Source organism: Sarcophilus harrisii, chromosome 1 (assembly GCF_902635505.1).
Source record: "Sarcophilus harrisii chromosome 1, mSarHar1.11, whole genome shotgun sequence".
Classification (NCBI taxonomy): Eukaryota; Metazoa; Chordata; class Mammalia; order Dasyuromorphia; family Dasyuridae; genus Sarcophilus; species Sarcophilus harrisii.
This window is the reverse complement of record NC_045426.1, coordinates 592,926,338-592,987,285: the sequence shown is the minus strand read 5'-3', so window position 1 is coordinate 592,987,285 and position 60,948 is coordinate 592,926,338. Positions and strand designations below refer to the sequence as shown.

The 60,948-nt window shown below is 34.1% G+C and overlaps 1 protein-coding gene across 2 annotated transcripts; it reads right to left on the bottom strand.

Annotated features, from left to right (window-relative positions):
• Positions 1-430: 430 nt before the first annotated feature.
• Positions 431-37,952, bottom strand: EBAG9 (estrogen receptor binding site associated antigen 9). Of its 2 annotated transcripts, none has more exons than XM_031947126.1 (7): positions 37,858-37,952; positions 14,573-14,670; positions 9,327-9,405; positions 9,056-9,214; positions 8,461-8,568; positions 6,208-6,299; positions 431-966 (listed from the first exon to the last, which is right to left on the bottom strand). In XM_031947126.1, the coding sequence occupies exons 2-7, from the start codon at positions 14,653-14,655 to the stop codon at positions 846-848; spliced, it is 642 nt and encodes a 213-aa protein (XP_031802986.1). In that variant the 5' UTR covers positions 14,656-14,670; positions 37,858-37,952; the 3' UTR covers positions 431-845. The 2 variants fall into 2 exon arrangements, with proteins under 2 accessions (XP_031802986.1, XP_031802987.1); XM_031947127.1 differs by lacking the exon at positions 37,858-37,952 and adding an exon at positions 34,293-34,380.
• Positions 37,953-60,948: the final 22,996 nt, after the last annotated feature.

The following is a 60,948-nucleotide window of genomic DNA, read 5'->3' as shown; positions in this document are numbered from 1 at the left end:
AATTACAGCTGCCTTGACAATTTTTCTTATGTTACACATGCAATATAAGTTTGATAAAATTGAGAAATGTCATAGCTTACAGAAAACACTAAAATTATATAGTCTGATACATTCATTTAGAAATAAGGAAAGTGAGGTCCGGAGAAATTTAGCTATGTATTATAACATATATAATATTACTTTCTATTAAAAAAAAATCTTCATGATGCAAAAAGCCTATAATAATCTATAAAGAAAACTACACATTCAATGGCTTTTCTTCAATAAAATTCTCACATTCTTCAATGCTGCATGAAATTTTAACATTAAGCATACCACTCTAAGTAAAAGGTAATATAAGCATATACCAGCTCCAGCTTGTAAAACAAATGAAACAAAGTTAAAATAGCAGTTTAGATCTGGTTCAGGATAGGTAATCATATAGACAAAGTATTTTTTAAAATTGTTTATTTCTTTTTTTACACACATTGAAGGAAAGCATAATAGAGAGCAGAGTAGGTTCTCCCACCAGAAAATTATTTACACCCAATTTTTTTCAAGCTAGAAATACAAACTTGAAGAGTTACTGGTATATCCCATTTGCAATAATCTCTGCAGCAATCAATTTTCTTTTGTTTGGAAGATACTGAAGAAAAAAATATTGTCTTAAAAGTCTTTTCATTTTGTCTAAGTCCCACCTACTAGCAGTTCAAGTGGCAATGGGAGAATCCTGGTATCCTGGATGGCCTGATGAACACATCGAAATCAAGCAGCTTGCTTGTATTCTAAAAATACTCTTAAACCCATACAAATTATGCTCATACTGTAGAGCTCAAAATCCTTTAAATGGAAATGGTAAACATCTGTTATGACAGTTTCACACCAATTTTGTTTTGTTCTTTCTTCATTAGTCGTTGTGCTTCCTTTTCCATTTTCTTCCTTTGTTGTTCTGCTGCTCTCTTTTCTCTGTCGGCTATTTTCTGCTGTCTAAAATTTAAAAAAAAAAAACATGCATTTTCTCATGTTTCAAAAATGACATATCTCTAAATCTTTATGCAGTCTTCAAGGGGAAACATTATCTTTATTCATAGTTTTAAAAGACTATAATAAATTGTAGGTCTAGAGAATGCAAAATTTCACATCTATTATCTCATTTTAACCTTACCACCATTTTTAGTTTTATCTTTATAACATCCACATAGGAATAGTTGGATATTAATCTCCACTTTACATTTAAGGAAACCAAAGAATAGTACTTAAGTGACTTGTCCAACATTATATAGTTAGTCAATAACAGTGTGTGTGGATGAAAAATTATCTCCTGAATATTATTAATTAACAATTATAGCAGGTATCACGACAAATATGCTGCAATCTTAGAATCAATAGAAACAAAATGTCCAGAAAGAGACCAGTGATACTGTAATTTCTGTGTACCATGATCTGGAGTATTGTGTTCGGTCCTGAATGCAACATTTTAGGAAGGAAACTAACCAACTGGAAATTGCATGTTCAAAGGAAGGCAATCAAAATGGAGAGGGGATTAAAAACCATGCCATATGAGGATATAAAGGAATTGGGGTATTACTTAACTCAGAGCATTTAAGATTCAATAGAGAAAAAGACAAAAGATAAGACTTGCTTTCCTTTGTATCACCAACATTTTGCACAGCACCTGGCATATGGAAAGGGGGAGTTGGAGGGTGGAATAGAGATACTTAATAAATGCTAACTGACAGAGATCTTTAAGAAGATGAAAACAGGAATATGATCCGATCACAAAAAATACATACGAAGGAAATCTATATGGGAAGAACAACATTAAGAATGCTAGAATTTGATTCTCAAGATTATCTGAAAAGGGTGAGGGGATAAAAGGAAGAAGAGAAAAAAGTAAGAGAGGAGAGGAAGAAAGGAAGAAGAAAAGGAGAAGAGATTTTAAAATGCATGGACAGTATTACTGCCAGAAGAAGGCGATTGGGAAGACATAAGTAGCCTCTGACTCATCTACCTACTTTCCTCATCTATATAAAATCTTTATGAAACTGTCCAGAACATGTATTCTAGACATCCTTGATATTGTTAGTAACACTGAAAAAGATTAGAAACAAAACAAGCCTTGCAAAGAGAGGCACCAAGGGACATATAAGGTGAAGGTATATGACCAGCAAGCTCAATATCAACTAATTGCAATAAATAAAAGTGTTATTAGCATCAAAATCCATAAATATTTTTGGAAGCAATATACTGTTCTTAATATTTGCTGAATTAAAAGCTTTTTCTTGTGTAAGCAAGATTAGATGATGAATGGCTTCACTCTTTTGGTCTCAAAGATAGTATTCTCTTCTGCCTATCTAATGCTCACCAGAAGGTCTTATGTCTCTTGAGACATATTTTTCTAACTTCTAAATTGTCCTTCTGAGCTGGGAGAGCCGTATTACAACATGAATCGCTTTTTGGTTGAGAGCATGTGGCATTCATTTATAAACATGATCTAGCAGCAACCACCCCATGTTCTTGTCACATAGTAGCAGTTTAAAAAATAATTAATGATTGATTAATAGAAGAACCTAAAACTATATTGGGAAACTAGGAAGGAAGAAAAGGATTTGAATTATCTCTATCCAATCTGACTACACTTCTAAACTTCAAATATATCCCTATCTATAGGTTAAAGTTTCATTAAATGAGTCATCCTTAACTAAAATTGCAAAACTCCTTATGTTTCCACCTTTAGGATGATTTAACTCGTATATACTTTGGGGATAATATTCACTGGTTAAAAATAAACAACATGAAGCAAAAATTAAATGTTATCCTCTTAAATGATATCTCTACTATAAGATTTGCAGATTATGTATGTAAATTATTTTCTTTGAATTAAAATGTGATCTTCCATATTAATGACTAAATATTAAAAATTCTTATTGTTATTAACATATATGATCTTTAAAAAATAGTGTATTTAAAAAGAAGACTATAAATTCCTATTCCTAAGGACTTAAAAGCTATAACACAACAGTAATTTCAGCTGTTAGGTGGCTCCCTCTTCTGGCTAAACAAATTAGTTTTAATTTTCTGTTCTTAAAACAGCAGAACAAGATTTAAAATGATTTAAAGTACTACAGTTTTTGGTAATGATAACTTCTCATCACTAGGTACTTTCAGATGTTATAACTCTATGTGGTCCCAATGCTTTAGAGTAAGTTCACTATGAAGCAAATACTTCAGAATAAAATTATAATTCAATAGTTTTTTCTAATAAATCAAATTCATCAAAAATCATAAAATTAGAATTTTGGAGCTGTAAATTTTAGAGAATTTATCTAGTCCAATCCCATCAATTTATAGATGAAGAAATTGAGACCCAGAGATAAGGACTACAAGTTAGGTTTACTGATTCAAATCCAGTGTTACTTAAACCTAATGCTAAAATTTTGAAATCACTGTTAATTTTCTAAACAATTTATTAGCTAATACAATAAAAAATTTAAATGCATTTGTTATTAGCTAAATTTCAAGGAAAGGATAGGACATATCTTCTGAAAGTTAAAGTTTCTATTTGAAAACATTTATGTAGAAGTTCCTTTTCATTAATAATTTTTGATGAGCACCTAGTGTATGCTAAGGATCATAAAGGGTAAAATAAACATAAGACATGTAGCCCAGTCTGCAAGAGAAAAAAGTCTGGACTTGGTCGTCAGGTTCAAATCTTGCCTTTAACATTAGTTGTAATCATGGCAAGTCTCTTAGCTTTCTGAATCTCAGCTTCCTCATCTGTAAAATGAGCATCATGATGCAACACCAACCTTTCAAGATTTTTGAAAGCATTAAATGGAAGGATTTAGGTAAGTGAAGTGAAAACAAGTTATATTTTAATAGGAAATAGCATTAACAAAGGCCTCAGTATGGGAATATTTACAGTATATTGATGATTTACTCATAGAATTTAGAAATATGAGGAAGCTCAGGAGTTATCCATAGAAACTATTAAACTAAATTTAATTTTAACTCTTTAGTAATGTGGAGTAACTCCTAATGAACAAAGAAAAAACAATCTTTTAGTTTTTCCAGGAATTTTGACTTAGGTTCAAATAAATTTCTAAAATCTATTGAATAATAGATTTGAATAAATATTGAATAAAATCTATTCCAAATATTGAATTTATTATATGGTTTAAAAGAAAAAGTTGTATATAACAGAAATTCAGTTTCATGGACAATTTTCCTTTTTCTGTTATATTTTGTATATGAAAATGTTCATTTTATTTGAAATTTGTTTAAATTAAGTTTAGAATTTAAAAATTATTAAAAATAAAATTAAACCTGTTATTTCTTCCTACAACTGCGAATTCCTTATGCTTCTATAATAAAAGGGTTTTAATATTTCTAGAGAGCTTGTCAAAATGTCTAATGGCAGTACTATCTTGCCAGATCAGAACATTTATCTATAAAACTTATTAACTTTCCTCCTTTCCATTTTGTCTTACTTCTCTGTTTCAATAAATAATAATAAAGACTAAAATAACTATTCATCCTTCTATTGGGCTCTAAAATTTCTAAAGCATCTCTTTCTTTTCTGACTAAATATTATAACTCAGGTTCAACCCAATGAACCTTTAATTAAAGGGAAAGTATGGGAAAGTCACTATGGGAAAATCACTGTCTGGTTATGAGAGAACTCTCAATCAGAAAGGATTGTAGAGGTCACCTAGTCCCTGTAGCAAAAGAAAGGTACAGCATTCAATATTTTTTTTTAAAAGAGAAGAGAATAATTTTTGGAAAACAGAAGTGTCTAGAAATTATTGGCCAGCAAGACAGGTTTCAATTCTTGCAAAAATAGATGATTTGTAAGTAGTAATAAAGGATATAGTGACTAATAAGAGCTAGAATGGCATCATTAATAAGTTATGTGAGACTATTTCCTTTTGTGACAAAGTTTCTAAAGAGATAAGAGTGATAAAATGCTCTAGACATCATATGCGTGAATTTTAGCAAAGCAATTCACATCACAAGCTTCTCATGCTAAAATGGCGAGATAACAGGACACAGGGCAAGAGTAGTCATTAACAGGTTAATAAATTTGGAGGGAGAAGGAACTCAAGAGCTGTCCTTGGTCCTAGTTTATTTTATGATACCAAGATTGGAGGGATATTTAATGTTAGAAGGTAGTTAGCAGTACAAAAAATATGTGAAGCCATGTGGTAGAATGGAAAGGGCACTAATTTTGGAACAGGAGAGACATATTCAAATTCTGCCTCTGATTCCTACTATTTCTGTGACTTCAGGGAAGTCAAACTCTCTAGGTTATCAGTTTGCTATCTATAAAATAAAGGGATTAGATTACAGGTCCTTTAAGATCTCTGATCCTATACTTGGAAAGAAAAGGAACTAGAAGTAAATTCTATAAACAGGATACTGAATAATATAGATGAAATGTTAAAAGGACCTGTGACTAGGATGGTGGCAATGGGAAGAGAGAGAAGCTGATACAAATAAGAGTTGTTTAAGAAATAGAAGTGTTTGGTAACTGACTAAATATGAAAGATGAAGGAAAGGGAAGAGAAAGAGACATCTCAAAGATGATGGTGACTTATAGAGGAAACTGCCAATCTCCTTCAAGTATGTAGAAACTTAGAAACTTCTCTGAATCAATAAGTTGCCAAGGTTAGTCAATTCTATCTTCACAAAACCTCACATCCATTTCTTTATTCCCATTTATGCAACCACTCACTATCATAATTTAAAACTTCATCACTTTTTGCCAGGCCTATTAAATAGCAATAGCCTTCCAATTAGTTTGACTCTAGTCTCTTCCTTCTCAAAACAATCCAAGACAATTCCCAAATACAAAGTCCTAAAATACAAATCTGATCACATCACCTTCCTTGTTCAAAAATCTTTAGGGGTTCCCTTTTGCCTTTAGAATAAAATATAAAACCTGTAGCCTAGCATTTAAAGACCTCCAAGATTAGGGTCCCCACATGCCTCTTTTTCAGGCCTTTTTCATATTACTCCTCTTTATGTACTTTTTTTTTTTTTTTTTTTTTTTTTTGCTGAGGCTATTGGGGTTAAGTGACTTGCTGAGGGTCACACAGCCAGGAAGTATTAAGTGGGATAGATCTGAACTCAGGTCCTCCCGACTTCAGGGCTGGTGCTCTATCCACTGCACCACCCAGCTGCCCCTATTATGTACTTTCTATGCCAAGAGATAGTAATGTTCTTTACCTCAGGACTTCCTCTGCCTGCCAGGCTGCATCTTCTTCTTCTTCCCATGCATTTGTATTCTCCTGCCAGGTATCTAAGTCACCTAATTCAGGCTAAAAAGAAGAAAATCAAGTAATTATAAAGTAACAGAAAGGGGAAAAAAAAAACACAAAAATCAGTGATAATAAGTGGGGTTCTAAAACAATTGGAATATATGAATGTCTCAAGGTAACATACATTAGTAATTTATTATATGGAACAGTGATCAATAGCTTTTTTTAAATTAGACCCTTACCTACATGCAAATATGTAATTTGCTATTATCAACTGCTTTAACTTCCTTGTCTTTACTCTTTAGAAGGTCAAACACTACAATATTATTTTAGACTTAAAACTAGATCAGTTATAAGACAAACTCTGAAAATCTAATAATTTCTGGTAAATGATTTCCCTTTGTTTCCTTTTACCTGAGGGAAAAAAGGGGCAGTACTTGCAACTCACATTTAAATACCAATAAAAAGCCATTTCTTCATAACAACCCGATTAATTAGGTAAGAGAGAACAACATGAAAAATGCAAGAGGAATTCCAACTACAATAGACACTTTAATTTTTGAGTAAGGGAGTCATAAAAAAGGACTTTTATAGGATACTGTATAAAAGATAGATAGTATGACGTACAGTACATTATGTTTCAATATCTTCATTCTTCAGGGAGAGGGCAAAAGGATACCAGAAGGACTTGACTAACTTAGCCTTAGGTGAGAATATGATTAAATTTGGTGAAGCAGAGCTTTTAAAATCTTCCAAACTCATCATAGTAGCTTCTAGCTATCTGAAGTCATTGTTAGTGACCTATTAGAAAACTGTGAGGACCATTCTCACACTCTTATCTCCCTTTCCAATCCCACTTTTCACCTTCCTCCCTGCGCTCTCCAGAAAGCCACTGTGACTGTCCAAAGCCCCTCTCACTGAGTTCTGCCCTTGAGAATGTACCTTTCTCATCAACAACACATCAAGGTCCTGTTCTCTGAGTGCAGAAGTGGATAGGATCTGATCATGAGTATCATCATTCACATTAAGATATGGACGAGCAAAGAAGCAGTGCTCTGGACACTGGTGGCAATGAAAGACCGAGCCAGAGAATGCTGTAACAATTTCCTGCTAGACTCCCTCTTGGCAGCAGCTAGGTGGCGCCATAGTGCACAGAGCATGGGGCCTGGAGTCAAAAAGACTCTCCCTTCTGGAGTTCAAATCTGGCCTCAAATACTTGTTAGCTGTGTTTCTTAAGCCTGTTTGCCTCAGTTTTCTCATTTATAAAATGACCTGGAGAAGGAAATAGCACAAACCACTCCAGTATTTTTGCCAAGAAAATCCCAAAAGCCATCACAAAGGGTCAGATGTAACTGAAAATGACTGAACAAAAAAACATGAATAACTTCTTGACCTAAAATAATATTTAATTGGTAAGAAAGATATTTTTCTAGAGCATGAGAAAGGCATTCTTTGGAAGTCTTTAGCTTTTACTTACCTATTTCCTAGGCTGCTTCATTCTATCTCATCTCTTACTAAGACTCCCAATGAGAAAAATATATTCAATCAACAATATAACCACATACCGTCCCTCCTTTTGCTTACTCAGAACTTTAAAAGACTCTGCTTCCATATAGCTAAGTAAAATAGTCAAGGTCTGAGTAGAAAGCATGGAGTGGCGTGACCAATTAGAAACACCTGAAAGCCTAAATAAGGAATCTGAATAACATGGAATATTCTCATACTTTATCAAATAGTTCCCTAATCTGGGATAGTAACAGAACTAAACTGATAATACATAAAATAGCAAAAAACTTGTCAAATGTTTATTACACAGAGCAATTGCCCTGAAGGAAAGGATTACTTAGATATTCTAATGTCTGGTAACACATGAGGACTCTAAAATTAAAAACATGAAAAAAGGTCCAAATTCTACATTTATACACCAAAATGTTTTTGAAAAGATGTACACCACTTTTTGAAGTGAAAAATCTTTTGATTAATCTATTACTAATTTAAAGATCAGTTCTGAGTATAACACTTAGTATTCTACTTTTAATGTGTATGCATGAACTATGACCTCAATATTTTGTGAAAGTATATTCTTATAAAAGGAGAGGTAGAATAGAAATGCCAAATCTGTCTGTCATAGGCATGGAATTTCTCCTCCTTTGCCTTTGCAGATCAGAAATACTAATTACTTTTTTTTTCTTCCATAAAAATTTTTTACCAGTATACTTACAGATTGGTGAATAAAAGGAATATCTTGTGTAGCTGCTAATCTGCTAGAGAAACCTGTAGTACCGTCTGGGATGCCAAAATTTAATGGTTCTCTCTTCTTAATAATAATCTGAAAGATTACATTGAAAATTATCAGGTCTTTTTTTTACTTGCTGGATTATAAATAAACTAGCTTATAAAGCATGTAAATTACTTAAAATACTGCAATTTTTTGAGTCACAATAAGGACATGAAGAGTCATTTAAGGTTATAAAAAGTGTTTGGTAGCAATTACAAAAATCTCCCATTAAATAGTAGGAATCTACATTTCTTTATAGGATCATAGGATTTAGAATTCCAAGGAATCTTAAGAATCATCTTGTCTAAGTTCTTGATTTTACAAAAGGAAACTGACATTGGGACAGGACTTTAACAGAGGAGAAAACAACAATTACTACCATGACCAAAAAAATTTATCAAGTGAGTAATTAAAAAAGGATTTTCAATGATTTCTATGTTAGTTAATTCTATTAGAATAAGAAAATGTTTTCAGTTACAAACTCCTTAAAATATAATTAATCAATTCCAAATAATTCCACTGAGTTGCTCAGACATACTTTCTGTGTTTTCCTAATAGTTGGTGCCATATCTTTAAAATAGTCAGGTTCCAACTGTTCCATTGTATTTTGTTGTGCTGTACCATTGCCATTCCCTCCTTCAATTTTTATACTTGTGGGTGCATCTTCATCCCAGGAGCTCCAGTCTTCAACTTCTGACTAAATGCAATTGCATAATATCATGTTAATCACAAAAGGAAATGAATTTATATGCAATAGTAATTATTTAAAAGAGATTAGTTAAATCAATTGAGCCCTTTGCAGAAATCACCTGCTTAGGAACTGGTGAATAATCCACTGTGGTTGGTAAAGTTATTTGATCTCCACTTAATTTCCGTCCTCTGCCAGACCTGAAATAAAAATATGAATAATTCCTTTCCAAAACTATTAAACAACAATATTCAATTAATGATAGAATAGTAAAATGATAAACTTACTTTTTAATACAGCTATTGTTTAAACATGATAACAAATTAAGAAAAGATATAAAGAAAAGATTTTGGAGATTTTTTGAAAAATACTGGGAATAGGGAATGATGATATAATAATATAATACCTAGCATATTTTGGATTTTAATAGTTATGAAGAGAAAATGAAATTGTTACTTCCTTCCTGAGACTAAAGAAAAAAGCAGTTGACTTTCTTCCAATTACTGATTATTTTAGAAGATCCACGAAAAAAGAATTCAGTTCCTTATAGAATCAAACTTTTGCTTTTTTTTTTTTTCTGATTGCTATTTATGTAAAAATTTATTTTAGGTATAAGAGAATCTGACCAAAAGCATTTTCTGACCAAATTGAAGGATAGTTATAGAAGAGTTATCCAAACTACTTTCATGTGAAAATTATTATTTGCTGCTTAATTTTTCAAAACTTCTGATACACATTTAAGCTACAGCAACTTCATGTCTTTATGCTTTCACATTCTTTATACTATCAATACAATGATCTGTGAAAGCAGGAACAACTTATAATATTCTTTATATGTCCCATAATGTCTAGTACACAGTATTTTGCACATAAATGTTCAATAAGGATACACTGAATGAAGACTTTAGTAATACCAAAAGCAAACACTAAAGAAGTTCTCATGTTCCACCAGCTGCTTTACTTGATTTCTACTTCAGGAATATCATACTTCCCCCTCAGGATAATTATCACTAGAAATGTTAATCATCCTAGAGATAGCTTCAACTCTGATACTCAACACTTTTTCATTATCCTCAGTTGCCTCTCCCTCTAATTGAAGGTGGAACAACCCTCTTGCCTCCCCAGCAGAAAACAAAAAAAGTCCTTGCAAAGCTTCCCCTTTATAGACAGCTCAGAATTCCCACATCTTTATTTTCTACTAGCTACTCAGCTTGGTTTCAATTCTACAAATATAATTATGTTAAAGAGCTTTGGTCATGACCTATTTCATCTACAGCTTCCTTTTGTATACTGTCTTCCCCTATTAAGACAGTATAAACTTTTTGAGGACAGAGACTGCCTTTCTTATTTGTATCATTAATATTATTGACTATTGACTAAACAACAAAGATAAGTGGGGAAAAAAGCAACAGTTTTTTAAATTGAAAAGCAATAATTTTTATACATTATTTTTTTTTATAAACTTTATAAAATATTTATCCTCAATACACTAGTGAATCTTTTTTCACTGAAAAAAGACAGCTAAAATATTTACTAGATTTTCCTACTTTTCCCTCCATTGATTCCCCTATAATGATTATTCTATGAATATATTTAAAATAAAAATTTTGACTTCCCTTAAAAATTCAGAAATGAATTCTATACCAATGTATCATCTCATGGTGTCTCATTTTCCTCAATTGTAAGCAGAACTGTCTAACTGATCTTTGCATCTCAGTTATTATTACAATATGCTGAAAATTATTAAATGTCTGCAGACTGAATTTATCTTTTTGAAATAAATTGATTAAAACTACATATATACCTTTTCAGCAAGCAATATGCAGCATTTTCAAACCTGAGCAACTGAAAAGCTGTCAAATTAATTAATTTTATGCAAATAAAATATTAAAACTTAAACTAGAAAGCATGTCATTGTAACTAACTCTCTTATACAGCAGAAGTATCAAATCCTAAGTATAACTTGAATCAGATTAAAATGTAATTGGGAAACATTTAACAAAAAAATTAAAAATAAAAATACAATATAGATAATGCTAATTTGAGGTTTACTAGGTCAATTACAAGCCTGTAGGCATCCACTTCTATTTGAGTATGATAACCACTGTTACATGTTACTGTATATTATGGAAATGAAAGAAAAATAGTAGCTTGTGGTGTTCTCTTCTTTTGTAGAATATATGAAGGTTCTCTGTGAGCAGGTTTCTTGGGGAGGTTTTCTGGAGGCAGCCTTAGTTTTCAGTTCAGAGTAATAATCACCTCAAATACAGCTAGCTGATAAAATCCAAACGTTTATTTTCCCCTTCCAAGTCTTATCTCTTTCCTTGGGCCCAGTTAGCTTTCTTAAAGGCCTCTCTTACTCCTTGGTTCCAAAAGTGCTTGCAGCTTGTCTTTTAGCTCTTCCAACTTCTGCCTCTAGCTCAACTCTGACACGTGGCTTCTTCTGAACTGATTGACTGAAGCTCTTTCTATGCTCTTTTGGAGGTGTAAACTCAAAGATTGACTTCTCCTCCAAGAGTGGATTATGGGATCAGAGAGTGGGATTATGGGAGGTGTGAATTTGTGAATCTCATACTAAATACTAACTTGTGAATCTCCCAAGAGTGTGAACTAATGTGTGAACTCTCAAAGGTGCAAACCCAAGCACAAAAGCATTGCTTCCATCAATTCCAGTGAGTTATCACCTTGTATCAAATTCTGGCTCATAACAATAGCTAAATTTTTAGAGTTAACATATAAATTCAATAAAAACCAAAGTTCTTATATGCTAAGCACAAGGCATATAAGAATAAAAAAAGAAACTTTCTCTGACTTATAAGAAATTATATATACCCCTGAAGAAGCCAGGAAACTCTTTGGGCTAAGAAGAATTCTTACATTTTAGGAATAAGAAGAGAGTAAAGGGAAAATTCCAAAGCCTATGAAATGCTTCTGAGCTTTGAAAATGTTACAAAATAGGCTTTGCAACCAAAGCACTGATACTACATAATACTGATCAATGGTTATCCTTCTTAACTAAATAACTTTCCACAAATAGTCCAAATTAGGGTGGTTTTTGTTTTGTTTTGTTTTTAATCCTAGGAATATAAATAAAATGGGGGTAGGGGAAGCATTCACTTCATTGAAATTTGCTTAACAAATAATCTAGATTCCTTATGTCTTTTAACACAAAAAGGTATTCTTAATTCAATATAACAAAAAAAAAAAAAAAAAAAAAAAAAAAAAAAAAAAAAACCTAATAATGATGTGTACCTATTTCAAGTTCATAGAAGTTTTCCATATAAACAGCATTAGTGATGATTTCATCAGTATTAGGAGTTTCCAGAGGAAGCTCCTCCATTAATATAGACTGTTATTTATCACCTTCATTAACATATAGTCTTAGTCAGGGGCACTGAAAAGTTAAGTAACTTTTTTACTATAATGAAGTCAATATGTGTCAGAGAGGCTTTGTATCTAAATCTTCAGCCTCTAAAGTCAACTTTCTATCTAATTTGCTGTTTCACTTAAAGTAGCCTTAAGATAACATTAAAAAAAGAACTACTTTAATATGTTAAATTCTAGTAGGAAAATCCTATAAATCTACTTATAAGATATCAGAACTATGAACTAATAATTTCTTCTTAGAACGATTTAGGAATTTCAGTGGACTGCAAGCTCAATTAAAGTAAAAAAAATACACAGAACTTCAATTTCCAGAACAAAGGCACTTTTAACAGCACATGTGGAATTAATACAATTGGTTCTGAATGCTACATCTTAGAAAGAGTAACAACAAAATAAAGAGCATTCAGAAGAGGAAGAACAGGAGGATAAGAGGTCTGGACCATACAAAGGTGAGGTGTTGATGGAATTCAAGAAAAAAAGACTTAGGGCTAGCATGATAGCTATTTTCAAGCATCTGAAAGGTTGACAGAAAAGAGATTAGACTTTTTCTATTTAATATAACAGTACCAAGAGCAATGGAATGAAGTTTAGGGAGATAGATATAGATTGATGTAAAGAAATTTTTTTTAATAATTAGAACTGTGCAAATTTGGAATGAGCTGCTTCAAAAAAGAAAAATGGTGGGTATATCTACTTATAGACAAGTAATCTAGAACCCACCTATTCCATAAAACAAAAGGGATATTTTATACTGACAAATACAATAAAGAGAAATTAATAACAATGCTTCTATACTTAATCTTGATACATAAATTAAAAACAAAACTTTAAGGAAAACAATCTGATTCAATTTAACATAATACTGCTCCGCTCTCTTTAAGGATAGGCTAGCTGACCTCATCAAGAGCATTACAGATGGGAGAGCTCAGATTCTATCATTCTATGATAGCTATACTTAACGTTACACATACATCATTTTCAAAAATTGACAGTATACAATTGATTTTATTAGTATTATAATAGGCTGTGCAGGAGAAATAACATACATATATACATACATACATACAAACACACACATATAAAACTATAAAAAATACAGAGTAAAGATGATGATTTAATTCACTATTAAAAAGTAAAAGTATTTCTGTTCTTAGCTTTCTCTTAATGGCTACTTCAATAATACTGTCTCTGAAATGAAATAGATTTTCTTTAAGAATTATAAGAATATTTGGTTACCTCCTGTTTTTTTCTTCCCTTGAAGAGGAAATGTTTTCTCATTTGATAATGAATCATTCCAAACATTTGTCCTTTTCTTTACCCATCCTTTTTGTATTAAATACTTTATTCATACTAAAATGCTACAGAATGCTGCTGATTGGAGTTACATTTCAAGAAAGCTTAAATGTTATAAAAACTCAATCTATTCCTTAAGAAGCTAAAATTATTACCAGAACAAGAAGTCTTTCTTAGAGTGTTAATAAATTTCTTTTCCTTTAAAGTTTGGTTACTCACTTTATCTGACCGCCAGACTTAGAATACTATCCTTTGGATTCTCCTTAACTTCAGGGTTAGTGTTCTACCCACTGCATCACCTAGCTATTTCTATCCCTTGGGTTGTCAAGAAATGCAGAATGAGAAATTAGTTGCCACACAAAAGATTATTACTCTTGTCTCTAAAACTAAATGTACTATTTAAAACATATCTACTAAACATGTTTTTTATATGGTAAGAAATAACAGAAAGATGGAGAAAAAATAATTCAATGTATTCCATTGTATAGTCCCGATGCCATTTGAGTTTTTTCCCAGCAGAAGACATATTTTTGTTTTGTTAAGTTTACCAAAGAGAAAGGAAATAAAATTCTAGGAAAAATATCACTTATTTTAAAGAACTATATATCAAGAGAATATTGTTGCTGACCAGACAACAATAAAAAAAGAACAAAAGAACCGAAACAAGACATAAAAACTTCTACTTACCTGCATATTAACCTCTTAATGAATGACAGCACTGTGGCTAGGCAAGTACAAACTTTAAATAACCGGAACTGTGTGATAGCCATGACGGGAAGCAGAACCTGTGAAAAACAAACATAACACAAATGCATCAAGGAGATAAATATCATGAACCATACATATGCTTCTTTTCAAGCTGAAAATATCATTTAATAAAAAGGACAATTCTGAGAATGTGATAAAACATTTTAAAACTTATCCTTGGTAACCACAAATATAACAAAATATATTAACAAGTACATGTTTTTAAAGCAAATCCCTTGTCAAAAGATCGTTTAGACACCTAGAAAGAACCCATTTTTAACAATCAGATTAAGCTAAACTTTTAAAATTGTCTATAAAAAAGAATATTTATGTGATGAATCAAGTTGTTTTATTAGGATTATTTAAGATTGTTATTCATGATGATGTGTATGAGTCATGTAAATGGAACTTGAGAAAATAGACTAATTCTAACAGAAAACAAACTTATTTATGTATTACACAAAAGTAAAAAGAATGCATAATTCTAAGAAAAGGACAGTGAATAGGTATCATGGGGATAATCCCTTTTAGGTAAAACAGCATAAATTTATCAGCTGCTCCTAAGGAGGAAGAGATCTTAAGATGTTAGGATTTAGGGAAAGTACTCAAAGGATAGAGGATTTCAAGAGACTGAAGAACTCTATTTTTACTAAGTCCCATTAGTTTCAATATTCCACTATTTAGAAGGTGTGAGTGATAGCCCAAAGAAGAGGATATTTAAAAGGAAAAAAGACTTTTCTGAATTGGAAAGTCTCATAATTAAGGCATAGTTCCAGGAATGGAAAGAGGTAGAGTCTTGAGTAGACTGGTTTCACTGGAGTTAAATAAAGAAGAGTCATGTTATAAAGATGGAAAAAGTTTTTAGCCTATCTGAGTGAAAATTCAATATCTAACGATATTTAACATTAGTGGAGATTAAAATAAATAAGTTGAAAAGGTACTGTATAGAATGGGAAATGTCAATGAATAAATATCCAATTATGTGCATATATATGCACATATATATGTATATCTACAAACATATGTATGTTTATATTTGATTAATCTAATAAGATTAAAATCTAATTTCATAAAGAAATTTAAGAAATCAATTAAGAATGGATGAGAAAGTCCTTTTAAAACTAAAATAATATAAAATAGTATTTTTATTACTAGTATATGTCAAAGTAACAAAAATACTGTCAACATGAACAACATATATAGGGCAATCCACATATATCACTGAAGGTATAAACATGAACATATTGCACCAAAAAAGCTTTAGATATAAGAAAGTGAAAAAACAATCATTGCATAAAACTTTATTCAAGCTTTTCCTAAAGTAATTCTTCTTAAAGTTGTAGTTTTAAAATGGAAATATTTAGTGATCAAACATACAACACATAGACTTTTTTCTGTCAATGAACAACCATTTATTAAGCACCAACTATGTTTATTCCATAATATCTTACAGTCATTCTAATGAAAAATGGCCTGAAAATTTAATCTAATTCAACAAAATATATTAAATGGGATAGCTAGGTGGCACAGTTTATAGAGTCAGTCATGAATTCAAATATGTCCTTAGACACCTTAGTACCTGTGCGATCCAGGGCAAGACATTTAACCTCAGTATGCATTAGTTTCTTCACATGTAAAATGAAAATGATAAAAGCTTCTACCTCACAAAGTTGTTGTAAGGATCAAATTGATTTTTCTAGCTGAGTCATCTGTTTAAGCATCCAAACATTATTTGTTTCAATTATTTTAAATAAAATTCTTAGTGAAATACATTAGTAAACAGTTATATTAAACACATTTTATGATGATTTGTGGTTATCATAACGGCCAGTTACCATGCTGTACTATATACAATGTACTTGGATACATGTTAATTTGACAGCCATTTTGCAGAATTCAGTTTTTTGTACAAATTTCTGATGACCAAAAAAAAAAAAAAAGCTATCTTTTCACACAAATAGCACAAAATTTTCCACATGACCTCTTGTGCTAATAGCTTAAACTGCACTAAGACTTTTGGGATACCCTCTATAAAAGATGTCTTTTTGCAAAATTTCAGATAAAATACTTTATAAAAGTTATTGTTAAATAACCAAAAAATTCAGAAAAATCAATATAGCAAATTTTTTTTTAACAATATTTCCAATCTGGTAAATTCAAAATATTTATCTGAGCCACAAAGATAGGAATACAAAATTGAAGAATAGTCATTTTTCTGTGTTTCACATTCAGGGAAAATTACCTAAATAGTTGTACCCAAGAAACAAAAATAATCCATCTAATAAAAAATTTGTGACATGCTGTCAAGAAGAAAGACTTGAGGAAATAACTTCTTCCTTTCAAGCATTAGTAATGTAATTAGTTTCACAATTAATGCAATTCAATAAGCAGGTATTTATATGAATTGTGGGCATAACTATAAATCAACATCTCAGAAAGGGTAGAGGAAGAGAAGAAGCATTTTTAAAGTGTCCTGTACCAGGCACTATGCTAAACATTTTTTTAAAAAACAAATATTTCATATGATCCTCACAACAACTCTGCAAAGTAGATACTATTTTTATTTCTATTTTGTAGTATTAGAAACTAAAGACAGAACCTGTCTAGGATCACAAAGAAGCCTAGAACTTTAGTCTAATATCTTTAAGAGCCTAATAGACATCTGTACCTGAATGTTTTGTTAGTATCTTCAACATATCCAAATTGAAATCAGAGGAACATCGATTTAGATCTGTGAAGTTTTAGAAAGAATCAGAATCAACCCTCTCATTTTACATAGATGAGAAAATTGAAATTCAGAAACTTATTTGCCTGGGGTTGCACAGCTACTTGACAGTTTTCCTTACAAAGTTCTGAAGCTAGATTACTGCCATCATCCACTGTCTTTGTTTCTATTTACGTAATGTCAGAAGTTAGCTGGAAGAAATTATGAAGCCACATTGACTAGCCTGTACAAATTTATATCATCTCAGTTCCAACCTTACAGAAGCAGTAAATCCTGCTCCCTCTTCTAATTGTTCCTATTACTATCAAGGGTATCACCATCCTTCCATTCATAAAGTTTACCTCATTCTCCCTGACTCAATACAGTCAACCAAATACCAAATTTTGTTCATTTTTCTTCTATAATACCTCTTTTCTTCCACTCATCTCCCTCTCTGTTTTTGCCACAACCATCTTAGTCCAGGTCCTTATCACACCACACACTATGTATAAAAACTTCCTAGGTAGTTTCGCTGTGTCATGTCTCTCCTCTCTCCAATCCATTTTTCACCCCTAAATAATATTTCTAAAGCACAGTTCTGACCAAGTCACTTCCTTTCCACCATACAGCAATTTTCCATATCCTGTAGGATCAAATATAAACTCTTCTATTTGGCTTTTAAAGTTCTTCACCACTTGGCTTTAACCCCACTTTCCTATGTCTCTTAGACATTATTTTCCCTTCATGCCTTCTTGGCACTAGGTGGCTCAGTGGATAGAGAGCTGGGTCTGGAGTCAGGAAAATCTGAGCTATGACCTCAGATACTTACTAGATGTGTAATCATGGTATCTATAGTATGACCTAACTGCCCTCCTGTTTATTCTCTACACAGGACATTCTCTCATTTCCATCTATCAGATTTTTTTGTCTCTCAAAACTTCTCAGATATTATCTTTTATATCAGATCTCTCCAGATATCTGTTCCAGCTGTTGTCTGAAATTGTTAAATTTATTGCACATGTACTAGTACATATATTGAATGCCTAGACAACTATTAAGCTCAGGACCTGCTAAGCTTTTGTTCAGGCATTCCTAGAGTTTTAGTCTCCAGGAGGTGCTCAATAAGTGGTAGTTGACTGTCTTCAGATGATTTCCTTTTTCAAAAATTCTTCACACTAAAAGTTTAAGTAATTTTTTTTTAAAGTAATTTTCACAGCATTCTCCTCAGATATTATTCTCTATTCAAAACATCTGGAACAAACCTACTTTTCTCCACTTCTCACACTTATCCTCTCCCTTCTTGCATTCTATATTCTACAGACTATATATTCTATATTCTAAGCAAACTTGATTTCCACACACCCCATTGATTGAATTAAATCAACAAATTCTGCTTCCATCCAATCTTTCAAGCAGAATGTTTTCCTGGAACTTGTTTAAATTCCTTCTTCAGGATTAAACTCAAGAGTCAACCTCTTCCACAAAGTTTTCCTTAACTTGTCTTTCTCTCTACCTAAAAGTGATCACAGTTTTCAAATTTCTCTGATCACTGTTGCTTGAACTCTTTCAATACATTCAATCATTTGGTATAGTTTACATTCCTTTTTAGATTGTAAATTTCCTGAAAACAGAGCCCGTTAAATCCCTGTTTCCTCAGGATCTAGCACAGTACCTTGCATATGATAAGCCATTAATAATTTAAATTAATAATGTAGTATATCCCCAATTTTGCTGTCAATACTAGAGCTACCAGAATGTCATATTCTCTGACCTTTTAAATCAACTTTCTTGGGCCAAATTAAAATATACAATATTCTTAATTGATGTTTTATTTCAACAACTGTTACTTCCCAGAAAAGACTTAAAAGTACAAAAAAATGCAAACTACAAGCTGTCTAGTGCTATCATTAGGACTAAATAGATTTTCAGAGATGTGGAACAACTCTACTAATAATAAAGTCGTGGTACTGACTTTCCATACTTTCTCCAACAATAAGTTTTTTCAATCAACTAACATTTATAAACTTCATACTTATAAACAGTTCATGAGACAGAAATTGTTTAAAGATTTAGGAATCCAAAAAAAGTGGAAAACTAAACAAATTCTGAAGGATGTAAGGTATATTACCAAAGGGTTGTTTTTATTGATCTAATTATTTTTTGAAAATTTTTCATATAACTATTGGAAGCATAGATAAATAGATAGATAGATAGATAGAAGGATATAACATTTGTTAACACATAAGATGCTCAAAAGACAGTATTTCATTATTTGTACACAGATAGTAACAATGCCAGTTACTATCACATTGCCTGGCAAAGCAGACCTTAAATAAATACTTGAAAGATATCTTTTGTCTAATGAAGGAGTGAGGAGAAGGGCATTTAGTTTCATAGGTATCAATTTCCTGTGGCATTTTTAATCAGAGGTACTAAATGATTCCTCCCCACCCCTCAAAAATCAACACGTATTTTTCTTTCCTGCAGTCATGCTCTTCCAACATGGTGATTCTCTATATATACTTAGTTCAATCTGGATGGATTTCCCATTTATGTTTTCTTTGGTATCATTTTTACCCTATCATAAGAACATGTAGGTCTATGATGTTAGTGTCTGCGTGTTGTGATTCCAATATCTTCAATGGTTAAAAATTTGTTACAGTAATCTTTATATTATCTTTCCTCCACTTTTCCCCCATTTGTGGCCCTAAAATGACTGCTTAGTTGATCTTTTGCTGCTTCTCTCTTGTCTATGTTATTGCTCAGAACTATCATTCACCTTAAATTTCACAAATTTAGATATTGAACCAGTGTTGCTTCAGTTTTTTTTTTTGTCTTTCTATGAATATAGTATTTAATATTTATATTATATATTGAAAATGGTATTTAACAAATATTTATTACCTCATGAGCCTCATAGGAAGCCTATAATCCCCTATTTTAAACATAAAGAAACTGAAGTTTGGAAAGATGTGATTTACTCATAAGCCAGAACCAAGATCTTTACAAGTCCAGCACCCTATCCACTGTAGAACTGTTGTGACAGTTTGAATTACATACTTTAACTTGAAACTTATTTGTTCAAGGGTAAACAAACTCTCAGCCAGAAGAATAAACTGCCAGAAACTTCACTCTATGTTGCATAATTTCTTCCTAGTATTATTATTTAAAATAAAGAATAAAAAAGGGAGTTAAGAAATACTGTATGATAAAATTCTTAGATGAGTCAGTCATTTTTCTAAAGGAACCTATAAGGGTTTTTGGAGATATGCAGGAAAGTTAGGAAAAGAGATTTAACAGTTTTGTAAGAGGTACCAAAAAACCTAACTGAAGTAAATAAACTCCTTAAAAATTAGAGTTGGTCCAAATGGAAGTTAATGATTCCATCAGACATTAAGAAATAACAAAACAAAGCGAAAAAAAAAAAGAAAATATGAAATATCTCACAAAAAAGGAAAGGATCTGAAAAACAGAATGAGAGATAATCAATGAACTGAATACTTGAAAAGCCTCGAAAAGAAACCTAGATATCACATTTCAAGAAATTATAAAGTAACACTGCCCAGATATCATAGAATCAGAGGCAGAGTAGAAACTCAAAGAATTCACAATTCAGCTCCTAAAAGATGACTTAAAATGAAAACTCCAAGAATATTGTAGCTAAAATCCAGAATTCCCAGATCAAGAAAAAAAATCAATAATAACAATGAAGATAAACAGGCCAACAAGTAAATAAATAAATAATTCAATTCTGAGGAACCACAATCAGAATTTCCCAAGATTTAGCAATCAATAAACATTTATTGAAACACCAATTAATGTCAGACCCCTTGCTGGGAACAACAATAACAATAACAACAAAAATGAGGCAAAACAAAGTCCCTGATACCTCAAAGAGCTTACAATCTAATGGGAAAGACAATATACAAATATATGCAAAGCAAACCATGTACACGATTAGTAAGACATAATTAACAAGAAGAAAGGCATTAGAATTATGAAGGCTTGAGGAAGGCTTCCAGTAAAAGACAGAATTCTAGCTGGGACTTAAAAGAAGTGAAGTGGGACTCTAGGTAAAGTGGAAGAGAAAAAGTATTTCAGGCATGGAGCAAGAGTGCCCAGAGGCATGAGATGTAGTAGAAAAGCTAGTTTTACTGGATTGAAGAATGTGTGGTAGGGAATAAGATATGAAAAAGTTTGAAAGGTAGCAGAGGGCCAGGTTATAAAGGGATTTGAGAATTCTAAAGAGAATTCTGCATTTGCTCCTAGAGGCAAAAGAAAACCATTAGAATTCTTATAGGGGTAGACACTACTCCTCAGAACTTTATGATTATTAAGGGTTCTTGGCTCTTAAAGGTAAAGTAACAGCAGCAGGCCTTAGTAGGATTTTTATATGAGGATGATTCCAAAAGAATAGAAAGGTGAGGAAGAGGAATACATTAGGAGAAGGTCAAAAGACGAATGGGAAAAATTACCTCACATAAATGGGACAGATGTTTAATATAATATATAAATAGAAAGATTTAAACAATAGAGAGAGATTTGGACAGGAGAGGAGAAGAGGCAGGTAAGGAGAAGAGGAGGTAAGGGCAATACATTCACACACAGTTGAATACAAAAAATTATCTTATCTAACATGGAAAAAGAAGAGAAAGATGTTTAGGGAAAGGGAGTAGAAGTGAGAAAAAAGGAGGGTAAATTAAGGTAGCCAATGTTCAGAAGCAAAGTCTTGAGAAGGTGACAAGGTAAAAAGAAAAGAATAAGTATTAAAAACTAGGAACAAGGAAATAAAGTTAATACATATAACTGTGAACATAAATGGGATGAACTCACCCCAAAAAACAGAAGATTATTTAAAGAATTAGACACTAGTATATGTTGTTTATAAGAAACACATTTTAAAACAGAAAGATACACATAAAGTTAAATTAAAGAGCTAGAACAAAGTCTGTCATGTTGGCTTGTTTAAAAAAAAAAAAAAAAGGAAGGAGTGGTAATCATGATCTCAAACAAAGCAATAGCAAAAACACTTAGTTAAAAGTGATCAACAAGGAAACTACATCTTGTTAAAAAGTATCCTAGACAATGAATTAATATCAATACTGAATATATATGCACCAAATGCCATAGTATTCCAAATTCTTAAAGGAAAAGTTGAATGAGTTATAGGGTGAAATAGAAAGTAAAACTATACTAGTGGAAGATCTTAATTTGCCCCTCTCAGACAATGACAAAAGTAATTATAAAATAAAAAAGGAAAGGAAAAAATATAAAATGAATTGAATTTTAGAAACTTTTGATATGATACACTGAAGAAAACTGAATGAAAACAGGAGTATTTTTAATTCTCAGCTAATACAACAGTACTTTCACAAAGATACTGACCATAAATTAGGGCATAAAAACCTGGTAAACCAAAAGCAGAAAAGCAGAGGATACAATAAAAATTACATTTAATAAAGGACCTATGAAACACAGATTAAAATAAATTAAAAACTAAACTTAATCCTAAGAAAAAAGAATGTGTCAAAGAACAATTCATTGAAAAAAAATCAATAAATTCATTAAAGATAAAAATGAAATAAACCAAAATTTGTAGCTTGTAGTGTTATGCCACAGTTCTCTTTTATTGCCCTGACTCAGTTTCCCTATTTATCCTGACTCAGTCCTGCCTTGGTTTCCCTGCTTCTCAGTTCTGCAAAACCTCCCCTTCCTTCTTTATCAGAACACTTGATAAGGAAAAAAAGATCTTAGTTTTAGAATATCAGAAACTATCTTATCAAGATGCTTCTCCCCAGATCAGGGTGCCTCCCCCCTGATTATGCCATCCCCCTCTCCAGAGGCTCACCCTACCTTGTCAGAATCCAGTTCTGATCTCAGTACCCTGACTCCGTCCTGACTCCGCCCCTGCCTCAATCTACCCTCTGTGTCTGAGCCATGTTGTTTGCTGGATTCTTGGAGATGATAGTCTCATTCAGCTCTGAGACCAAACCATGGGTCCATTTGGTTCCAGTATATCTTTCCATTTAATAAACTATTAAATACTCTCTAATCTCTAATCTTGCTCAGTTTCTGCGGCATTACAGTAAAAATAGAGCTTTTAGGGAAAATTTTATTTCTCTCAATGCTTATATTGAAGGGGTAGGGGAACTGTTCCCTTTAAAAATCACTCTGAGATTATGACCAAGCTGAATTTAAACTAGCAATGAGGGGCTAGTCCAATATTGGGAAAATTATAAACGTAACTGACCATATCAATAACAAAAGCAACAAAAATAATGATTATTTCAAAATATGCACAAATTATTTTGACACAAATAAAAAACCACTAATTCTATTAAAAAAAAAAAAAAAAAAAAAACTCTGAGATTTCTCCTTTGACCAGGCTCTCTCCCAGGCTTCCAAGGAGTCCAGACAGAGCCCAAATCTTTCAGGATAAGAGAATTAACTCCCATAAGAAATTCTAAATTCTCTTTCAATTAAGGAATACTGATCTGAGTTGTCCCAGCCCCGACTGAAGATACCCAATATAACAATTTCCCTCCACTAAGGTTTTTGCAGATGGACCTAGGTAGCTCACTCAGCTGCCAGTACCTTCTGTCCACTGAGAAAGCATTCTGTCAGTGCAAAACTCCATTTTCCAATAGATCTACCACTATAGAAGACAGTATCTTGGTAAACTGATTCCTATCCATCAATAAACTTTCATTTTGCAACTAATAATTTGAGAATGAATGAATTCTTTTCACTCCCTAAAACCTGCAGCCAATTTAAAGGGATTCTTAACAACTTTCTATTGCCACTAACCTCTAGATCACCAGGAATTGAGACCACTCAAACTGCATCAATATCAATAAACGAAAAAAAAAAAAAAAAAAGAATAGATCAAGTAATGGTGCATATACACCTAAGAAAACTAGAAAAACAACAAGTTAACCCCCCTCCCCAATTAAAAACCAAAAAAAGAAATCCTAGAGATTAGCAAAAATAAAAATTCAAAAAAGCCCATAAATAAACCATTGGCTAATTTCTATTTTAAAATAAAACCAAATTACTAATACAAAAAATAAATTTTACAAACCAAAAAAAAGAGGAGAAAATTAATTATTGGGAACTATTTTGATCAACTACATCCAATAAAACCAATAACTTAAATGAAACAGATTAATATTTATAAAAAATATAAATTGCCCAAATTAACAGAACAAGAAATAGAACTTACATAACCCTATTTTAGAAAAAGAAGAAATTTATCAAGGATCATAAATGAAGCTAAGACAAAAACTTCAAAAGATTTTTTTAATTTACAAGCAAATTCTACAAAGCATCTAAAAGAAAAATTCCAATATTATATATAGCTATTTGAAAAAAATAAGAAGGCATTCTACCAGATTCCTTCTATAAAATAAAATGTGGTTTTGACATCCTAAGTCTTAGAGAATTAAAAAGAAAGAAAACAAGACTTAAATTCCATATCAACACATAGATTAAGTTCCATAACGAATATCAATGCAAATTTAAAAGAAAAATACTCGCAAGGAAATTATAATAATATATTACAAAGATCATACATTATGACCAAGCTGAATTTAAACTAGCAATGAGGGGCTAGTCCAATATTGGGAAAATTATAAACGTAACTGACCATATCAATAACAAAAGCAACAAAAATAATGATTATTTCAAAATATGCACAAATTATTTTGACACAAATAAAAAACCACTAATTCTATTAAAAAAAAAAAAAAAAAAAAACTCTGAGATTTCTCCTTTGACCAGGCTCTCTCCCAGGCTTCCAAGGAGTCCAGACAGAGCCCAAATCTTTCAGGATAAGAGAATTAACTCCCATAAGAAATTCTAAATTCTCTTTCAATTAAGGAATACTGATCTGAGTTGTCCCAGCCCCGACTGAAGATACCCAATATAACAATTTCCCTCCACTAAGGTTTTTGCAGATGGACCTAGGTAGCTCACTCAGCTGCCAGTACCTTCTGTCCACTGAGAAAGCATTCTGTCAGTGCAAAACTCCATTTTCCAATAGATCTACCACTATAGAAGACAGTATCTTGGTAAACTGATTCCTATCCATCAATAAACTTTCATTTTGCAACTAATAATTTGAGAATGAATGAATTCTTTCACTCCTAAAACCTGCAGCCAATTTAAAGGGGATTCTTAACAACTTTCTTATTGCCACTAACCTCTAGATCACCAGGAATTGAGACCACTCAAACTGCATCAATATCAATAAAACGAAAAAAAAAAAAAAAAGAATAGATCAAGTAATGGTGCATATACACCTAAGAAAACTAGAAAAACAACAAGTTAACCCCCCTCCCCAATTAAAAACCAAAAAAAGAAATCCTAGAGATTAGCAAAAATAAAAATTCAAAAAAGCCCATAAATAAACCATTGGCTAATTTCATTTTTAAAAATAAAACCAAATTACTAATACAAAAAATAAATTTTACAACCAAAAAAAAGAGGGAGAAAATTAATTATTGGGAACTATTTTGATCAACTACATCCAATAAAACCAATAACTTAAATGAAACAGATTAATATTTATAAAAATATAAATTGCCCAAATTAACAGAACAAGAAATAGAACTTACATAACCCTATTTTAGAAAAGAAGAAATTTATCAAGGGATCATAAATGAGCTAAGACAAAAAAACTTCAAAAGATTTTTTTTTAATTTACAAGCAAATTCTACAAAGCATCTAAAAGAAAAATTCCAATATTATATGTGCTATTTGAAAAAAATAAGAAGGCATTCTACCAGATTCCTTCTATAAAATAAAAATGTGGTTTTGACACCTAAGTCTTAGAGAATTAAAAGAAAGAAAACAAGACTTAAATTCCATATCAACACATAGATTAAGTTCCATAACGAATATCAATGCAAATTTAAAAGAAAAATACTCGCAAGGAAATTATAATAATATATTACAAAGATCATACATTATGACCAAGCTGAATTTAAACTAGCAATGAGGGGCTAGTCCAATATTGGGAAAATTATAAACGTAACTGACCATATCAATAACAAAAGCAACAAAAATAATGATTATTTCAAAATATGCACAAATTATTTTGACACAAATAAAAAACCACTAATTCTATTAAAAAAAAAAAAAAAAAAAAAAAAAAAAAAAAAACTCTGAGATTTCTCCTTTGACCAGGCTCTCTCCCAGGCTTCCAAGGAGTCCAGACAGAGCCCAAATCTTTCAGGATAAGAGAATTAACTCCCATAAGAAATTCTAAATTCTCTTTCAATTAAGGAATACTGATCTGAGTTGTCCCAGCCCCGACTGAAGATACCCAATATAACAATTTCCCTCCACTAAGGTTTTTGCAGATGGACCTAGGTAGCTCACTCAGCTGCCAGTACCTTCTGTCCACTGAGAAAGCATTCTGTCAGTGCAAAACTCCATTTTCCAATAGATCTACCACTATAGAAGACAGTATCTTGGTAAACTGATTCCTATCCATCAATAAACTTTCATTTTGCAACTAATAATTTGAGAATGAATGAATTCTTTCACTCCTAAAACCTGCAGCCAATTTAAAGGGGATTCTTAACAACTTTCTTATTGCCACTAACCTCTAGATCACCAGGAATTGAGACCACTCAAACTGCATCAATATCAATAAAACGAAAAAAAAAAAAAAAAAAAAAAAGAATAGATCAAGTAATGGTGCATATACACCTAAGAAAACTAGAAAAACAACAAGTTAACCCCCCTCCCCAATTAAAAACCAAAAAAAGAAATCCTAGAGATTAGCAAAAATAAAAATTCAAAAAAGCCCATAAATAAACCATTGGCTAATTTCATTTTTAAAAATAAAACCAAATTACTAATACAAAAAATAAATTTTACAACCAAAAAAAAGAGGGAGAAAATTAATTATTGGGAACTATTTTGATCAACTACATCCAATAAAACCAATAACTTAAATGAAACAGATTAATATTTATAAAAATATAAATTGCCCAAATTAACAGAACAAGAAATAGAACTTACATAACCCTATTTTAGAAAAGAAGAAATTTATCAAGGGATCATAAATGAGCTAAGACAAAAAAACTTCAAAAGATTTTTTTTTAATTTACAAGCAAATTCTACAAAGCATCTAAAAGAAAAATTCCAATATTATATGTGCTATTTGAAAAAAATAAGAAGGCATTCTACCAGATTCCTTCTATAAAATAAAAATGTGGTTTTGACACCTAAGTCTTAGAGAATTAAAAGAAAGAAAACAAGACTTAAATTCCATATCAACACATAGATTAAGTTCCATAACGAATATCAATGCAAATTTAAAAGAAAAATACTCGCAAGGAAATTATAATAATATATTACAAAGATCATACATTATGACCAAGCTGAATTTAAACTAGCAATGAGGGGCTAGTCCAATATTGGGAAAATTATAAACGTAACTGACCATATCAATAACAAAAGCAACAAAAATAATGATTATTTCAAAATATGCACAAATTATTTTGACACAAATAAAAAACCACTAATTTTATTAAAAAAAAAAAAAAAAACAAGCCATAAAAAGCACAACAAGGCTAAATGGAGTTTTTTTTTAGCGAGATAAATCGTATCCATCTAAAATAATGAGCAGGCAATTGTTTGTAATGAGAATAAATTAGAAGTTATTTAAATAAGAAAGGCATGAAGCAAGGATGTCCATTATCATTTTGTTGTTGTTCACTTTTTTAGTCATGTCTGATCCTGGCCCCAGGTGGGGTTTTCTATCCTCCATCTCATTTTACATATGAGGAGACTGAAGCAGAGTTAAAGTGATTTACCTAGGATCACAGAGCTAAGAGTATGAGGCCAGATTTGAATTCTGGAGGCTAAATCTTCCAGACTTCAAACCCAGTGCTCTATCCACTGAGCCACCTATCTACCCAATTCATTATCACTATTACTATTGTAATGCTGGAGAAACTGAGGCAAGACAGAGATTAGAGAGTACTTAATAATTTATTTAAAAGGGAGAGATTTACTGGGACCAAATGGATCCATGGTTTGGTCCCAGGGCTGAATGAAACTATCTTCTCCAAGAACCCAGCAAACAATGCGAGTTCTCAATGACATATATACACGTGGCTCAGACACAGGGGGCTAGACTGAAGCAGGAACAGGACACTCTGACAGAGTGGGGCAAGCCACAGGAGAGGGGGATGACATGATGGGGGAAGGCACCTGGAGATGGGGAGAGGCATCTTGATAAGACAGTATCTGATATTCTGATAATTTGAAATGGGGAGAGGCATCCTGATATTCTAAAATATAAGATCTTTTATCCTTATCAAAATATTCTGATTAAAATTGAGCAGAACAATTATAAACTGAGGCAGAACAATTAGGGAAACTGAGTCAGGATAATTAAGAAAACTGAGTCAGGACAATAAAACAAAACTGTGCTATAACACTATTAAATACTGTACTAGAAATGCTAACTCCAGCAGTAAGACAAGAAAAAGAAATTGAAGGAATAAGCACAGGCAAAAAGGAAACTAAACAGATATGGTTTACTTAGAAAAGCCTATAGGGAAAGCCAGCCTAAAAACTAATTAAAATAATTTGTTGCAAGATTCAAAATAAACCTACACAAAAATATTCCCATTTCTGTCACAGTATCAACAAAATCCAGCAGGAAGAGAAAGAGAACTATTTAAAATATTTAAAACTAATTTAAAATAAAAGATAGAGAACTATTTAAAATTTTATACTCAGAGTCAATCTATATGAACACAATTACAAAACACTTCACACAAATTAAGACATCTAAATAATTGAAGAAATATTGTGTACAGGTGGTTAATTCAAAATAAAAATGACAATATTATCTAAATTAATTTACTTATCAAGTGCCATGTTAATCAAAATATCAAAGAATTGCTCCCTAGAAAGAAAAAAAAAATACTTCTGGAGAAATAAAAGGACAAGAGTAGTATCAAGGAAACCAATGACAAACAAAACAAAACAAAAAAATGAGAACGGGGCCTAGCTGTAAAAGATTTCCAACTATACTATAAAGCTGTCACTCCCACCATTCCTTGCCTATTCTCCTACATGGGTCCTATGAAGGAAGGAGCAGAAAAATCAAATAACTCTTCTGACGAGGCCCTTAACAATTTTGTTACATAATATCCACTGTGCCCTCAATGAAGCTAGACAACCCTATTGTACCTCCCTTATTAGATCACTATTCTAGTTGCTTGAGCAGGTCTTCCCAATCTCTTTCCATCTCCTCAAACCTCCCATTGCTTCTTCTTCTCCACCTACTCTCAGATAAGAGATTTGCATCATATTTTATGGAAAAAGTTATGGACATACACCACAAACTCCCTGTTCTTCCCTTAACTCCTTATCACTAAGATGCCTTCTATCACTATCTCCTCTTTCCCTCCGGTCTCAAATGATGAAGTACCAAAGCTAATTTTTCTACTTCTTTAAGAAATCCCATTCTGTCCTTTTTCTTCCAAGAGATTGTTCCCACTGTCAAACCTACTCTTTAACTTTGTTCAGCCTCTCTCTCTACTGGTTCATTTAAGACTTTAAAAAACATCCATGTCTCCTGTGGCCTGAAAAAAATCTCGCTTTGACCCTCCTATACCTGGTTATGTCTTGTTATCTCTTTTCTGTCCCTGACAAAGAAAGTGCTCAAAAAAACTACCTATAAATAGGTATTTCCTCTTTCTATATTCTCAGTCTCTTCTTAACTCCTTACATTCTGGCTTCTGTTTTATACTTCCACTGAAAGCATACTTTCCAGAGTTATTAATGATCTCTTACTCGCCAAATCCAATAGCTTTTTCTCAATCCTCTTTCTCCTAGACCTCTCTGCCACCTAAGACACTGTTGATTACTTCCCACTCTCTTCTTGATAACTATCTTCTCTCTGGGTTTTCATGGCAAGCATGCCATGGTTTTCCTCCTAATCATCTGACTATTGCTTATGTGCCCCCTTTTCTGGATCTTCATCTGTTTCCTAGCCTCTTAAACTGTGGTTTACAAGCCCATATGGGATCTAATAATTGAATGTGAGAGTCACAAAGTTATGGTTTATTATTAGAAAATTAGTAAAAAAAATTTAGTAAATTAGTAAAATTAGTAAAGTATTGGTAAAAAAAAATAATAAATTTATTAGTAAAAATTAGTAAGTTAGTAAAAAAAATTAGTAAATTTTTTTCTTGCTAAGACATTTGGGGTTAAGTGACTTGCCCAGGGTCACACAACTAGGAAGTATTAAGTGTCTTATTTGTATACCTATTTAAATACCTATGTAATTAGAGTCACAGGTGAAAAGGGGTCACAAGTAGAAAGTTTAAGAACCCCTGATCTAGATTATGTCCTCAACCATATGTGTTCCTCAGGGTGCAGTCTTAAGTCACTCTTCTCCTCCTCCACTATACTACTTCATTTGGTGATCTTATCAGCTTTGATGGATCATTACCTTCTCTATGTGACAATTCCTATGTATCTTGTCTCATATTCTCTAATGACCTCCAATCTGCATCTCCAACTTCCTTTCAGATATCTTGAACTATATGTCCAGCAAATATCTTAAACTGAATATATTCAAAACAGAATTCATTTTAACTTCTCTACCCCACCCCAACTTTTTCTCTCCCCTATCATCTCTATTACTGGAGAGGGCAATACAATCTTCCCAGTCCCTCAGGCTACCAAGTAAGGAATCATCCTAAATTCTCACTATCTTTCATTCCTTCCCCATTTCCAATCTGAAGTCAAAGCCTGTATATTTCACCTTCACAACATTTTTCTCCTCTAACTCTGTCACCATTCCAGTGCAAACCTTCATTACCTCACATGAACAATATTCTGGTGATGGGTTTGCCTTACTTCAATATCTCTGAACTCTAATCTATCTTCTACTCCGCAATTCAGTGGTTTTCCAAAAGCAATCATGTCACACTTTCTTACTTATTAAAACTCCAATGCCTTTATATAGTTTCCTCACCTTCTATTGGAAGGGTTCTCCAATCACTCTTAATTCCAGTGTTTTCTGTTATTTTCTGTTTATCACATATATAATGTGGTTTCTTTCTTTCTTTTCTTTTTTTTTTTGCATATAATTGCTTACATATGCTGTCTCCTTCATTAGATTATTGGCTCCTTGAGGGTAAGGACTGTTTTTTGCCTCCTTTTTTATCCCCAGCATTTAGTATAATTCCTGATACATAGGACATACTTAAAAAATGTTTATTGATTGATTATTATTAGATAATATCTTATCTATTAACCAGTGGAATAGATTAGGTACACAATATACAGAAGTAAATGAGCTTTAGTAACCTAGTGTTTGATTAACCCAGGATATTCTATCCTTTAAGGCAAAAATGTACTATATGACCGAAAACTTTTGGGAGAACTGGAAAATAGAAATTAGGAAGAGACCATCATCTAACACCACATACAAAGATAAGCCCAAAATAGGTACATGATTTAGACATAAAAGGGTGGAAAATTAAGTAAAATTAGCAGAACAAGAAGGGAAGTTTACCTATCAGATCTATGGCTAAGGGAAAAGTTTGTGACCAAATAAGAGAGGTTCCCTGGAGGCAAAATAACTAATTTTGCTAAAAATTAAAAAGTTTTTTCATTAACAAAACCAATGCAGCTAAAATTATAAGAAAAATAGGAAATTGGGGGTAGGAAGGGAAATTCCTGAAGAAAATTTTTTTGATAAATCTTTTTTTTTTTTTTTTTGCTAAGGCAATTGGGGTTAAGTGACTTGCCCATGGTCACACAGCTAGGAAGTATTAAGTGTCAGATAAGATTTGAACTCAATCCTCCTGACTTCAGGGCTGGTGCTCTGTTCATTGTGTCACCTAGCTGCCCCATAAATGTATCATTTCTAAGATAAATAGGGAACTGAGTCAAATTTACAATAAGAGCCATTCCCCAATTAATAAACAGTCAACAGGCAGTTTTCAGTGGAAGAAGTCAAAATTATCACTTGTCATAAAAAACATGCTCTAATTTTCTACTTCTTGTTCATTGTGACCCCACATGGGGTTTTCTTGGCAAAGATACTGGAATGCTTTTCCAATTATTTCTCCAGCTCATTTTATAGATAAGGTAGACTGGTTTAAGTGTTTTTCCCTAAGTCACACAGCTAAATAGTAGTGTCTGAAGCCAGATTTGAATTCAGGAAGATAAGTTTTCCTGACTCTAATGCTGTATAGCATTGTACTACCCAGCTGCCCATATTTCTATGGAGAAACACAAATTGAAACAATTGTAAGGTACTACCTCATAGCCACAAGATTGGCTAAGTTGACAAAAAAGGAAAATTGACAAGTGCTATCGAGTATGTGGGAAAACGGGCACATTAATGTACTGTTGTTGGAACTATGATCTAATCTAACCAGTAATTGGGTACTATGTTCAAAAGACTATTAAACTGTTCATAGCCTTTTAACCTAGAAATGCTGCTACTTAGGTTATACTCCAAAATATCAAAATAAGAGAAAATGGATACACAGATACATATGTACATGTATATGTGTATACACACATGTATATATGTATACACTAACTGAAGCTCTTTTTTGTTTATGGCAAAACATTGGAAACAGAAATATCAATCAACTAGAGAACTATTAAACAAGTTGTGCTATATGACTATAATAGAATACTATTATGTGATAAATAATGAAGGGGATGGTTTCAGAAATACCTGGGAGGACCTGTATGAACTGATGCAAAATGAAGTGAACAGAACCAAGAGAAAAATCTATACAGTAAGAGCAATATTATTAATAATAATTGAATTTGAAAGACTTAGTAATTATGATCAATCCAATTCTAAAGGACTCATGATAAAATATATTATCAAACTCCAGAAAGAGAACTGATGGACTCAAGAGGTTAGATGGAACCATATACTTTTTTTCCTTCCTTCCTTCCTTTTTTTTTTTTTTTTTTTTTTTTGGAGGGGAGGGGAAACAACATATCTAATGTAGAAACCTGGTTTTTATGACTATACGTATTTGTAAGAGATTTTGCTTCTTTTGCCTTCTCACTGAGTCAGGAGGGGAGGGAGAAAATTTGGAATTGGAAAAGTCTATTTTAAAAAAAGAAAGAAAAAATGAAAATGCATAAACAGCTTAAGAATTATCAAACAGATCAGATCCAGCTTCTAAACTATGTCCAGACTGAACAGAGCAGAGTAGAGATAGGAGAGTCAGTAAGGAAAAACTTTTGCAAGTCCTGTGGGAAGTCTCCAAGTTGAGAACCAGAATTCACATGGTGGGTACAGGAGTATAGTACTTAGTTTGGTTCACTTAGCAGAAAGGGATTATGAGTAATGTCAAAAGATGTGATGGAAAGCTCTCAGATCCCTAGGAAATAAGCTCCAACAAAACTAAACAGTTACTGAGTAATATAAAAATCATAAATGAACATCTAAGTGCCAGAGGGTATTTGCCAGATCAGTTATAATGCAAAGGATTGTTGTTATGCCAAGCTCAGAACCAACCTTCTTGCTAGGCTAGCTCTGGAAAAAGGGTGTCTCCAAATATTTTGACAGTCATTCATATCTTAAATCCATTATTTTAATGAGGTTGCTTGTCTGATGATAGCTAGCAGAAGGAAGCTGCAAACAAGGAACTGGAATTTTGAATGGAAAGAGGGCTACATTTAGAATAAGGTAAATATGGAAAGATAGAAAATCAATTAAGAACACTAGGTACTTGGATAGCAAGGGTTAATGGGGAGTGGGGAGAGTTCATGATTTCTGAAGAGGTTAAAAAAAGAGATCTTAAGAAAGTCAAACATATGACATTTCACAGAAAGCTGGATTTGGAGACAGAATTCTAGATTCAAATACCTAGCTCTGCCATGCACCACCTGTATAATTGTCCAAGGCAGTATTTCTCCTCTTAAAACCTGTTTCCTCACCTGTAAAATGAGAGGAATAGACTTGATTAATTTCTTCTACCCCTAAATCTCCAATCCTCTAACCCGTACTCTTATGAAACCATCCTGGTAATCCTCTCCACAGGTCTGACATCTGTAAATAAAAATATAACTTTTTTCTTTTGTACTTTAAAAATTAAAAAGCAATGCTTAAAAAAAAAAACCCTAGGAAGTAGATGATAAAAAGCACAATTTTTTTTTTTTTTTTTACAAATGATGAGACATAGACATTAAATGACTTGCATGGATCACATGCATATTAGATATGAAATATCTAATTAGACAAGAAAAAAATGGCAGTCTTCAAGTTCAATGTTCTTTCAGCTATACCTTTTCACTGCTTCCTCTCTAATTAGTTCATATTCAAGAAATATTTGATGAACTGAATATCTGGAACTACAGAATAAACTGCATATAGCTAAATTGTGTTTACCCTTGTTTCCTGAACTATCAACAAATTCCTGATTCCAGGCTAATTTCATCTTTATAACTTAAAGATGCTATTACTAAATTTGGTGGTAATAATATATTTTCAGTGTGGCAAAATGGATACAGTTGGTCTGAGACCTCAACTTAGGTTCAAGTCTTGCCCAAGTGACCCCTACCAATTCACTGAGCCTCTCATTGCTCTAAGCAGCTCTCTAAATAAAAGAAAACAAGAAAATACTCACCTACATTGATAAAGGTAGTTTCCTTTCTTACACAAGAATTTCCTATGCCAATAAAATCACAAATCAAGTCCTTATCTGTAATATAATTAGTATCCTGAATTTTACAATCTAACAAAAGCATCATATGGTCTGTGAAAATTGCAGTACAAGCCATCTTATCAAGATACTCAGGTTTGTACTACTCATTCATACGTCTTTGCTCACGTTTAAAGTATTGAATTTTATTTTCTTTAAAATAATACCATAGGGGGCAGCTAGTTGGTGTAATGGATAGAGCACCAACCCTGAAGTCAGGAGGATCTGAGTTCAAATCTGCCTCCAATCACTTAACACACTTCCTAGCTGTGTGACCTTGGTTAAGTCCAATTGCCTCAGCAAAATAAAATAAAATAACACCATGATATAACTTTATATTCCAAAACCTTTTAGTACTAACTAAAATTTTGAACTTGATGAAACAGGTAAAAATTTTGTATCATTCCATAAGCAGTAAAATATATACAAACAGGTATTGGGAATATAGTTAATGCTCATAAGATGTTGTGAGTTAAGTTGAAACAAAATCTACTTGTATGTATGTGGAGATCCTGCCTATAGTAGATATAACAGAATTATGTTAAGTAATCAATAGGATTTTAAACCCCTCAATAGCTACTTTGGTATCTGTAGGAAGCTAGCATGGATAGATGAGGTTCTTTTCTTATTATCTTCTTTAAATATGCCACACAATAAGCCTACCTGTGAGGATCACAAATGTGTAAGAACAACAAGAGGCTATTTAGTGTGTACTTTATTATATTCTTCTAGAATACTCCATGTAATTTCTGTGAAAAACTCCACATTTAAAGCAAACAAATCTATCAAAAGCATATTCTTCCTTGACAAAGTCCTAATGATTAAAGAAAGCACTGTTTTCTTTTCCAAGTGACAGCCCTAATACAAGTACTGCATGTTACTCATACATGTGAATGCCAGACAAACTATCCAACTATTATTCAAACCAATACAATCTCTTTAAAATCCACTTCACAATCTTACTGAAATTTCTGCCCAGCTATTAAATAAAACAAACCCTGAAAGAAAACAAACAAACCAAAAAGGTAAATTATTTTTGTTTTAGGCCACTGTAAAAAGAGTTACTATTTCAAATTTTTGAAGGGTTTAATGTGTAGTAAGTCACCTAAAAAATCGTTAACATTTCTACTTTTAAGAAACCAACAGGAATGTGTTATATTAAGAAATTAACACTAAAGAAAGTTCAGTTCCAAAACAACAAAGAAAGGAGTTCCTAGTTGAAGGTTTAAATTTACCTTTTGCCTAGGTAACAAGTGCAGAAATCAATGCAAATACATAAAATAACTAGAATTAAGGCATCAATGTCAACTTCAAAAGTATTTCTATCTGCATTTAACAACCTATAATTCAGAGTTAAAGACAACCTTAAGTAGAATCTACTTTTAGCATAAAACAAATTAGTTACAATGGCCTCTGTTTCTAATAGTCATTTTGTAATCTTTATGCCAAATTAAAGAAATTAGGTGATCAAACACAATACTTTTGTGGCACTCACAGATGCCCTTCATTTTACATGTCAAAAAAAAAAAAAAAAGGAGTTAATACGGCGCCTTGGAGAAATAGGATTAGAATATTGTGAAATTAAACTGGCTAGATCCACAAAGAAAAATGATAAGACTATTAGAATTTAAAATACATTTTTGGATATGCAAACATGAGAATTTCTTTCCTAAGATATAAGAGTTCTATACTTCTTTCCTTCTCTGTCATCTCTATTTCTTTCAAACAAATGTTGAGAAAAGAACAAAAAAACAGGATAATTGAAAAAAAATTTTTTAAAACCCAATTAGGCTATCAGAAATCCAAAAATTTAGGGTTTCCCGAATCTATTAATCTCCCGGAAGTAGAATCAGGAGACCTGTGTTCCAGTCCTGACCACGTTTCTCGTCATGAGTCACACATGGAGTCAAGCCATTAAATATCTGCCACCTCAGGGATTTTAGTAAGTCTGAGATGGCAAGATTAAAGTTCTTTAATCATAAATCAAGGAACCCCTGGAGCTTTTTAGAAGTGATTATTTGCAAAATATCCCAACATCTAGTAATAGATTTAATTCTAGGAGCTCCATTTACTTTAACCCTTCAATGCAACACTTTAAACTGGGGAGTTGGAGAAGGGGAGGCGCCGGGGAAAGCAGGAAGAGGGGAAAAGGAAGAGAGGGTCTGAGGAGTTACTGTAGCTACTTTTATCAGCGGGAAAGCTCAACAAAGTGACATTTCAGGTCCACACACGACAATCACTGCCCGTGCACGCAACGTGAGAGGAAATGTCCAGCTAAGGGAAGAAGGGGATGCATACTACAAACAGCTGTCTGGGGCCAAGCCCGCTGGCTGAAGACACAGAGAGAGCTAGTCCTGGGACACTGGGTGCTGTTGGGAAAAGCAGCCCCACGTTTTTAGGAGGATGTGTTTTGTTATGGGGGAGGCTGCGAGCAAAGTGAGGTCCCCTCTCCTCCCCCCCATCCCCAAGGCTGCAAAAAGAAGCTAGGATGCTAGCAGTTCTCCGCTAAAAACCTAGTCATAGTCAACCTCGTCCTGGTGGGGTGGGAATGGGATCAGGGCTGGGAATGGGATTAGGGGTGGGGGGGGGGTCAGATTGACCCGGAACCAGTTCCCAGGCTAGCGAAGGTAAAGGGGATGGGGGGGTGAGAAGGAATAAAGGAGCGAGAAGAACCAAGAAAAGGGGTAGTTGGGGAGGGGGGGACGGGGATGGTGGGGAAAACAGAAGGAGGGGGAAGCCTGCAGGAATGAAGGGAGGGGGAACCCCCCCCAGTCGCGGGCGCGCGCGGTTCGCACACTCACCTGCCCCTCCCCCTCCCCGCCAGCCCGGCGGAGGCTCCGAGCTGCCGCGAGCCGCGCGCGCACGCAGGCACGCGCGCGTGCGCTCGTTCTCGGCCTTACTCAGCGGCTCATTCAAAGCCACGCGCGGGCTCGCCGCCGTCGTCTCCGCCGAATCGCTGCCATGGCCCTCCGCCTCCTCCGGGGAAACCCTCCCCTCTCCCCCCTCCTCCTTTCTTCGCCCCTCCCCACGTTTCCTTCCTTGGATTCCTAGTCTCTAGCTGCAGCCTAGCCTTCCTCACTTCCTCACCCCGCCCCTTGGCTCGCTTAGACCAATTGCCTCCGGGCCGCTGGTCACGCGGCGGAAGCGCGAGCCAATGAAGACCGCGGTCCCGGACGGCGGGGTGGGACGTCTGCTTGCTCTGTCGCGTGTTGCTTTTGTGACCGTTGCGCCAGTCGCAAGCCTTTTCCTTCTGGGCCCGCGACCGCCTGTGTGTCGCAGTGGCCTCGGCTCCGGCTGCTTCCCCGGACGCTTTGTTCCTTCGCACCCGGAAAACGTTCTCGGCGGTGTCACAGCCACCAGAAAAGCGAAAGCGAAGGACGAAACTAAAAGTCCTTTCCTGGGGGAGGCCGCATCGGCCCGGTTCCTCCGTCCTCGGGAGTCCGCGCGGCTCAGAGACCTCCTCCTGGCTGATCTGTCTTCCAGCTCCAAACCCAACCTGTTCTGGCTGCTTTTTCCTCTGGTCGATCTCGGCCGCAGACGCCTCAAAGCCCTTCTCACCCACTCTGGCTGTTTCCCTCAACTCTATGCTCCTCACGTATAAACCAGGCTCACTGATCTCCAAAATGCCCTCCCCCCACTCCTCCCCGTGCGTCAGCCGGACTTAAAAGCCCCACTTTCTTCCAAGTGACTGGGCCGCGCATAGAGATTTCCTCTGAGGTTTTTAATAACTCTAATTTGTGACCACAGTGGTTAAATATTGTAGCTTTCCTCTCTCCAGCGAGCGCTCCTCGAGTACTCTGGGATCTGAATCATAGAGCCCTGGGATGTACTTTTCATCCTCATGTGTGCATCCTCATGCATTAAACCCCGAACATTTTTTTTTTATTTCCTCTTAAATACCTTGAAAAGGACCCAGCGACTTCCAACCGTCTCTTCTCGGTTCGATGTATCCGATGAGTAGCTAGATGGCACGGCAGACAGGAGTACTAGATTTGGAAAGATGCCGATCTGGTTTTAAATTCTGCCGCCTCTATTAACTCGTTACCTTGAGCAAGTCACTTAACTTTCCTCAGCCTCATTTTCCTCACGTAAAATGGAGAGTTGTTCCTTGTTAGACAAATGCTTTCCAGAGTTGTCTGGACTAAGTGACGTCCAAGACAGCCTTACTCAGTGAATGCATTTAACATATTTTTATGGCATGATTTCAAATTTACTCGTTATATTTGAGAAATACTCGAGTTTAATAGTGTCCTTCCTAAAATGTATCCACTGCGAAGTGTGCCAGTTGAAGTCTGTAAAGACCAGAGTACTATAAAACTGATCAATTCCTGTGTTCTTTTAAGACTACATCAGCTTGCTCTTGTGAGGATATAATCTTGACTCACTGACCTTGTAATGGACTAAATTAATTCCTTTTACATAAAGGGTTAACTGATTATTTGTCCCTTGTGAGACTGATTTCTTAAAATTTTAGGTAGAAAGATGTATATTTTATTTCAATTGGATCTGACCCTTTAGCCGTTAAGGAACCCATTTTTATACAGTGTATATACAGTGTAATCCATACTTGCTAGATTTGTATCATTTGAAAATCTGATCAGTATGCTATCTCAGCTACTGATAAAAAAAAAAAAAAGTTAAAACATCAATGACAAATCACCAAAGCATTTCACTTGACCTTCCTTCAAGTAAACATCAAACCAAAAAACAAAATTCCCTCTTTACAAACAGTTAATAACATCACAATATTTTACTGAAATTAAGAAAAATAAAACGACTACCCATTCTTTGTTTCAAAAACCATATTATATACAGTTTCTAGTGATTCTATATAAGATTATTAAGGAGAATCTCAAAGAACTTTATCTCTGTTGCACTGCTCATCTCTGCTAATCTCATCTTGTATTTTTCTCAGATCTGTTACCACTTCATCAAACATCTTTCTGGAACTGTTCTCCACAGTTTCCAAGAAGAAGCAAAAGACAGTCCCTGTCCTCAAGGTTCTTACAATCTAATGGAGACATGTAAACAAACATACTCTATATAGATAATTAACAAAGGAAAGCCACTAGAATGAAAAGTTAGGAAAAGTAGGAAAAGGCTACTTGATGAAAGGCTTTGAAGGCCTAGTAAAATTTTGAAGTTGATTATAGAGGCCACTGGAGTTTATTGATTAGGGTCTAACTTGGTAGGATCTTTAATTCTTTAGGAAAATCACTTTAGTTGTTAAATGGCGGATGGATTCAAGTGGGGAAATAATTTGAGTAAAGCAAAGCCCACCAGCAGGCATGAGGTAATAAGAACTTGTGGTAGATTGGTGTCAGTGTCTGAGGAGAGAAGGGAGGTATTGGAGAGTTTGTCTATATGAAGTATACAGGCTTTATTTATCAACAGATAAATGAGAGATTTGTCCAGGATTACTCAGATTTTAAAGGAGGATGATTTTGCCCTCAATAACAGGGAAGACAGGAAGGGGATAATTCCAGGATCAAGATAATTTAACTTTTAGACATGTGGAGCTTAAGATTTATACTGGATAGACAATTGGAGCTGCAACATTGGAGGTCAGAGAATTTGGAGCAGGATAGGTAGATTAAATCCATGGAGTTTATGAGAAAATTAAATGACATAGTATTGATGAAAAAGAGAAGAGGGCCTAGAATAGAACTGTGAGGGACAGTTATGGTTAGAAAGCACAATCTAGATGAAGATCCACCAAAGAAGAATATGAAGGAGCAATTATATAACAAACACTAGGAGAAAGTTGTGTCCTGAAAACCTAAAAGAGAATATTGAGGAAAGAGTTCAATAGTGACAAGAAAGGCCACCTGGAATTAGCAACTAAGAGATCATTGATAATGTTGGAGAGAATAGTTTTGGTAAAATAATGTGCTCAGAAGTTAGATTGTAAGGAGTTTAAAAAAGGAAAAGGAATGAAAGTATATTGGACTTTTGAGAAGTTACCCACAGAAGGCAGAAGAGATAAAGAACAACAGGAACAGAATGGTCAAATGAGGTTTTTTTGAGGATAAGATGTTTGTAGAAAGTAGGGAACAAACCAGCAGATAAGGAAAGATTGAAAATAAATGGGTTGACCCAGCAGTGTTTCTACTCGGCTTAAATCCCAAAAAGATCTTGAAGAAAAGGGACCCACATGTGCAAAAATGTTTGTGGCAGCCCTTTTTTGTAGTGGCAAGAAATTGGAAACTGAGTAAATGCCCATCAATAGGAGAATGGCTGAATAAATTATGGCATATGAATGTTATAGAATATTATTGTTCTGTAAGAAACGACCAACAAGATAATTTCAGAGAGGCCTGGAGAGATGAACTGATGCTAAGAGAAATGAGCAAAACCAGGAGATGATACATGGCAACAAAATTATACGATAAAATATTTAGGAATCTATCTGCCAAGGGAAAATCAGAAACTTTTATGAGCAAAACTACAAAACACTTTCCACACAAATTAAGTCTGATCTAACCAACTAGAAAAATATTAAATGCTCTTGGATTGGACAAGCAAATATAATAAAGATGACAATACTACCTAAACTAATCTATTTATTTAGTGCTATACCAATCAGACTCCCAAAAAACTATTTTAATGACCTAGAAAAAATAACAAAGTTCATATAGAAAAACAAAAGGTCAAGAATTTCAAGGGAATTAATGAAAAAAAAAATCAAATGAAGGTGGCCTAGCTGTAGCAGATCTAAAATTATATTATAAAGCAGCGGTTACCAAAACCATCTGGTATTGGCTAAGAAATAGACTAGTTGATCAATGGAATAGGTTAGGTTCAAAGGACAAAACAGCCAATAACTTTAATAATCTAGTGTTTGACAAACCCAAAGACCCCAGTTTGGGGAATAAGAACACATTTGACAAAAATTGCTTGGGAAAATTGGAAATTAGTATGACAAAAACTAGGCATTGACCCACACTTAACACTGTACACCAAGATAAGGTCCAAATGGGTTCATGACCTAGGCATAAAGAATGAGATTATAAATTAGAAGAATATAGGATAGTTTACCTCTCAGACCTGTGGAAGAGGAAGGAATTTATGACCAAAGAAGAACTAAAGATCATTACTGACTACAAAATAGAAAATTTTGATTATATCAAATTGAAAAGTTTTTGTACAAACAAAACGAATGCAGACAAAATTAGAAGGGAAATAAACTGGGAAAACATTTTTACAGTCAAAGGTTCTGATAAAAGCCTCATTTCCAAAATATATAGAGAATTGACTCTATAAGAAATCAAGCCATTCTCCAATTGATAAATGGTCAAAGGATATGAACAGACAATTCTCAGATGAAAAAATTGAAACTATTTCTAGCCATATGAAAATATGCTCTAAGTCATTATTAATCAGAGAAATGCAAATTAAGACAACTCTGAGATACCAATATACAACTGTCAGATTGGCTAGAATGACAAGGAAAGATAATGCGGAATGTTGGAGGGGATGTGGGAAAACAGGGACACTGATGCATTGTTGGTAGAATTGTGAATACATTCAGCCATTCTGGAGAGCAATTTGGAACTATGCTCAAAAAGTTATCAAATTGTGCATACCCTTTGATCCAGCAGTGTTTCTACTGAGCTTATACCCCAAAGAGATACTAAAGAAGGGAAAGGGGATCCGTACGTGCCAAAATGTTTGTGGCAGCCCTGTTTGTAGTGGCTAGAAGCTGGAAAATGAATGGATAAGCATCAATTGGAGAATGGTTAAGTAAATTGTGGTATATGAATGTTATGGAATATTATTGTTCTGTAAGAAATGACCAACAGGATAAATACAGAGAAGCTTGGCGAGATTTACATGAACTGATGCTGAGTGAAATGAGCAGAACCAGGAGATCATTATATACCTCAACAATGATACTGTATGAGGATGTAATCTGATGGAAGTGGATTTCTTCAACAAAGAGATCTAACTCAGTTTCAATTGATCAAGGATGGACAGAAGCAGCTACACCCAAAGAAAGAACACTGGGAAATGAATGTAAACTGTTTGCATTTTTGTATTTCTTCCCAGGTTATTTTTTCCTTCTGAATCCAATTCTTCCTGTGCAACAAGAAAACTGTTTGGTTCTGCACACATATATTGTATCTAGGATATACTGTGACATATTTAACATGTATAGGATTGCTTGCCATCTGGGGGGAGGGGGTGAAGGGAATGAGGGGAAAAGTCGGGAACAGAAGTGAGTGCAAGGGATAATGTTGTAAAAAAAATTACCTCCAGGCATAGGTTCTGTCAATAAAAAGTTATAATATTAAAAAAAAAAAGAACAAGATTATACAATAATCAATTCTGATGGCCATGGCTTTCTTCAACAATGAGATGATTCGGTCCAGTTTCAATTGTTTAGTTATGAAAAGAGCCATCTACACCCAAAGAGAGGACTGTGGGAACTGAGTGTGGTTCACAACATGGAATTTTCACTCTTTTTCTTGTGGTTTGCTTGCATTTTATTTTGATTTTCTTTTTTCTGGTTTGATTTGATTTTTCTTATGCATCACAATAATTGCATAAATATGTGTGCATATATTGGATTTAACATACATTTCTACCATGTTTAACATATATTGGACTACTTGCCATCTAGGGAAGGAAGGGGAGAAATTGGAATATAAGATTTTGCAAGGGCTAATGTTGAAGATGTTTTGAAAAATAAAAGGCTTTAATTTTTAAAAAAAGAAAGAAAGAATGTGAGTATGACAGGGGGCAATCTGCTGGAGAAGATGGTAGAGAATGTACTCTATTGAACATGCAGAGGAGTTAACCTTGGTAGAAGTAAGCTCACTTCATCATGTGAGATAGGAGTGAAGGACAAGTTAGTGGCAGAAGGTATCTAAGTGATAGATGAAGATGAGGAAACTTAAGCAAGTGATCTCATTTTGTAAAATATGAGTTAAAAGTTCTTAGCTGAGGGAGGAAGGGAAGAACTATAGGAAGCTTGAAGAAATTGAAAAAGCAGTTGTGAAGAGTAGATTAATGAGTATGTTAGTCAAGTATAGGATTGTCTAGCAACAGTGAAAGCTCAGTTGAGGTTGTATAATAAATGTGTAGTGAATCCAGTTAGCTCTACTCTCATTTAAGCAGTATATGTATAAAAGCAATCCAAAGCTGATGATTGGTAAAATATAATTGGTGAAATGATAAGGAGACAGGGGATTCAAGAGAGAATAGTGTAGAGATGAGTTGGTAACACTGAGCGGCCAGGTCAGGGTGGATAGACTGAGAGAGAATTGAGGAATCAAGAGTGTGGAAATCCTGTTGTGGATGAAGATTAGGTTTATCACATGTGATAGGTGATACTGTTGAGGTTCTAAAGGAGACCCCAAAAGGTTGGAATCTCAGACCAGTTTTGTGAGGCGTCTCAAAAGAATTTGCAGGCTTGAACCTGTTTCTAAGTCAAGGGGTAATGTTTATTTTAATCGTAAGGCCAATTGAAATGGGCTAAGTTCCAAAAGGATTTAGCACAGAACCAGAAGGAAGAAGATGAATTTATGGGAAAAGATTGAGACGTCTGGTTCTTCATATCATTGATATACTAATTTTATGGTCCAAAGATAAAACTGAGGAGTAGTATCTCATCATTTGTCTCAGAAACCCTGTTAGCACAGACCATCAGATTGTTATCTGGCAGTCTATAAAGCGTCTAGAACTATATTATAGCCAGAAGACTTTAGACTCATTGACAGATTGTTAGAACAATAGCACTCCAAAAGGTGAGCGGAACTTCAGGATTACTACTATTTTCTCCTAGAAGCTGTGTCCTGTCAATACCACTTATATGTGGTGAATATGTACCAGTGCATGAGTGATAAATGATATTATAGATATAATATGTATATATGTATATGGTTATATTTGCATGTATGTTGTTCACTAATTTTCAGTCATATTCAACTTTTTTTTTTTTTTTTTTTTTTTTTGCTGAGGTAGTTGGGGTTAAGTGACTTGCCCAGGGTAACACAGGTAGGAAATATTAAGTGTCTACAGCCAGATTTGAACTCAGGTTCTCCTAACTTCAGTGCTCTATTCACTGTGCCTTCTAGCTGCCCCCATATTCAATTTTTCACGACTCCATTTGGGATTTTCTTGGCAAGGCTGCATTCCAGATTTGCTATTTTCTTGTCCATCTTAGTTTACAGGTGAGGAAACTGAGGTAAACAGGGTTAAGTGACTTCCTCAGGGTCATACTTCAGAAATATGTCTTCCTGATTTCAGGTCTAGTGCTTGTCCACTGTACCACCAAGCTGCTCCAATATATATATGTATGTGTGTGATGGTCATTGTCATAATATTCATTTTCATTAATTGTTAACCAATTGGAGTTCATTGTCACTCTCAGAAACCACCCTCTTCCAATGACCGTATAAGCATTCACTCACCTCCATGATTATCTTTGGTCTAAGAGAGAGATAACCAAATGACCATCCTTTTATTAAAATGCATCATTAATAACATGATTAAATTATGCAGAAATTATGTCTCTTGAACCTTTTTAAATGCCACACTAATAAAACATAAAATTCTCCTTAAATTTTACTTTTTAGACTTAGTATCAGTTTCTTTTAAGAACAAGCACTTTTGAGAAGTACCATGGATTCTTCTTTCCAAGCTAATGCATAGAGTTGTATTGTTTCTACACCCTGGTTTTCTGGGCTCCTTATTTCCTTCTCACAAACTGACTCTCTTACATCTAAATTCAAATCATCTCATTTACAACTTTTCAGAGCTTTGAAGAGTAGTTCAGTGAAGAATAGTTCTGTGGTAGGAAAGAAGGGAAATTTGTTACCCTCAGGCTCATCGTGTTCTTCCTGTTGTAGTCAAAAGAGAAAACTATCAAATAACAGAAGCGCCCAGCTGGAGAATTAGGTGAGGAATTTTTGCAATTCGGTGGAATCTTATAGATCTGGAAGTCTGGAGATCTATATTCCATTCTAACTCTGCTCCTACCTACATTTGTCATCTTGGACAAATCACTTGATTTCCTTTACTCCCAGTTTTTTCAACTCTAAAATAAAGGTGTTAGATTATATCTCTAAACTCTTTTCTAGTTCAGAAATTCTAAGATTTTACTTGAGTTTCAAACTCTAGAGAAAACGTGACATATTTCAAAGTCCAAACTGCCATCCTCCAAGGTTCATCACACAAGGAAAAACAAAATAAATATAAAGAGAAATGGTAAAGAAATCCTTAATTCCTGAATTGGGCTTTTCACTTCTGTATCTTACCACCCAAACAGATAAACTGGTTTGATCAGTTAAATATACTAAATACAGTAGGAATGTGTTTATTCTTTCTCAAATCAGATCCCAGAAAATTCATTCCTTTGGCATGGCCCCAGCTGAATTCACTACCAACACAGAGTCCTTGACTTGTCTGCCCATTATAAGTTGCACAGGGAAAACTAGAACTCTTTTGTTCTAGTGGTAATTTATATTCTATGAATTTTCTGTAACATAGTTTAATTAATCATTCAATCTATAAAGATTTACTAAACACTGCTTTAGGCACTATTCTAAGCATTAGAGTAATACTTGATTGTTAAATATTACATAAATGTTACAGAATTTTGCATATTTTTGTCTCCTACATAATGTACATAATGTTTAATATTAGAGATGACAGCTTAAATTTTTATTTTATTTTATATAAGTGTAATGCAGCTAAAATTTAACCATTTCATTTAGTTCTAAGTTAGTATTCGATTGCCTACTGAACTTTTCACTGGCTATTTTTGCTGGACTCAGGTAAAACTTCCTTAGAGAAACTAACTTGGAAGATTTATTTGACCATGACATAGGTGCAAATGCTAATCAGGTGGAGAGAAGAAATTTGTTCCACATTTATTATTATAAATTAAGCATAGTGTAAATACTTGGCATGATTAATTTCTTTTGAATGCATTAAAGATTTTTTAAAAGGCTTCTCTAGTACTATGTCAATTATATGTATGCTCCACAGATGTTAATAGTAAATTGTGAACTTCTGAGGAAATTATTTCCTTGTTTCTTATATACTTTTAAAAATCAGGTGTACTAGTGTTCCTTAATAAAGTGCATAATCACCTGGGCATGCAGTATCTTTTATATGGTCAAAATCATATAAACTCATTCTTGAAAAATTACCCTTTGTATAATCTTTATTTTAATTATGTAATCTAAAAAGTTGAGAGGAAAAAAAATCTCTTCTAAAATTACTTTAGAAAGTTTTAATCAATCTTCTAAATCTGAACAGAATGCTTTCCTTTCTTAAAAAAAAATCCACATTTGCATATGAAAAGGGCTCAGCTACTCAACTACTCTGAATATTCTAATATTTAAAAATACTTTTTGACTGTGTAATAATATTCATGAATGTTTGGTCTTGGGCAAGTTACATAACCTCTTTGGATCTCAGTTTCTCATCTGTAAAATATGGGTGTTGGACTAGATGACCTTTAAGATCTTTTTAAGTTGGACGTCAATGATCTTATAATCTTTGCTGCTTCACTATTTGTTGTTCTTATAGCATTGAATTTATTACTATAGCAACCACATTTGAGTGGAGCTAGTCAGGATATAATAAGAAATTAATTTTGCACTGTGCTGTTTCCTTTAAAATTTTAGAGGCTTCCACTTAGGTCAGAGTTTCTACAGATTTTCTAAGAATGATAAGTTACAAAAGATTAGACTGCTCATTCTTTTCCCTCCCCTTATTTATTCTGTCAGAGGACAACCTTAAATATATTTATTCATCTTAACAGATATTGACCAAACACCTACTAAGGAATAGCATGGACAAACATATATCAAGTACTCACTATGTACCAATAACTCCTAAATTATGAGAATAAAAATAGAAAAGGGAGAAAGCCTGCTCTGAAAGAGCTCACGATCTGATTGGGAGAGACAATACATATAGCAGAATTCAGCTGCAGAATACATGAAAAGACCTGAGTGACCTTTCAGTTCAGCAACAGACTAGATGGCAGTGCCAGGTATCCTTCTTCCTTCTGGAATTATTATAGCTGATGACCCCCTGAGTTTTTTGAGAGTGTAGGTATAGTCATATCCCTGTGAAGCCAGACTCTCCTTGTGGGGAGATCCTGATAGGATGATTAGGTTTGGGGAAAGACCCCACAATGGTTAGGTGAGCTATCTTTTATCTCATTGTAGTATTTGGGAGAAGGAGGAAGGATGGAGCAGAGCCAAGTTGGCAGACTATTGGCAGCAGAAGTCTTCAAATATTTCCCTCCAGAAAATTTTAAAAATAAGTCTTCAAATCAAATTTTGGATCTGCAAAGTCCACAAAATGTCATAGTGAGAGATTTTTTTAGTCTAAGACAACATAGGAGGAAATCAGGAGAGCTTGGTACATCACCGAGAAGTGATGTACTTTGGAGGCAGCTGCCAGAGCAGCCCTTGCTTCAAGGGTTCTCAGCCCAGGGATAGTAAAGAGGCAAGACAACTGATCAAAAGTTACAGGGGACCTTTTGCTAACACTGAGCATAGCTGGTACTGATTGGCAGTTCTTGATCATAAGTAGTTTTGGGTCACAGTTTCAGGGCAGAGAGGAGCATTTACATTTGGTGTCAGTAGGAAACAAAGGCCCTTACAAGGTAAAAACCAGAGAGCAAACAAGAACAATAACCACACCACCTTAGAAGCACTGAAAACTTGCAGACCCACAGAACTAGGTCTGAAAATAGCAGCACAAAAAAGCCTAAAATTTGTGACAATGTCTCCCCACATGCAAGTAAGTAAAGTCCAACTTTATCATAAAGTTCAAAGTCAAGAAACAGACTGAAAGAATGGGTAAATAAAAAATACTTTACTTACAAAACTACTATGGTGGTAAGAAAGACCAAAACATACAACTCAGAAGAAGACAACAGTGTGAGAACAGTTACAACTATAGATTGAAAGAAAAAAATGCTACTTAATCTAAGTACAACTGGAATTCCTGGAAGAGTTAAAGAGATCAAAGAGGTAGAAGAAAAATTGGGAAAAGATGAGAATGATACAAGAAAATTATGAAAAGAAATTAGCAGCTTGGTAAAAGATACAAAAAAGCAATGAAGAAAATAACACTTTAAAAATAGATTTGATGTAATGGCAAAAGAGGCACAAAAATTTTTTGAAGAAAATGATTCCTTTTTTTCAAGAAAATATCTTTTTAAAAAATTTTAAAGCTTTTTATTTTCAAAACATATGCATGTATAATTTGACAACATTGACCCTTGCATAGCCTTGTGTTTCAGATTTTCTCCTCCTTCTCCCCACTCCCTTCCCTAGATGGTAAGCAATCCTTTATATGTTAAACTTGTTAACATATAAGTTGAATCCAATATGTATAATATATTTATACAATTCTCTTGCTGCACAAGAAAAATCAGATCAACGAAAGAAGGTAAATGCATAAGAAAACAAAATGCAAGTGAATAACAACAAAAAGAGTAAGAATGTTATGTTGTGATGCACATTCAGTTCCTACAGTACTCTCTCTGGGTGTAAATGACTCTCTTCATCACAAGATCATTGAAACTGTCCTCAATCATCTCATTGTTGAAAAGAGTCATGTTCATGATAATTGATCCTCATATAGTCTTATTGTTGCCGTATGTAATGATCTTCTGTTTTGGCTTGCTTCACTCAGCATCAGTTCATGTTAAGCCTCCTCAGACCTCTCTAAAATCATCCTGCTGATCATTTTTTATAGAACAATAATATTCCATAATATTCATATACCATAACTTATTCAGTCATTCTCCAAATGATAGGAATCCATTCAGTTTCCAGTTTCTAGCCACTACAAAGAGGGCTGCCACAAACATTTTGGCACATACAGGTCCCTTTCTCTTCTTTAGTATCTCTTTGGGATATAAGCCCAGTAGAAACACTGCTGGTCAAAAGGTATGAACAGTTTGATAACTTTTTGAGCATAGTTCCAAATTGCTCTCCAGAATGGCTGGATCTGTTCACAGTTCCACCAACAATGTTATCAGTGACCCAGTTTTCCCACATCCCCTCCAACATTTGTCATTATCTTTTCCTGTCATCTTGGTCAATCTGACAGCTGTGTGGTGGTATCTTAGAGTTGTCTTAATTTGCATTTCTCTGATCAATAGTGATTTAAAGCACCTTCTCATATGATTAGAAATGGTTTTAATTTCTTCATCTCAAAATTTTCTGTTCATATCCTTTGACCATTTATCAGTTGGAGAATGACTTGAATTCTTATAAATTTGAGTCAATTCTATATATATTTTAGAAATGAGGCCTTTATCAGAACTCTTAAATTTAAAAATGGTTTCCCAATTTATTGCTTCCCTTCGGATCTTGTCTGTCTTAGTTTTGCTTGTTAAAAAAAAACAAAAACCAAAAAAAAACTTTTTAACTCAATATAATCAAAATTATCTATCTGGTGTTCAATTATGAGTTTCAGTTCTTCTTTGGACACAAATTCCTTCTCCACAGATCTGAGAGGTAAACTATCCTATGTTCTTCTAATTTGCCTATAATATCATGAACTTATTTAGACTTTACCATGGTATGTGGTGTTAAATGTAGGTCAAGCCCTAATTTCTTCCATACTAATTTCCAATTTTCCCAGTAGTTTTTGTCAAATAGTGAGTTCTTATCCCAAAAGCTGGGGTCTTTGGGTTAGTCAAACACTAGATTGCTATAATTATTGACTATTTTGTCCTATGATCCTAACCTATTCCACTGATTGACTACTTCATTGAAGAAAATAATTCTTTAAAAACTATTGGTGAAGTGGAAGTTAATGCCTCCATGAGACATCAATAAACAATAAAATAAAGTCAAAAGAATGAAAAAATAGAATAAAATATGAAAAATCTCATTGGAAAAACATGATCTAAAAATAGATTGAGAGACAATTTAAGAATTATCAGACTAAAAAGCCATGATGAAAAACAAAATTCTAGACATATTTCAAGAAAAATTATAAAGAAAAACTGCTTTGATATCTTGGATCCTCAGGTAAAATAGAAATGGAAAGAGTTCATCACTCACCTCTGGAAAGAAATCCCTAAATAATATTATAACCAAATGCCAGAATTCCCAGGTCAAGGAGAAAATACTCCAAAGCAAGTCAGAAAGAAATAATTCAAATACTGTGAAGCCACAGTCAGAATCACACAAGATTTAGTAGGTTCCATGTTTTTAAAAAAAAAAAAAAAAAAGTGGAGAGCTTAGCTCCAAAAGGCAAAGGAGCTACAATTAGAACTAATAATCACCTGCGTAGCCAAACTGAGCCAATCCTTTGGGAGAGGGGAGAAGAGGAGATGGATATTTAATGAAATAGAGGAATTTCAAGTATTCCTGATGAAAGGACCATAGATGAATAGAAAATTTGACATTCAAACATAAGACCTAAGGAAAGTATAAAAAGATTAACAAGACAGAGAAATCACAAGGACTCAACTAAACTGTTTACATTTCTACATGGGAAGATGATACATGTCATTTTAGGAATTTTATCAATGTTAGGATAGTTCAAGGAAGTATACATAGATAGAAAGCATGTGTAAATTGACTATGTTGAGTGCGATCTAAAAAATAAAATGTAGAGGTGAGAAAGAAGGATATACTGGGAGAAGAAGGAAGGAAGAGAGAATGGGGAAAGTTTTCTCACAAAAAAGAGGTGTGCAAGGAAGAGCTTTTATAGTGAAGGAGAAAATGGGTGGTGGTAGTGGTGGACAATGAACCTCACTCTCATTAAAATTGGTTCAAAGAATGAATAACATATACTCTCAGATGGTTATAGAAATCATTCTTATCCCACAGGGAAATAGGAGACATCCAGGGGGAAGTGAAGTAGTGATAAAGGGGGAGGACAGATTAAAGGAACTAGTGGTCAGCAATAAAACAGAATTTTAATGAAAGATTAGATAAAAAATGGAGAGAAGGGTAAACAGAAGAAAATGGGATGGAGGGAAATAAATAATTAATAATCATAACAATGAACATGAATGGGGTAAGCTAATCCATAAAATAGAAGTACATAACAGAATAGAACCCCAAATCTAACATTGTTGTTTACAAGAGAGATTTAAAACAGAAAGACACCCACAGAGTTAATATAAAAGGCTAGAGCAGAATCTATTATGCATCTGCTGAAGTGAAAAAAGGCAGGAGTAGCAATCATGTCAACTAAGCAAATGCAATAATAGAACTAATAAAGGCAATTACTTCTATTCTAGTATTCTTCCTCAAGTATAAATCTCCATTTAGTATATCCCTTATATCCTATAGTGATTTGTACTCAGTTTTCATTTAATCAATAATATTAGCCTTTACAAAGGAACATATATATATATATATATATATATATATATATATATATATACACTAAAAAAAAATAACAAAAACAGTAATATAAACCATTCTCCCCAACACTTTCCTCTGCACAGTCTTTGTCCCTGGGGAGAATGGATTTGAATGCAAGACAGTTGCTATAAACACTTGCCCCACTTCCAAATGTGTTATAGCTGATGGATGGCTCCCCTCCAGAAAATTTTGTCTTGTCTATTGGGTCTAATAAGTTGCCCAACCTGAATCTGCAGGTCACATTTTAGAGTCTGGATGGTGCTGTCACTGGACTACTCATCTTCCAACCTTTTAAATCTCACAAAGTTATATTCTAGTCTATTCTGTTTCCAATACTGTTACCTAAGAGTAGAAAAAGAATAAATGCAGAAAGGATAGAGAGCATGGGTTCATAGCTACACATTAATAGCCCAAGTAAGGAGATAAAGGCCTTGATCCCCACTTGAAGTCTTATGGTATCCTTTTCCTCTACACTTAAATGTAATCAAATGTAATCAATCAGTAAACCAGTATTTATTAAATGCCTATTACACACCAAACAATGTGCTAAGAACTGGAGATTCAAATGAAGGCACAAAATAGTCTACACTTGCTAAGAGCAAATAATATAATTGGGGGAAAGGAGAGGGAGAATACAACACACAAATAAACTACATATAAACAAGATATATAAAGGATTAATGGAGGGTATTAGAAGGAAGGTACTAAGATTAAGGAGGACTAGAAAAGCCTTTTTACAAAAAGTAATATTGATAGGTCAGAACTGAGGGTCAAAACTGCATGCCTAGTTAAGGAATGAGAAGCAATAACACCTCTTACCTGTCCTTCCTTATGTGTCTTCTGTAAAAAGATCCACCCTGTCTGATTTACAATATCTTGGTAAAACACATCTTTTTTCTTAACTGTATGAAAAGACATGCTGATTCCTCCTTATCTCTCTTTTAATTTGCGATCTTATAGGCTGTTAGCCAGTTAGCTGTTCCAAAATTTCAGTACATAAAACTCTTCCCCAAACTATGTCAAATTGCTAGATTCTTTTTAGAAACTAGCCTGCCAGCTATGGTATAAATAAGAGCCATTCCCCACTTGATAAATGGGCAAAAGATATATACAAACAGTTTTCAGAGGAAGAAATCTATTATCTAAAGTCATATGACATAATGCTCTAAATCATTTTGATTAGAGAAGTGCAAATTTAAGCAACTGAGTTACTACCTCACAGATGACAAATGCTGGGGAGGATGAGATGAAATAGGCACGTTAATAAACTATTGTTGGAATTTTGACACTCTGGAGAACAGCTTATAAAATTCTCCCCAAACTATTTTGAATTGCTAGTCTACTTTTAGAGACTAGCTTGTCAGCTATGACGTAAATAAACTGTTTTATGACTTTACAAGAATCTTTTGGAATTCTTTCAAACTGTGAATGATTACTCTCACATAATGAAGGAATCAAGAAGCTAGAAATGAGGGAAAGAATTCTAGGAATGGAGAACAGCCAGTGAAAATGCTCTGAGTTGATAAGTAGGAATTGGTATCGTGTGCAAGGAATAGTAAAAAAAATCCAGATTAGAGAACCTGTAGAAGAAAGTAAGGTATTGTAATAATGGGAAAAGAGGAGACCAGATAGCAAAGGACTTTAAAAGCTAAAAAATTTTCTATTTGATACTAGAGAAATCAATGGGGAATGTCAAATGGAGAAGTAACATGGTTAGATTTATGTTTTAGCAAGGTAGGTTTGACAGTTGAATGGAGGATAGATTGGAGTGGGAAAATACTTGAGTCAGGAGACCAACCAACTAGGCTATTGCAATAGTCTAGGCATGAAATGATTAGGGCCTGTACCAAAATAGTGATAGTATAAGAGAGATGGGTTATTTAAGTAGAAATGGCGGAACTTGATAATTATTTGGATATGGGAGTTCAGGGAGTCTAGATATGAGACATTAAGTATGACTTCTTGGTTTCAAGATGACTGATTGGGAGGATAATACTCTTAATAGCAGTAGGGAAATAAAAAGAAGAAAAGATTTGGGGAAATAACGATTTCAGTTTTGGATGTAGTGAGATTATCTACTGAACATCCTATTTAAGAAGGCAAAAAGTGATAGACTGAATCATAGTTCAGTTCCTTTTGTAAGAATTCTTAATTCTAGCTTGACTGTCATTCAAAGAACTCATTTTCTGGTGAGCAAACTGGTAATAATTGCACATACTTCATATAGGGATTACATCAGACAAAACACACTGAGCATGCTTGTAATGACTGAATTGTCAGTGGCCAATCTCAGTCCCTTATTTTAGAGTATAATAATGTTGAAGGGTTAATTGGGGTATCTTGATGAACTTCCATTTCCCTTGAGGAGATTGCAGAATATGAAAGGAAAGAGATAACAGAATTTTAAAGTAGTTGAAATATGAACCTTGTAAAGAGTGTGACACCTTATTCACAGATTTTAAAGTGTGAAACTGGGGATGACCAATTTATTGATTATAAAGGAAGTGTGCAGCAGTATTTAGTTTCATTTTTCCTTTAGGAGACATTAAGTCCTTCCATCTAATTGAATTTCAGGGTGGTTAACCTTTGGCTGGCAAAAGGATCAGCAATGCCCCTGGTAGCTTTTAAAAAGTCAGGCAGCTTTTTAGTTTCAAGATACATACTTTAAGGAGTTAAGAAAGACAAAGAGGTCTGTCAGTGGAGAGAGATTTCATTCTAGATAGTCAGGAAGAGAAGGCCAATTGTGGAAAAAATACCTAGATCTTGAAGCAGAAAAGTGTTTGGCCTTTGGGCTGGTGAAGGGATTTCTCTCCCAAATCCATTAACAATGGAGTCTGCATCAGAGTCATGGAATCAAGACTATTTGCACAGTTATCTGAATGTTGTGTCCCTTATTAAACTGTTAGCTTCTTGAGAGGAGAGACTTAAATTTTGTATAATTTTTGTTTCTTTTTTTTGTATCCCTAGTTATTAGAACCCACTTAATACATAATCAGCTCTTAATTAATGCTATTGACTTGACTGGCTATAACAATATAAGCAAGAAAACAATTAAAACTACATACTGTGATTTTATAATGACCAAGCTAGTTCCCAAAGGGATATAAGAAAATACCTCCCTTACTTTTAGAGAGGTCAGGGACCTTAGATGTAGAATATTGCAAGATAATGTCATATTTTTGGGGGGGAGGAGAAAGAGATGTCAATTGTGTTGCTAAATGTTTTCCCTTCTTTAAAATTCTCTAAGAACTTGGCTTTCTGGAAGAAAGAGAGAGGTACAAATTGGGAAATGATATTGACATAAAAACTAAATTCAATAAAATTTATCTTAAAAAATTAAGAGGTAGCACCAAGATGTGTAATGTGTAAAGACCTGGAGGTCTTTGAGCAGCCTTCCTTTTGAAATGGACAAAAGACTGGCCCCTCATCCCTGGGTCAAGGGGCCTCAGGCTTACAGGCAGATGTTGCTCAAACTAAATTAAGGGAAGTGTTATGTTCAGATTGGGCCCCATCCCCCCGTTCATGAGACCCTAGATTTTCCAAGAAACAATTGAAGTTCCAGACTTTCTGAGAAGTGTGTACCTGAGTCAGGACAACATTGCAAAAACATGTCAACAGGTTCTGTTATGTGCTCACTCCCATCTAGACGTTTCCCTATTGTAAACGAGAAACTGTGTCAGTGATTTCCGAAATTTGTAACCTCAAGGCTGTACCTGGATGTGGTAAACATGCTTAAAAGTGTATCTCGCTAAAGGTTCGGGGCTAACCCTAACTTGTCTAGTGGAGGTCAGTCCTGGCTGGCCAGCCAAATAAAGGAAGCTTTACATTAAGTAATCTGGTCTGAGCTGTCTATCTCATGTCCATCTCTTTCAGTTCAGTAATTACCACATAAATAGCCAGGTATTAAAGTCCAAAAGTCTTTATTGTCTCCTTGGCCTGGTGCTCAGCTAACTTTCTCATGGCCTTCACAGAGGACTTGGTTTCAGTGGAGAAAATGAAGGAGAGGCTAGCCACCATAAGGTGTAAGATGGGATGAATGAATCTGTCTCTCACTCCCCCAGTTTATATGCTCTACACTGAGTGTAAACCAATCATTATATTATTAAGAAACCATTATTTGTTGTAAGATTAAATCAATCCTACTGAATTTAGAGATCTATTAAGCACCATGTTAAACTGGATAACCATTGTCTCATCAATTATACTGATTTAACACCTTGTAAGTAAGAATCCCTGTTTCAGAATTCTGGTCCATAACAAAGATGGAGGAATAAAGGCAGGGACTCATTTATTTTGATTCTAAATAAATTCTAGAGTGGCACAACCCCCCAAAAAAGTTGATTGAAACAGTTTTCCAGCCCAAGACAACTTAGAAGGTTGGCAGGAAAGGACTGTTGTACCAGGGTGAGAGCAGAGCCCAGTCCAGTTTAGGTTCTGACAGAGCAGGCCTTGGGTGACTTAGTCTCAGCAGTAGTGGTTTCCAGACCTCTCAACCCACAGACTCCAAAGACATTAGAAGGTCAGCAAGAAAGGTCTGTTGCACCTTGTGAAAGTAGAGTACAGTTCCACAAAAGCCACCCCAGCAATTATATTCCCAGTTGCAGCAAACCAGGAGTAAGCCCTTGGAAGCAACTGGATCAACAGCAATTGTGTCTGAGCTTTCAGTCCACAGACAGTAAAGGGGTTGAACAACTGGTCAGAAGGAAATTACAGGGGAGCTCTTTGCTAGCACTGGGGCAGGACTCTGTTGCTTTGCCCAGAGCTGGACTAGGGTTACAGTCCTTGATGACAGTCCCAGGGCTGGGGGGAGCACTAAGAAACCACAGCTTGAGGTCACAGTGGAATGGGAATCCTCACAGTTCTAGGACAGAGTGCTTGTTGTTCACAGTCCAAAGTTATTCTGACTGTGCCTCCATAATACTTGAATTGTTGCTTTTAACTAGTAGTACAATAAATACTTCTCCTTACATAGTACAACCTTAGAAGAGTTGAAAATTTTCAAGTCCCTGGAAGTATCTCTGAAAACAGTTGTGTCCCTTGAAACCTGAGACAATACATCCTCTACCTTGGAAGCAGAGTTATATTTTAACAAAGTGTTAAAAGTGAAGGAGTAGACTGGGAAAATGAGCAAATAACAGAAAATATGCTGTCCATAGAAAACTACCATGGTGATAATGAAAATCAAAATATATACTTACACTTAGAAAAAGATAACAAAGTCAAAGTTCCTACATTCTAAGCCTCCAAGAAAAAGGTGACTTGGTCTCAGGCCATGGAAGAACTCAAAAAGGATTTTGAAAATCAAGTAGAGGAAAAGTTAGGAAAAGAAGTGAAAGTGATGCAAGAAAATCATGAAAAAAAGGGCAATAGCTTGGTAAAGAAGACATTAAAAAGTACTAAAGAAAAGAACACCTTAAAAAACAGACTAGGCCAATTTGTAAAGAAGATAGCAAAAGTCACTGAGAAGAAGAACATCTTAAAACATGGCCTAATGGAAAGAGATGCAAAAATTCACTGAAGGAAAAAAAAAAAAAACTCCTTAAAAAATAGAATTGGCCAAATTGAAAAGGAGGTACGGAATCTCATTGAAGAAAATAATTGCTTATCATTGTTCTATAATAAATGATCAGCAGGATGATTTCAGAAAGTCTGGAGACTTACATGAACTTATGCTTAGTGAAGTGAGTAGATCCAAGAGAACACTGTATACAGAAACAAGATTATATGCAATGATCAATTCTGAAGGACATCATTCTTTGTCAACAATGAGGTGATTCAGGCCAGTTCTAATAGACTTGTGATGGAGAGAACCATCTACATCCAGAAAGAGGATTGTCAGGACTGAATATAGATCACAATATAGTATTTTCACCCTTTTTGTTATTTTTTGCTTGCTTTTTGTTTTCTTATTTTTTTTCCTTTTTGATCTGATTTTTCTTGTGCAGCATGATAAATGGAGAAATATGTATAGAACAATTGTACAAATAATTGGATTACTTGCTGTCTACAGGAGGTGGTGGAGGAAGGGAGAGAGAAAAATTTGGAATTCAAAGTTTTGCAAAGCTGAATGTTAAAAACCATCTTTGCATATATTTTGAAAATAAAAAAGCTGTTTTAAAAATAATTCCTTAAAATTAGAATTGAGTAAATGGAAGCTAGTAATCTTCTGAAAAAATCAATAAACAATAAAACAAAATTAAAAGAATGAAAGAAAAAAAAAGACAATGTGAAATATCTTATTGGGAAAACAATTGACCTGGAAAATAAACCCTGGAGAAATCATTAAAAAATTATTGGACTGCCTGAAAGTCATGATAAAAAAACTCTCCAAAGAGTCTAGACATCATCTTTCAAGAAATTATTAGGACAACTAGAACCAGAGGGTAAAATAGAAATTTAAAGATTCTCTGATAACCTCCTGAAAGGGATCTCAAAATGAAAACACCCAAGAATATTATAGCCAACTTCCTTAGCTCCAAGATAGGGGAGAAAAAATATTGCAACTATCTAGAAAGCAAAAAAACCCTCAAGTATCATGGACTCTGCCAGAATAATCCAAGATTTAGCAGCTTTTATATTAAAGGATTGGGAGGACCTGGAAAATAATGGTGCAGAGGGCAAAGGTATGAGCATTACAAGCAAGAATCATTTCCAGCAAAATTGAGATAATTCTTCAGGGGAAAATAGGTATTTAATGAAATAGAGGACTTCAAGCATTCTTGATAAAAAGATCACAGTGGAATAAAAAATTTGACTTTCAAATATGACTCAAGAAACTTAAGAAAAATCATAAGGCACTTAATAATGTTAAACTATTTGCATTCCTATATGAGATGATACTTGTAACTCATAAGAACTTTTTAATTCTTAGGGCAGTTAGAAAGAGTATATTATAGACAGAAGGTACAGATGTCTGTTGAATATGAAGAGATCATATTTTAAAAAAAATAAAATGAAGGGATGAGAGGAATGTCTGTAGAAAGAGAAAGGGAGGAGAAATAGAATGGCATAAATTATCTGCCATAAATGAGGCATGAAGAAAGCTTTTACAGTGGAGAGAAAGAAGGGGGAGAAATAAAGAGTAAATTTAATCTTACTCTCATCAGAATTGACTCAAAGGGGGAATAACATACAAAGTCAATTGGGTATTGGGTATAGAAATCTTTACTGTTCAGACTTGCTCACTGGAGGATTTTGATACAGCCCCACCTGATCATAGGTGAGTGTAATGTCTGGACTAGCTCTCTGGAGGATCTTGGGACCAGCCCGAGTCCTTGGTCTTAGTGGAGGAGTGAAGGAAGCAGGAGAGCTACCCCATGGCTGGTCAAAGATGGAGTCCAGAGTCTACAATCTAGAGCCTGAAGTCTTCTCTGTGTCTGAGACTGAGAGGCTCTTTCTGAGTCCTTCCAGCCCTTAAATACTTCAGCATGATTATGTCACTACAGCACACTGAGCATGTGTCAACTGTAGCCATTACATCATTACATAACACTAAGTATGTGCTCAACTATAAATACCCTGCTGACCTAGATTCAAGTACCCCTTTTCAGAGTTCTGGCCCTCTACAGGTGAGGAGTGAAGGGGTGGAACTCATAGGGATGGTCAAACATGGAGTTCATTTATTTCAAATTCTCTCAGCCTTATATACCCTAATACCTTTACATAACTATAGCACACTGCGCATGTGCTAACTATATATTACACATGTGGGACCACATAAACAACTTGCTGTTGTGTGCAGATGTTTCTTTGCCACTTAATATAACTCTGATTTACTTACAACACAGGCTGTCATGCCCCCTGACTTCTCAGAAAGGCTGAGATGCTTCTGGGGGGATGGGGAGTCGAACCTGACATTGTTAGCAGGGTCCCGGGCTGGAGTGTATTATACCTCACCCAGAGTTTCCCTACGATCTCTGACCCTCTACAGAAATCTATCTTATCTAACAGGATAATAGGAAGGAAAGGGGATAAGGGAAAGGGGTACAACAGGAGGGTAGATTTGGGGAGGGGGTAGTTATAAGCAAAACACTTTTAAGGAGGAATAGGGTGAAAGAGAGATTAGAATAAGCAGAGTAGGGAGAATAGGATGGAGGAAAATAGTTAGCAAAAATGTGAAATAATATTTTAAAGCAAGTTTTTTTTTTTTTTTGGATAAAGGCTTCATTTTTCAAAAATAGAGAATGGAGTTAAATTTATCAAAATAAGAGTCATTTCCCAGTTGATAAATGATGAAAAGATTTTCAGATAAAGTAAAGCTATCTATACTCATATGAAAAAAACGTTCTAACTCACTATTGATTGAAAGAATGCAAATTAAAATAATTCTGAGCTACTATTTCATATCTATTAGATTGGATAATAGGACATAAAAGGTAAATGAAAAATGTTGGAGAAGAGGTGGAAAAAATGGAATACTAATGCATTCTTGGCACAGTTGTGAACTGAGTCAACCATTCTGTAGAGCAATATAGCCAAAGGGCTATAAACTATACCATTCTTTCATTACCACTACTAAGTCTGTAT

Coding starts and splice junctions, on each gene's coding strand:
- EBAG9 (XM_031947126.1), bottom strand. CDS start 14,655: ATGGCTATCACACAGTTCCGGTTATTTAAAGTTTGTACTTGCCTAGCC. Junction 9,215..9,326: donor ATTCACCAGTTCCTAAGCAG/GTGATTTCTGCA, acceptor AATTGCATTTAG/TCAGAAGTTGAAGACTGGAG. Junction 967..6,207: donor CAGGCAGAGGAAGTCCTGAG/GTAAAGAACATT, acceptor TTTAAATTTTAG/ACAGCAGAAAATAGCCGACA.